The sequence below is a fragment of the Pituophis catenifer genome, unplaced genomic scaffold (assembly GCF_029215685.1).
Source record: "Pituophis catenifer annectens isolate HBS135680 unplaced genomic scaffold, rPitCat1.0.hap2 SCAF_2, whole genome shotgun sequence".
Classification (NCBI taxonomy): domain Eukaryota; kingdom Metazoa; phylum Chordata; class Lepidosauria; order Squamata; family Colubridae; genus Pituophis; species Pituophis catenifer.
In genome coordinates this window covers 23,939,724-24,004,885 of record NW_027256882.1, presented here as the reverse complement: position 1 = coordinate 24,004,885, position 65,162 = coordinate 23,939,724, and the positions used below count along the sequence as shown (strand labels likewise).

At 44.8% G+C, this 65,162-nt stretch overlaps 2 protein-coding genes across 2 annotated transcripts in view; both read right to left on the bottom strand.

Moving 5' to 3' along the window:
• Nucleotides 1-4,435: 4,435 nt before the first annotated feature.
• LOC139310005 (major histocompatibility complex class I-related gene protein-like) lies at nucleotides 4,436-43,348 on the bottom strand. The gene is made up of 7 exons (XM_070934183.1): nucleotides 43,243-43,348; nucleotides 37,255-37,515; nucleotides 10,152-10,418; nucleotides 9,324-9,599; nucleotides 7,026-7,307; nucleotides 6,095-6,181; nucleotides 4,436-4,530 (listed from the first exon to the last, which is right to left on the bottom strand). The coding sequence occupies exons 1-7, from the start codon at nucleotides 43,313-43,315 to the stop codon at nucleotides 4,436-4,438; spliced, it is 1,341 nt and encodes a 446-aa protein (XP_070790284.1). The 5' UTR covers nucleotides 43,316-43,348.
• Nucleotides 43,349-48,551: 5,203 nt separating this feature from the next.
• The window catches only part of LOC139310004 (uncharacterized), a 21,590-nt gene continuing 4,979 nt past the window's right edge, over nucleotides 48,552-65,162 (bottom strand). The window contains exons 3-6 of the mRNA XM_070934182.1: nucleotides 61,191-62,144; nucleotides 55,894-56,029; nucleotides 51,353-52,111; nucleotides 48,552-48,940 (exon numbers count right to left, since the gene is read on the bottom strand). Of these exons, the coding sequence (XP_070790283.1) occupies nucleotides 48,552-48,940; nucleotides 51,353-52,111; nucleotides 55,894-56,029; nucleotides 61,191-61,946 (2,040 nt within the window). The 5' untranslated portion in view covers nucleotides 61,947-62,144. The remainder of the gene's footprint in view (nucleotides 48,941-51,352; nucleotides 52,112-55,893; nucleotides 56,030-61,190; nucleotides 62,145-65,162) is intronic.

Here is a 65,162-nt window from a genome sequence, read left to right as displayed (position 1 = left end):
CCGATGCCTGCAAAAATAAATGGGTAGACCAGTGCCTGCAAAAATACGTGAGTAGACCCGTACCTGCAAAAATAAATGGGTAGACCAGTGCCTGCAAAAATACACGAGTAGACCCGTACCTGCAAAAATAAAAGGGTAGACCAGTGCCTTCAAAAATATATGAGTAGACCAGTACCTGCAAAAATAAATGGGTAGACCAGTGCCTGCAAAAATACATAAGTAGACCAGTACCTGCAAAAATAAATGGGTAGACCAGTGCCTGCAAAAATAAATGGGTAGACCAGTGCCTGCAAAAATACGAGTAGACCAGTGCCTGCAAAAATAAATGGGTAGACCAGTGCCTGCAAAAATAAATGAGTAGACCGGTACAGCTCTTCAAGCCGTTAAAAGCCTGGTAGGCCAGTACCTCTGCTAAATCCTAAAGAATTGTCACATGACCATCAAGCCATGCCCACAAAATAAGCCACGCCCACGGAACCGGTAGTAAAAAAATTTAGAACCCACCCTTGATATAGGCCATTGTTTCTCAACCTTGGTAACTTTAAGAGGGGTGGACTTCAACTCCCAGAATTCCCCAGTCAGCCAAGCTAGCTGGGGAATTCTAGGAGCGGAAGTCCATGTCTTAAAAAGTTGCCAAATTTGAGAAAATATGCCTTTGCTACTTTTATCCTGAATCAGATAGTGGTAAAATACATCGCTCTCATACCCTGTTTTCGCCGGAGCAGTGCTTCCCAGGCACGGCTAGGGAATTCTGAAAGTGGAAGTCCACACGTCTTAAAGTCCACAGGTTGTCAAGGTTAAGAAACGCTGCTCTAGAGGAATACCGTTTCTTCTAGAGTTACCAAAGTGCAAGAGTTGCCGAGTTAGAGAGCCTTCTCTTTCAAGGAGTTTTTAAAAATGGACCAAATGAAAAAATAGGAACTTGGTAGCTGAATCTGGCAGAGCCTGATGTTCATTTCTCATTTTAAATTCTGGGTCGATTTTTCAAAAGCCAGTAGTAGAGCAACCTGCTGGAAGGCAAGTTATGCGTTCCATAAAGTAAATTTTGGCTTCCATGTATGGTGCCAAGTTTCGGCTTTTGACCTGCTATCATCTTACCTAAAATGAGTATATTTTAACTAAAACCGAGCTTTCTATAGTCAGGTTTATTTTTGTTTCCTCTGAAGGAGGGAGTTCCGACAAAATGTTTAGTAGGATAATAATATGTGTGGGATGGGGGTTTGTGAAAAGGTTGTTTATTACAACAGTATGATCTTATAGCAAATAATTCAAGTGCAATTTTAGAGGTGGCCTCAACAGAATAGTTTTTAAATCCGTTTCTCAACCTTAGCACCTTTAAGGTATATGAACTTTAACTTCCAAATTCCCGAGGCAGGATGATTAAACCTACTAAGGTTGAAAAACACAGCTCTAAATCATAGGAAGTAAAGGTTGATCTCATTCAGGATAGGACAGACACAATTCACATTGAATAAAAAAAAACATTTTTTGCTTCGTCTCATCCACAAAAGGTGAAATTTTGCAAGGTTTGGGACAAGAAAGGCGAGATATTAGGAATGAGAAAAATTGAAGACTATTTTTTGAATTATTCACTCCAGCCAGGCTACATTTCATCATCCTAACTCAGAAGTGTTTCATCATGTGGCACTATCTAGCTGACCATTTAAGATATTAGCACTGTAGTTCAGTGTTCAAATGATTAATTAAAACATACAAAACCATATTGATTTGGTAGTAAAATAAAGACATTAACTGCATTTTTAACTACATTTAATTTCATTTTTTTTTCAATCACAAGCACTAAATCCAGAAGTGATTTCCAAATGGAAACAAGACGTTTTAATGTTTTAATGTCTTCTTTTAACTTTTGTATAGGATATTGTTGCATTGTTTTATTCTCTGTTGTAAGCCGTCCAGAGTCCCTTGGGAGTGGGGCGGCATAGAAATGTGACAAAATAAATAAATAAATAAATAATAAGATTAGACACCAGACCCGGTATGTTTTTTCCCCTTAGAATAAATAACAGCAATCAGTTTAACCATCTCTACTTTTCTTTTCTTGCTGTGGGAAATAATATATATTTCTGTTTATTAATCTTTATAGACTATCATCATTTATATTAACAAAATTTACTACACTCTCTGAGATACTTTAACCCTAAAGCGGAAAAGCCTTTTTTTAACATCCATTTTACGACACTAGAATTTTCATTAAAAATGTTTCTAAAATCAATAAATTCTACCACATCTTTTTTTACTTCCTCCTAACCTTCATACTTTCAAGTTCACTTTCAATAATATTTTATAAACTTTAAGAATTACTCAAGTATTGTATATGAAAAAAAAACCCTGAAACCCACTGCATAAACACAAAAGTACCGTATTTTTCGGACTATGAGACGCTACAGACTGTAAGACGCATTCGTTTTAGAGGAGGAAAACAAGAAAAAAAAAAATCCGCCTCTACCTATCAGCGTCCATCCGGTATTCATCTGGCTAGCATCCTTGCAGCAAACAGCCTTGTCAGCTTCAGCACATTATCGCAGCCCCAGCATGTGGCTCGTCAGGGCTCCGTTCCGTTGTGCCCACCACCAGTGAACTGAGCTGAGCTGTTGTTGCCATGGAACACTGGAGCCTTTGCTGCCAATTGATTGGCAATTGGATTTGACTCCCGGAATACCGCCAATCAGCTGTTCAAGGCAGCGGGGATTGCCACCTGTTAGCCGCGGCCCGTTTACCACCGCCACAGCTCATTTACCATGCCAATCGCCGCAGCCCCTTCACTGCGGCTGTGATCAGCGGCGAACGGACTGTGGTGAACAAGCCGCGGCAGCGATAGGTGGTGATAGGCAGCAGTGGCGGCAATCTCCGCTGCCTAGAACAGCTGATTGGCCCCGCACCAACCCCCTCCCCCCCACTGCAATATTCACTCTATAAGACGCACAGACATTTACATCCACTTTTTTTGGGGGGGGGGAAGTGCGTCTTATAGACCCAAAAATACGGTACATTAGAACTTTCTTTCAATTACATATAGCACACTTGTAAAAATCCATCAAACTCTAACTGACTCAATAAATTTTAAGTCACTCCCTCCAGCTTATTTTCATAAATAAAATCTTCTTTGGAATGTCTATCAAGTCTCTTTTTCTCAAGAATTCTCAAAGAATTCTCAACCTTGTTAATAGTCAAGCTATTCTCCAAAGCACCTGAGGGCAGGACAAAAAGCAATGGGTGGAAACTAATCAAGGAGAGAAGCAACTTAGAACTAAGGAGAAATTTCCTGATAGTTGCGCTCCATGGCATAGGGCCAGGATACCTGCGAGACTGCCTGCTGCTACCGATAACCTCCCACCGGCCAATAAGCTTGCACAGAGAGGGCCTCCTCAGGGTGCCGTCGGCCAAGCAATGTTGGCTGGCGGCCCCCAGGGGGAGAGCCTTCTTTGTGGGGGCACCCGCCCTGTGGAATGAGCTACCTCCTGAAATACGACTGATCCCGGACCTCCGCACTTTCCGCAAGGCCCTGAAGACTTATTTATTCCAACAAGCTGGCCTAGCTTAAATGCTTTTAATGGGGATTTTTAATAAAAGATTAAAAATCCCCATTAAAACCATTTAAGCTAGACTGGTTTGTTGGAATAAATAAGTCTTCAGGGCCTTGCGAAAATTGGCCTAAAACCAATTTTATTGGTTTTTTGGGTTTTAAATTGGGAATTCTTTGATTTTGTAGATTTGGGATTTTAAATTGGTAATGCCGCCGATTTAATCTATTTTAGTTTTTTCTTAACTTTTGTACTATATGTGTTTTAATTTCTGGCTGTCCACCGCCCTGAGTCCCCCTGGGGAGAAGGCGGTATATAAGTTTAATTAAATAAATAAATAAATAAATAAATAAATAAATAAATAAATAGTTAGAACAATTAATCAGTGGAACAACTTGCTTCCAGAAGTTGTAAATGCTCCAACACTGGAAGTTTTTAAGAAGATGTTGGAAAACCATTTTTCCGAAGTGGTGTAGGGTTTCCTGCCTAAGCAGAGGGTTGGACTAGAAGACCTCCAAGGTCCCTTCCAATTCTGTTATTATATGAAAGCCTTTTTTTTAGCTAATGCAGATAATAATCCCATAAATTGATTTAAAAAAAAAAATGAAAGGCAGTTTGAAAAATAAATTCCAAAATGGCTGCTTTTTCAACAATAAGGTGATTGCAGCCCCACCAAGCTTCCAGCTCTCCGACTATTCCAAACCACAGCTCCGGAAGCTTCTTGCAAACTGCTGCTTTATGGAGGATCTTGTAGGATGATTCTAGGACTCCCCCTAATCCAGGAAAAGTACATAAACGAAAGGAATTCTTGTTTCTTCCTGTTGGTAAGTTGAAAAAAACAAAACAAAACCATAGAGACAAGCCTTCCTGGGCTTCTCATCCATTGGCCATGTTCACAGGACGTCCGATGCCGACTCTGAATTGGCGCTCATATGTAAAGAGGAAAAATCACTCACTTGATGCTGCTCTGTAGCCTTTTGATATCTCTCTGCAAGGACAAAAAAAAAACCCAGTGAAAGCTCGAAGGGACCCATCAGAGATCATCCAATCTCTCCTCCTGTATGCAGAAGAGCCCCAGGAGAGGTTTTCACACTTGTTTAAGCCACAACCTTTCCTGGCCGTTCCTATGAACAGTCCCAGGAAGGTCTTCCAACTTCACCACCAGATCTGTCCAAAGACAGAGCTGCTGCCTTTAAGATGGATGGAGGGGAAAGGGGAGGAAACAGCAGCTGGGAGAGGAGGAAGATTTGCACTCAAATCCTTTGTAGGAAGTTAGCACCCACCTTTCTCCTAGAAAAATGAAATATTCTAGGAAATATTAAAAAGCCAGAATATTTCCCCTAAAAGAGAAACAGAAATCTTAAGGCAGAAACTCAGCCCCAGCTCCCTGCCCCCCAGCAGATACTTTGCTTATTTACAAGACAAAAGACCCTCACCCTCAGGACATAATAGGATTAGCCCAGGGGTGGGTTGTAAAAATTTTTACTACCAGTTCTGTGGGTGTGGCTTATTTTGTGGGTGTGGCTTGTGGGGGATAATGTGACTGGGTGGGCGTGGCTAACTTTTTTTTTTTTTTTTACTTTTAAAAGCATTTTTTTCTACAACTTTAAGAGGTTGCAGAAAAAAATGCTTTTAGAAGCCTCTGACGATCAGGCAAGTCAGCTGGGATCGCCAAAGGCTTTTAAAGGCATTTTTTTTTACCCCGGCCGAAGCGGTTGTAGAAAAAATGCTTTTAAAAGCCTCTGAGATCTCAGCTGAGCCGTGCGATCATCAGAGGCTTTTAAAAGCATTTTTTTCAGCCGAAGAGGTTGTAGAAAAAATGCTTTTAAAAGTAAAAAAAAAAAAAGCCTCTGATGAGGTGGGCGGGGTGAGCAGCGACTGGGCAGGGGACCAGTTCGGGAGCGTGGCCAGCCAATGTTATTACCAGTTCTCCGAACTACTAAAAAATTTTTGCGAACCGGTGTGAACCAGGAGCAACCCACCACTGGATTAGCCCTCTACCCATCTCACCACATGGCACCTGGGAAGATTACATCACCCGGTGGGATTCAACCAAGCCTGGGAGTCTGACAACCAATCAGGATACATTTCTTGCCACAGGAACAGGAAGCAAGTTCAAAGCCCAACAGAGGGTATAAATCTCTCTCCTTCTCTCACCTATGTGCTCCTTTTTGCCCAAGACCTCAAAACCATGTGGTCCTGTCCACCATTAAACCATCTTTCTCAATAGCCTCCATGTTTCCAGTGTCTTTTTCCCCACTTGGAACTGAACCCAGATGGACATTTCTTCCAACACCTTCTCTGCTACTCTTTGGCCAAAGCCTCTGAAAGGGACAGAACGGTGATGCCTCTTCCCAACTCTGGAGAAGACAGGACTGTCTCAACTTCAGAGTCAGCCGAATGGAGACTGGAGTTCTAGCAAGAGGCCGAGATCTCAGATGCTCCCTAAGAGGGCTGGGAAAACAGAAGGAAGCCCAGCAGTCTCCCCTGCTCAAAGGGGGAGACTTGGAAGGAATCCCCCCGTCTTCTTTCACCCAAAAAAGGATACTTACTGAAAAACCAGATCCCAGCAATCACAATCGTACACACCAGGACAAGACTAGCCACAATGCAGCCAATAATGAGCCTCAAGTTGGATTCTGGAATAGAATTGGAAGAAAGAGCAGATAATTGAAGGAGAACTCCAAACAATCGTCCCAATTAGGGGGCAACCTAAGCCAGCCAATGGACTGGAAATCCCACAATTTAAAAAGGGCTCCTTTTCATGTTCCTCTAAAGCAGGGGTCTCCAACCTTGGCAATTTTACGCTTGGCGGACTTCAACTCCCAGAATTCTGGCTGGGGAGTTTGCTGGCTGGGGAATTCTGGGAGTTGAAGTCCGCCAAGCTTAAAATTGCCAAGGTTGGAGACCCCTGCTCTAAAGGTAGTAAGAAGACATCTTACTGACTATTGTTAAAAGGACGTGTCCTCATGACGCTGCCTTCTTCTCACACCTGCCCAGCATGAAAGATAGCCAACATTCATCTTGACCCCAGGGCAGTGATGGCGAACCTTTTTGGCACCGAGTGTCATGCGGAAATGTCGCACGCACACACGCTCGCCAGAATCACGCTCTGGAAAAGCTAAACTTCTGGGTTCTAGCGAGCATGCGCGCCTGACTATCAGCTGGCTGGCGCGCATGTGTAGGCCGGTTTTTGCCAGTGCCACACGTGTGAAGGGACCGCACTCTGGAAAAGCTGAACTTCCGGGTTCTGGCACGCATGCGCGCCCGACAATCAGCTGGCTGGCGCGCATGTGCACACCGGTTTTCAGCACTGCCATGTGTGTGAAGGACAGTTGTTGTCGCGCATGCATTCGCGCCAGAAACCCGTAAAACAGGCAAGGCCGCACGTGCCGGGTGAAATGACTTCATGTGCCAGTTTGGGCATGCGCGCCATAGGTTCGCCATCACAGCCCCAAGGTTTCCCTCCCAGCAGCCTCTCACCCTTCAGGGCCACGTCCAGAGGCTCCTTCAGGCCGTCGTGCTCCACGTGGCACCGATAATGGCCCCTCTCTTTGGGGTCGATCTGGATGCTGAGCCAGTAGTGGAAGGTCCCATCCGCGTTGGGGGCCACAGATCCTTGGAGGGTGTCCTGCAGCCAGACCTCCCCATCTCTCCTCCAGGTGGCATCGATCTCCCTGGGGTAGAAACCATCCACTCGGCAGACGTGCGTCTCCATCCCATCCTCGGCCTCCGTCCTGCTGCTCACCGTCACCACTGGGGTCTCTGCAGAAACGGCACCACCGGAATAAAGGCTGAGGCCCTCCAAAGCCTGGAAGGTGGATGAGAAATTTGAAGGAGCAAGAAAGTCTCCCACTACTTAGTTTAAGGCAGGGATTTTCCATTCAAAAGCAGCCTCTGCAGAAGGTTTAGGAAATGCTCCCAATCTGGAAGATGCTCAACCGGAAAGTACTCTGGATTCTGAGTCCCTCACAGTGATTCAGTCGGAAAAAACTCTGGCAACAAATTGAGGGTTCAAGTAAATTCCACTCAGGCAACTTTGAACTCTTGACTCATCTTGGCCTGTTACCTTCACGGGAGGGATATTGGAGATGCTCTTTTAAGTTCCCTTTTCAAAGAAAAACAACACAGAAGTTTCTCCTTACTTTTTGGGTCCTCCTCCACTTCCCCAAATCTTAGGCTGCTCTAGGCCTTTTTTCAAGGGACACAACCACACTTTCAAATTTAATCAGTTTTGCTATCTAATCCACAGACACCCACCAGACAGATGCTATGTCTCATGGTTCATTTAATGGCTGCCTGGCCATTGGGACCTAACAGGGCTTCCTGCGTCCTGAAGATGTAAGGCCACATCTGGAATACTGCATCCAGCTTTGGTCACCAGATTAATAATATATATATATATATATATGAAGGCTCTGGAGTGCAGAGAAGAGCAACTAAGGATGATTAAAAGCCTGAAGACTAAAACATATGAAGAACGGTTGCAGGAATCGGGTATGGCCAGTCTAGAGAAAAGAACGACTAGGGGGGACATGATAGCAGTCTTCCGATATTTGAGGGGCTGCCACAAAGAAAAGCAGCTTTATTTTCCAAAGCACCAGAAGGCAAAACAAGAAACAATTAACCAGTGGAACAGCTTTGCCTTCAGAGGTTGTGGGTGCTTCATCACTGGAGGTTTTTAAGAAGAGACTGGACAGCCACCAATCTGAAATGGTATAGGATCTCCTGCTTGAGCAGGGAGTTGGACCAGGGGTGAAATGCTCCTGGTTCAGACTGGATCGCCCGATCTGGTAACTATAGTGGTGGGTGGTTCGGAGAACCGGTAGCAGAAATCCCTGCCCCCACCCCAGGCCCAGCTGAGCCACACGATCATCAGAGGCTTTTTTTTTTATATACTTTTAAAAACATCTAACACTTAATAAGAGGTTAGAATATTGTAAAAATCATTTTGATATGACTTGTATAAGATATAAGGTAAAGAAGAATAAAGATATGTTTAGAATTGTTATGCAGATGTAAAAATGAGTGAAAGTGAATTTGAAACTAAATTTGGATAGATATAATGGATTTATATAGATGAAAATGTGAAATTTGAGGTAAAATTGTTTTTTTCTTAAGTTTTGAATTTCTTTTTTATCTTCTTTTTTTTTTCTTTTTTTGTTTATTTATAAAAGATGTAATGGAAATTGTGAATTGAGCTTGTGAAAGGAATGTAAGCGTGGTAACCATCTATGACCGGATTGAGATTTTTGCTTTTGAAAGTTATGTTTTTATGTTTAAATTTGAAAAAATAAATAAAAAATATTTACCAAAAAAAAAAAAAGCATTTTTTTCTACAAATGCTTTTTTAAAAAAAAAGCCTCTGATGATTGTGCGGCTCAGCTGGGTTCGTCAGAGCCTTTTAAAAGCACTTTTTCTACAACCTCTTCAGCCGAAGAGGTTGTAAATAAAATGCTTTTAAAAGGCTCTGACAATCCCAGCTGAGTTGCCTGATCATCAGAGACTTTTGTTTTCTTTTTGTTTGCTTTTAAAAGAAAACAAAAGTCTCTGACGAGACCCCCAAGTCATGCCCACAGAACTGGTAGTAACAAATTTTACATTTCACCACTGGGTTGGACTAGAAGACCTCCAAGGTCCCTTCTAGCTTTATTCTGAATGAAAAGTGCTGGAAAAGGAGGAGGATTCCCTCCAGGTCTACCAGGGAGCCAAAAACGCTAAATGTGCACAGGAAATCCATTCACAAAGGAGGGAAAGTCCAGCCTGGATCCAGAAGCTCACCTGTCCTCAGCAATATCTCCTTCCCATAGGATAGATACTTCTCCAGCCACCCAATGCATTCCTCCTCTAGATAGGACTTCACTCTCTGACTGAATCCAGGAAGAGCGTCCCATTTCCTCTGGGTGATTTGGGCTTGGGGATTGGGAGCCACCCAGGTGACGGTCTCCTTGTCGAAGGTGATGAAAGTCCTCCCGTCGTATCCAAAGTGATAAAACCCTCCTTTGCTCCCATCACCCCGGCGCTCACAGCCATACATCTGCTGAATCATGTGAAGGCCTGAAAGACGGACAGGATGATGGTTTTGTGGAGTTCTCAGGAGAGGCAGCAATCTGCCCCCTCCCCGCTCTGCAGGACTTTGACACCGGATAGAGGTACTGACACTTTTCCTCCCCTTGTATCTTCCTGGGTCTCTGTGTCTTCCCCAGGAAGGACTGCCTGAACCTCGCCAGGAAAAGGGCAGCTGGCAAGTCCTCCTTTTGGCTTCCCCGGATAAGAAAAAGCAGCAGGGATCTCAGGAGAGAAAAGATGGCGGCACAGCAGAAGTGAAATGCTACCGATTTGGACCGGTTCGGGCAAACCGGTAGTAAACAATGCTACCATTTTTAGCATGTGCTGGCTGAGGAATTATGGGAGTTGAAGTCCACAAGTATTAAAGTTGTCAAGGTTGGAGAACCCTAAACCCTTAGTTTAAATAGTAAAATCACCTTTTCAGAAAAGTTAGAAAAAAGCATTTCTCCTAGGAGGGGCTCCTTTTCTCCCCCCCTCCCACCTGCTCCTAGCGGAAGTGGGGGAGATGGGGGAAGGGGAGCCACCCAACCCATCACTCACCTTTGCTCTGATTGTGGCGATTCCTCAGGGTCTCCAGGGCTGCTCTGTAGACCTCCTCGGTCACCTGCCCTATCTGGCTCTGAGTGTCCCAATAGTCCTTCTCCACTTTCTCCATCCAGGAGGCTCGAGGCTGGAACTTCCTGCTGTTGCTGTCGTAGACGACAAACACCTGACTGTCCATGTAGCCCAGAACGCCAAAGTGGGGCAGCCCTTGACTGAGGTCTGAGACGGAGATGTAGAAATACTTGAGGGAGTGCAAGGAGGAGCCTGAAAGAGACCCAAAGAGGCAGAATTAGGGGGCTTCAGCTGAGGGACCCAGAACTTGTGAGGCAGGCGTCACCAACCCTTCGGACCTCAGGGACCATTAAATTCATACTTTTAAATCCCGCGGACCACTAATATGATCTGCCAAATGACCAGCTGGGTGGGCGTGGCTAGGTGGCCATGTGGCTGGGTGGGTGTGGCCAACTCAATGTCACTCACATCGAGGAGCGCCTTCGATGGCCTCTACTCGTCCCCCCCACCCCAGCCACTCCTCGCCTGCCCATCCGGGCTCCTTAGTGTTATGGAATGATGAGACCAAACAACATTCCTGGTCAGCCAGAGACAGTTTATTGCGCAGTTTCAGAACCAGATTTGTATCTGCAATTCTGAACCAAGAAGAGCTCTGATACAACTGCTTTTATACATTTCCAAGACAAAGGATTTTGTGAGCACAGCAGTTTTCCATATATGGTTAACATACAATTGTTACATGATAATTGATACTTTCTAAATTACTAAATTCCTACATTATTTTCTAGTTCATAAGATTATTTTAGCTAAACAACCTTCCTCAGTTCTGTGATTGTGGATGCGTAGATTCATGGCTGCTTTGGATAATAAGTAACTTTTGTTTCATATGGATGTCCTTGCATTCTTGACAACTAGGCCCCTCAAAAGATATATATTACCAAGAATGGAATTTAGCTGACTTAATGTAATCTCTAAACAAGCACATTTCTTTCTTATAATAATGTGAATAAAGAGGGTCCTTCAGTGTTCATATAGCTGACCCTGTACTATTCCTACATCATTCAAATTATTAGGGCCCCAACAGGAAGCAGTTGTTGGAGCTAAGCAGCAAACCATGAGAAAGAGTTGGCAAAACAGCTCAATTCAAATTGAATCTGCACAAGAAGTTTGCGATATTTCATGATATTTTCCAGTTCTTTTTCTTCGACTCTGGCATCTCCTGGTGTCAATAAATTGTACGTTTCGGTTTTTGACAACTGTGATATCTGGCGTGTTGTGTTTATTACTACTACTACTACTATTATTATTACTATTATTATTTTTTTCATATTTTTTATTATTAACATATAAAAAAAGAAATTAACATACATAACATACATGAATCATAATATATAATATATAACAATATACACAATACAAACAATCAACGAGTGCTCCCCCACCCCTCGGGATCATTCCTGCTTCCAAAATCTTAAAGCTTCTTCTGGTGGTGATATCTCTCTTCCTCCAGAAAACACATATATTAGGAACTGCTTCCAGATTCCATTTAATTCATTTACTTTCATTATGCCCCTCCTTACTTTAATATTACAAGTCAATTTATCATTTATGGCAATATCCCATACTTCCTTATACCATTCTTCCAAACAATAATCACCTTGTGTCTTCCAGTTCCTAGAAATCATTAACCTTGCTGCGGTCAACAAATTTATTATCAATTCTTTAGTCTCTTTTTTACATTTTATATCATCCAATAGTGAGAGTAATGCTACCTTTGGTGCCTCTTCCACCTTTATTCCTACAATTTCTTCTATTTCCTTAAACACCATCTTCCACAATTTTTGCACAAATTTACAATCCCACCACATATGTAAATACGTTCCTTTTTCCCCACAACCTCTCCAACAGTTATCTGAATAGTGCTGATTCATATTGCTTAATCTAACCGGAGTTAAGTACTACCTCCATACCATTTTGTAGTAATTCTCTTTTATTCTTACTGACATATTTCTCAACACTCTTTGTTGCCAAATTCTGTCCCAACTCTGTTGCCCTATTTGTATCTTCAAATCAGTTTCCCATACCATCTTTCCTAAATTTCCCCTCTCCTCTTCCTCCAACAATATTTTATAGATTTCGCTCATTAAGCCTTTTATCCCTTTATTTTCTTCCTTTACAGTTTGATTTTTTTCAATTAATTCCTCAAACCTCATTAACTCTCTACACTCTCCATTTTCTCTTATCCAATTTTTAGTCCATTGTTCCACTTGGCTATAATTTAACCAAGACAACCGTTTTTCCTCCTAGAATAAGGTGACCAGATTTTAACATTGGTAAAGAGGGACATTGTGGGCGTGGCTTATTTTGTGGGCGTGGCTAGCTGGTCATGTGACTGGGTGGGCGTGGCTAGCTGGTCATGTGACCGGGTGGCCATGGCTATGTGTATAGGGTAAGGTGAACAGATTTTAACATTGGTAAGAGGAACACCATTGTGGGCGTAGCTTATTGTGTGGGCGTGGCTTGGAGGCCATGTGACTGGGTGGGCGTGGCTAGCTGGTCATGTGACCGGGTGGCCATGGCTATGTGTATAGGGACTACTCAGAGGGCTGAAAAGTCATTTCTGACAGGTCCTCACACTTTTGACTGGTCCTCATACTTATGACCATCCTCACATTTATGCCCGTGCAGCATTCTTAACAACCATGTCACTCATTTCACAACTGCTTCTCTTCAACAAGGTGACAAGATAGGGCAAAAACGTAAAATGTGAGGACAGTCGTAAGTTCGAGGACTGGTCAAAAGTGCGAGGACCAGTCAAAAATAACTTTTTCAGCCCTCTGAGTAGTCCATATGCACAAAAGGACTAACCAGAGGGCTGAAAAAAGTCATTTCTGACAGGTCCTCGCACTTTTGACTGGTCCTCACACTTATGACCATCCTCACATTTATGCCCGTGCAGTATTCTTAACAACCACGTCACTCATTTCACAACTGCTTCTCTTCACCATGATGACAAGATAGGGCAAAAATGTAAAATGTGAGGACAGTCGTAAGTTCGAGGACTGGTCAAAAGTGCGAGGACCAGTCAAAAATAACTTTTTCAGCCCTCTGAGTAGTCCATATGCACAAAAGGACTAACCAGAGGGCTGAAAAAAGTCATTTCTGACAGGTCCTCGCACTTTTGACTGGTCCTCACACTTATGACCATACTCACATTTATGCCCATGCAGCATTCTTAACAACCATGTCACTCATTTCACAACTGCTTCTCTTCACCATGGTGATAAGATAGGGAAAAAAACGTAAAATGTGAGGACAGTCGTAAGTTCGAGGACTGGTCAAAAGTGCGAGGACCAGTCAAAAATAACTTTTTCAGCCCTCTGAGTAGTCCATATGCACAAAAGGACTAACCAGAGGGCTGAAAAAAGTCATTTCTGACAGGTCCTCGCACTTTTGACTGGTCCTCACACTTATGACCATCCTCACATTTATGCCCGTGCAGTATTCTTAACAACCACGTCACTCATTTCACAACTGCTTCTCTTCACCATGATGACAAGATAGGGCAAAAATGTAAAATGTGAGGGCAGTCGTAAGTTCGAGGACTGGTCAAAAGTGCGAGGACCAGTCAAAAATAACTTTTTCAGCCCTCTGAGTAGTCCATATGCACAAAAGGACTAACCAGAGGGCTGAAAAAAGTCATTTCTGACAGGTCCTCGCACTTTTGACTGGTCCTCACACTTATGACCATCCTCACATTTATGCCCGTGCAGCATTCTTAACAACCATGTCACTCATTTCACAACTGCTTCTCTTCACCATGGTGATAAGATAGGGAAAAAAACGTAAAATGTGAAGACAGTCGTAAGTTCGAGGACTGGTCAAAAGTGCGAGGACCAGTCAAAAATAACTTTTTCAGCCCTCTGAGTAGTCCGTATGCACAAAAGGACTAACCAGAGGGCTGAAAAAAGTCATTTCTGACAGGTCCTCGCACTTTTGACTGGTCCTCACACTTATGACCATCCTCACATTTATGCCCGTGCAGTATTCTTAACAACCACGTCACTCATTTCACAACTGCTTCTCTTCACCATGGTGATAAGATAGGGAAAAAAACGTAAAATGTGAGGACAGTCGTAAGTTCGAGGACTGGTCAAAAGTGCGAGGACCAGTCAAAAATAACTTTTTCAGCCCTCTGAGTAGTCCGTATGCACAAAAGGACTAACCAGAGGGCTGAAAAAAGTCATTTCTGACAGGTCCTCGCACTTTTGACTGGTCCTCACACTTATGACCATCCTCACATTTATGCCCGTGCAGCATTCTTAACAACCACGTCACTCATTTCACAACTGCTTCTCTTCACCATGATGACAAGATAGGGCAAAAATGTAAAATGTGAGGGCAGTCGTAAGTTCGAGGACTGGTCAAAAGTGCGAGGACCAGTCAAAAATAACTTTTTCAGCCCTCTGAGTAGTCCATATGCACAAAAGGACTAACCAGAGGGCTGAAAAAAGTCATTTCTGACAGGTCCTCGCACTTTTGACTGGTCCTCACACTTATGACCATCCTCACATTTATGCCCGTGCAGCATTCTTAACAACCATGTCACTCATTTCACAACTGCTTCTCTTCACCATGATGACAAGATAGGGCAAAAATGTAAAATGTGAGGACAGTCATAAGTTCGAGGACTGGTCAAAAGTGTGAGGACCAGTCAAAAATAACTTTTTCAGCCCTCTGAGTAGTCCATATGCATTAAAGGATTACAGCAATAGAGAGGGATGAAGGAATGGAAATTAGAGTAGGAGTGAGGGTAAGAGAGGGAGGAAGAGAGGAGGAGAAGGAGAAAGAAAGAGGAAGTAGGGAGGAGAAAAAGAGGGTGGGGGGAAGAGAAAGTAAGAAGGAAAGAAAAGAGAGAGGTGGTAGGTTTGAGGAGAAAGATTGCTGTACAATAAAAAAGATGAAAGGGAAGAAAGCCAACCCCAAGCAAATATAAAGATATTAAGATAAAGAATGAATTGTTAAACTTTAAAGAATAAAAGAGAACAAATATGAATAAATAGCAATAATTAGAAACACACATACAAACATACAATGTATTTTCTTTGAACAGAATATTTGGCTGGTTCACAAATTTAAACAGCGTTTAGTCATTTCAATTAAATTTACAATTTCTATATTTCCTTTTTGCCATATTTATTCCTCATCTATTTTTTTAAAAAACCAATATTACCCTTCATCCTCATCTCTAATCTTAATCAAATTCAATTTTTCCCTTCTATTCTATATTATACCCCTTCCCATTATCATCTATTTTTATATCCATCCTCACATTGTTTAATTATGTAATTATGTAATACAGTTGTTTAATACAAATTCAACATTTTAATATAAATCAATTAGTTATAAAACTATCTTTTTTGTATATTAATCAATATGAACATGAATATTCCAATTATTTCCATGTGTAAGGTCCCAAAATACACTTGAGTCACCAGAATGCCAAAGAGAGAGAGACTCAAGACGAGGCTTGCAAAAAAAACAGATTTTATTTATGGCCAAAAACAAAATACTGGGTGGAACTATATCCAGAACATACAGATACAATGCATGCGAGGAGATAGCCACACCTTGGGGAAGGTATGGCGTCCTTTTATACCCTCAGAGACGTCAGCTTAGTACCCAACTCTGGCCTCCCAATCCAGGCCCGTGCATTCCTTGTTGCCCTGCAAGGGGGAATAGAAACTTCCCAATTAGTCATCTTGAGCATTTCTTTGTTTACTCAATTGGCCACTTAGGCCCCCTGGCCCTGGAAAGCAGGAGTCTATCCAGATCAACATAAATTAAGACTGAGATAGTACCATGCTCTTAGATGGCACAAGAAAGAAACAGGGAGAAGATTAATATGGGTTCAGGTCAAATGGCAGGGACATATGTCTGACAAATACCAGATACATTACAGGCCTAATAACAGAATATGTTTGTTACAGGAGATACAAATATAAAGGCATAATATATGTGATACAAATACAAAGGCATATGTGTATTACAAGAACCTAATGGTTACAGAATCTAGTATACCAGTATATCATATCCTTATTATTGTTTCCCTTCATTCCACACTTTTTATTTAAATGATGGAATGCTTTCCATCGCGGGAATCATGTGACTATTCTTTGGATTAAAGGAATGAGACAAGGGAGAAGAAGGAAACCTCCAAGGGTTAACAATCATCAATTTTGCAAACAAAATTTGTGGAAATAATTTTCCTTACACACCTACTTTTGCTAAGAAATAGTGAACAGCAAGTCTATTCTGGGATATTGCTGTTTTCAACAGTGTTGTTTTAAACAGAGAGTGCTGTTTAACTAAGAAATTTAGAGCATTAGCAGTTGTATTAGGTATCATTGCAATCATTGGCTGTAACCTTACAATTCTATTCAGCATATAAAGGAGTTCTATACCATCTTTTGCCCAGGTGGCTGGTCCGTATACCTGAACTATTATTTCTGGAGGCCACTCATCTTTCTATGGCCTACATCCACATAAATAGGTATACCCAGTTTTTCACCTTGTTGTATTGTCAGTAGAAAAAGGAAGAAAAATAGATTTCACAGTTCCTAATACACATGCTTCATACCATCGGCTAGGCAATTGCACATAGGCAAATTTTCCATTTATCCAATATAAGCCATCTGGAGCATGCCAATTAAGAGTTACTACATCCGTCCATAACCCACTCAGTCTAGGTATATTTTCAAATGGGTTACTAGGTTGTGTCAGGTTAATTCCAGACTGAAAAGTAACAATAAGCAAAGAAAACACCCTTACATGTAAAATGATTTTTCACACTGATCATTGCATTATATTCTCCTCATATTAGTCCTATGCATAAGAAAATTAGTCCCAAATATTGAACCATTGCATTAAATCAAATATAGAATTGATATCTATATCTTCAGGGATCATGATATCACTATCTCCTAGGACTACTGTGTTCAAGTCAGATTGACCTGATTCAATGTCTCAATTCTCCAGTGTAGGATAGATATATACATAGGAATAGAGTTTCTATGGGGAGCAATCCCTTGCACATTTACACAAGCACAGTGTCCCATTATTCCCCACAGGTGTGTATAAGTTCACAATTATAACAAGAGTAACAATAACATTCAGTGATACAGTTACAATCACGGGACCAACACAATCTGGAGAGTGAAGTTGCACAGCTGCTGTTGGGATCTTCAGACGGAATAAGAGAGGCCACCACTCAGGCTGGAAAGTCCAAAAAGTTGCTACTCCTGCAACAAGAAAAATCACAAACAAAACCCATTCATACCACAATGACCACACCAGTTTTTGGAAAAGTTTATTCTCAGCAGGTCTTCTTCAGGAATCACTTGCCACTCTTTAAGTTCTTCCACTGGTCCTTTTACACGGTCCACCCTTTGTCTTTAGGTTGGACTGCTGTTTCAGTAGTCAGCAGGAATTGGTAGGACCTGTCCCAGGCTTGGCTAAGTTTGTCCTCACATCAGGTTTTATCAGGACCCAATCACCAGGCTGGAACTTATGAACAGCAAAATCGAGAGGTAGGGTTTGAGCTAGGAGTCCTTTGATTCTGAGGTAAGATAAAGAAGAATAGAGGCCAAGTATACAGTTCTTTACAAACATGTCTTTAGTTTCATATTGTGGAATTTCCCCCATTCTGTCCAAACGTGGTAATCCAAACATCATTTGGCAAGGCAAGGCAAGGGTAAAGATTTGGTTCACAGCAGAGATGATTTTGCATTCCATGGAACATGACATTCTCACTGCCTCCATTATTAATTGAAGCACTTTTGCAATAAAATGAGTCTCTTGGTTGCTGTCTATAGCTTCTACTTCTACTATATAGGTATATATAGGTATAGGTATAATATAGGTATTATCTGTTAATTTTGGTGACTACTGCTGAGTGGCTCTCATGGCTGGATAAGTCTCAACCCATCCAGTCAAGTGACCCACTATCACCAATAAATATCTAAGTCTCCCCACTTAAGTTAGTCTAATGAAATCAACTCAAATGCATTGAAATGGTCTCACACTAAAGTAGCCCTACCTTCTCTTTCTACTGCTCACATTTTCTTTAACTAGTACTTCTCACCTAACACTAAACATTCAGTTCTTTCTGCCGCTGCCCTCCTGGCTTCCAAGCTTCAAAGAAATTCAAAGCTTGATTTCACAAGCCTGTGCAAACCAACTTACTTAAATGTCTTCTCTTACCTGCTACCACTTTCTCTTCCCATCTATAAACAAATTAACTAGGAGCACTAGGGCTCCTCCAAAAGTCAACTTTCTGCTTTCCTTCATTAACACTGCCATAGCTGCCACTGCTTGAACACAAACTGGAAATCCTTAACAGGCAGGATCTAACATTTTAGACAAAAATGCCACTGACTCTCTCTTACTACATATTGTAATTTCTAACTCATCTCTGTAACAATTCCTAAAAAGGCAGCAACAAACAAGCAAGCAAGCAAACAAACAAACAAACGGATAGGATAGAGCACCTTGTCAAAATTGCATTCCGAGCCAAAAACAGTGAAACTGCAAAGGCAGGTATCAGATATCACCCTTTATCCTGCCTTTTTCAGGCTGGTTCAGCAGAGAACCAGCCCGCAGCCCCCCTTTTTCCTGCTTCTCTCCTCCTTTCATCTCTCAGCATCCTTTCAACAAAACAATCCTCTGCATTTCTCTGTAACCTCAACACACAGGCATTCACAGGTCTCAGGATCACTTTACTTTATGAGCTTCGGGACATCTCACACACACACGTTCACATTTGTACTGCAATCAGACTTTTTGTATACATCAATTTCACATACAAAAATTTCATTTAATGCTTCCTCCATGCAAACCAAATTATTTCAGGGAGCTTTTCACAAGCCAATGCGCTCCATTTTCTAAATAGCTTTTTGTGTACTGTTGTTAGAGGGTCTCCTGCAGGTTTGGAAATGATTACATACATACACATACACACACATACCATCAAACATTTCCAGACCTGTGGAGGTTGTTTTTTGTTTTTTGTTTTAATTTTATTTCCTTGGGCAACCTATAGCTTATTCTTAAAGCAGTGGGAAAACTCAGAGAGCAGTTTAAATCATAAATATGATTGTGGGCCCTAACTACTTTCCGTTTCCCACAGCTCCAAGCCGAGATGTTTACTTAATTTGCAGGCTGACCAGACATATCACAATCAATTCTACATCTTAGTTCTTTCAGACTTCTCTGGCTCTTTTGAGAATGGTAAATTATCAAGATCTTTATAACATTGCAATATTTCTTTGCCACCCATAGATCTCTCTTTAGACACTAGATTGTTACTACGTGCCTCTGCCCTGGGGGTGTTCTGTGTGTTCTCATTCTAACTTGGACCTCTCAGCAATCGCTGGCCCATTTTAAAGATCAAGATGTATAAGAGGTATACACATCGTTTGCATTTAGCCAGGGCTCTCATGAGCAAGTTTGAACTCCACTTTTCTTTTTACAGACAACTTTTACTGCCACAACATTTTTCATTCATTTTTTTTTTACTCTTTTTTTTTGTTTTGTTTTTTCACAACTTGTTTGTAACGTGTTCCAGTGGGCTAACATAGCCAAATGGAGAACACGGCCCAATTCTTGTTACTAGTTATTTGTTCCAAACAGGCTACCAGCATGGTTGCCCATTTTTCTCAGGGGATTCCTTTCTGTCAGCTCGAAGCCTGACTAGACTCTCTTTCTTCCTGAGGAGATTTCTCACACCTTTCCGTCGGTGCGAAGCCTAACTAAACCCTCTCTTTTTCCCTAAGAGATTTCCCAGACCTCCCCTGCGGGTCCGAAGTTTAGTCAGAGCCCTCTCCTGCACTACAGATTCTTATTCCAACAGTCACACTCCTTTCAAAGCGATCGTCTCTGGCTGATCTCCTCTCGGATAATCAGAAACGCAGATTGGATCTCCGCACATCGCTTCGAGGGCAAACCTCTGAGGAATTTCCCTCATCTCATTCACACACTCACAAAGCAACACTCCCCTTCCCAAGAAAAAAAAAAATATATACTCACCCAGAAGAGCTCAGTTCCATACCCCCCCCACAGTGCAAGCCTCTTTGTTAGGCGTTCAGGACAGGCAGGATCGGAGCCTGCCAGCAAATGACCAGATCAAAGTCACTGGATAAATTTTTCCAGGAGCGCTCTTGACTTCAGTACTGGTCCAAGCTGGTTTCTTCCGTCTGCCTTTAATGAAGGCCACCAAGCCTCAAAGCAGCTCAGTTTGTGGGAAGCTGAATGCAGCCACCTTGAAGAAACTTTGCCTTCAAGTCCCACTTCGGGCGCCAGAAATGTAAGGTCCCAAAATACACTTGAGTCACCAGAATGCCAAAGAGAGAGAGACTCAAGACGAGGCTTGCAAAAAAAACAGATTTTATTTATGGCCAAAAACAAAATACTGGGTGGAACTATATCCAGAACATACAGATACAATGCATGCGAGGAGATAGCCACACCTTGGGGAAGGTATGGCGTCCTTTTATACCCTCAGAGACGTCAGCTTAGTACCCAACTCTGGCCTCCCAATCCAGGCCCGTGCATTCCTTGTTGCCCTGCAAGGGGGAATAGAAACTTCCCAATTAGTCATCTTGAGCATTTCTTTGTTTACTCAATTGGCCACTTAGGCCCCCTGGCCCTGGAAAGCAGGAGTCTATCCAGATCAACATAAATTAAGACTGAGATAGTACCATGCTCTTAGATGGCACAAGAAAGAAACAGGGAGAAGATTAATATGGGTTCAGGTCAAATGGCAGGGACATATGTCTGACAAATACCAGATACATTACAGGCCTAATAACAGAATATGTTTGTTACAGGAGATACAAATATAAAGGCATAATATATGTGATACAAATACAAAGGCATATGTGTATTACAAGAACCTAATGGTTACAGAATCTAGTATACCAGTATATCATATCCTTATTATTGTTTCCCTTCACATGCAATCCAATTTCTTACAAATCAATTAATTATATTTACCAATAATAATAAACCAAATAATTTCTCCCATATATTCCTCCGAACCACAACTTAACCATTTCTGCTTTCAACACAATATACAATTAATAGTATCTCAATTATTACAATTCCCTAGTTAAATACAGCTTTTTTTCCTTTGTGTTTTAAAATCTTGAAGTCTCCTCCTAAATTTCCCATTGTTTGCAGTTTTTCACCTACCTTTTTTGGGGAGGAAAAATAAAAATAAAAATAAATCTCTCTCTGCCTCATTTTGTCACGCTGCACCAAAGACCCTGGTTTCGGTTTCGGTTCTGAAGCTTAGCTAGGGGAAAAAAAAACTGCTTTACACTGATTGCCTGTAGGGCGGCCCTTTGAAGCCCCGGGCAAGAGTTTAAACAGTTTTTTTTTCTTCTAGCCATCAGCTGGGGCTCAAGAAAAATCGGGACTTTTTTGAAACGCCGCGGGACGCGGGACAAATTGCTCAAAAGCGGGACTGTCCCGCCAAAAGCGGGACGTCTGGTCACCTTATCCTAGAACCTCTTCCAATTCCCCACCTGTCTTCATTCCTCCTAACCATTCCCTTAGTTTCATTTTATTTTTCTCTTTTAAAATTTCATTCACTTTATTCTTCAAATTCCCTGGGAACTTTTCCAAAATTACTACCGGTGATAATGGAGAGTTCTTCGGAAGCAACCTCCCTTTATATTTACTCCAAATTATTACTATTATTATTATTATTATTGGTTAATCTTTAGTGAGATTCACAGCCTTTGAGGCTGGTTAATAGTTCAGCAGCTCGAGTCCTAACCAAAGACCTAGGAACTGTTAAGGTATCGTCAGAGGATGTAAGCTGTTCCGAGTAAGGTGGTTTTTTGTAGAGTCCAAATGTTCAAGTCTGGCAAATTTAGAATTTCTAAATAGCGGGATAGCCCTTTGGGTATTGCTCCAAGGGCTCCAATTACAATCGGGACAACACACGATTTCTTTTTCCACAGTCGCTCAACTTCAATTTGCAAATCTCGGTACTTTGTGAATTATTATTATTATTATTATTATTATTATTATTATTATTATTATTATTATTATTATTATTACTTCCAGTGTCTTCCTCCCAGCTTCGAACTGAACCAGATGGATTTTCTTTCCAACAGTAGAAACTTTTTATAAGGATGAATCCATCAATCCTATCCATGGAGTGGCCTAGATCGTAGTTTCTTAAACTACGGCCCTTCCCAGGCTGAGGACTGGGAGTCCTTCTCCCTGCTCCTCCCCACCCTTGCAGCAGCAGCTTCTCAGCGAGCCCCAGATCCACTTCCAGCTCTGTGCAGATTTCAGAATCCAAAAGGATCAGCGTTAGTTTGAAACCTGCCCGAGGTTGATTGCAACGCAGGTTGGAAAATCCCAAGATCCCTGCCTGACTACTGTATTGTGGGATGCTAATAATAATAATAATAATAATAATAATAATAATAATAATAATAATAATAATAATAATAATAATAATTATTATTATTTTGAATTCTGCAAAAGTGCACCACGTTTTTCTCTCTTTTTTTGGAGGGGGGGGAGGGATTCTGCAACAGCAGGAGGAGGATCTGGGGAGGCAAATTTATAAAGGGGGGGGAAAGATCCCGGAAGGGGACTCACTGAAGCAGCAGCTCTCCCATAGGGCGACCTCCACCAACACCAGAAGCAAGAGGGGCGCAGGGCGCAGAGCCATCCCGTCTGCAAAAGGCAACTTGCGCCCACCCACCCCCATTCCTGAAATCCAACGGAGGAGGGGCTGCGACTGAGCGAGCGGTGATTGGCTGAGCTCTTTAAATCGTCATTGTTGCTAGGCAGACGTTCCAGGCCCAACCAGGGAGGAGTGGGAGGGATAAAATTTTGGGGGAGGGGCAAAGTGGGAGGGTTATCTGGGACTAGGGGAGGGGCGTAGGTGAGGGGGTGGGGACTCTAACACCACCGCCCCGCAAATCATCTGGCAACTGGTGGAGGTCAGAAATCCCAAATGATCTTTGGCTTTAGATCAGAGGTCTTCAAAACTTGGCAGCTTTAAGGCTTGTGGACTTCAACTCCCAGAAGTCTCCAGCCAGCTATGCTAAAAATGGTAGCATTTTTTACTACCGATTTGTCCAAACTGGTCTGCTGTGCCGCCATCTTTTCTCTCCTGAGATCCCTGGCTAGAGAATTCTGGGAGTTGAAGTCCACAAGTCTTAAAGCTGCCAAGTTTTGGGGACCCCTGCTTTAGATGAAAACCCTCAAAGTCTCTTGGGGCGTCTTTCCAGTGGTGAAATCCAATTTTTTTTTTTACTACCGGTTGTGTGGGCGTGGTGTGGCTTGGTGGGCGTGGCAGGGGAATGCAAAATCTCCATTCCCACCCCACTCTAGGGGAAGGATACTGCAAAATCTCCATTCCCACCCCACTCCAGGGGAAGGATACTGCAAAATCCCCATTCCCTCCCCACTGCAGGGGAAGGATATTGTAAAATCTCCATTCCCACACCACTCCAGGGGAAGGATACTGCAAAATCCCCATTCCCTCCCCACTCCAGGGGAAGGATATTGCAAAATCTCCATTCCCTCCCCACTCCAGGGGAAGGATATTGCAAAATCTCCATTCCCATCCCACTCTAGGGGAAGGATACTGCAAAATCCCCATTCCCTCCCTACTCCAGGGGAAGGATATTGCAAAATCTCCATTCCCTCCCCACTCCAGGGGAAGGATATTGCAAAATCTCCATTCCCTCCCCACTCCAGGGGAAGGATACTGCAAAATCCCCATTCCCTCCCCACTCCAGGGGAAGGATACTGCAAAATCTCCATTCCTTCCCCACTCCAGGGGAAGGATGCTGCAAAATCCCCATTCCCACCCCACACCAGGGGAAGTGGGTTGACGACAAACTGTCCTATTCCAGGCCAAGCAGACGCAAGCAGGCAGAGAGGCAGTTCGCTCACGTTACTCAATGAGCTGCTCAAGTAAGTAAATGACACACGCAGTTGGAGCAGGAGGTCAAGTTCTCCACACCTCCCAAAGTTCAGCAAGATTGTCTTGCAAGAGTCCCAAATCAAAACTGGAGCTTTAGAATAGAATAGAATTTTTTTTTAAATTGGCCAAGTGTGATTGGACACACAAGGAATTTGTCTTGGTGCAGATGCCCTCAGTGTACATAAAAGAAAAGATACGTTCATCAAGAATCATAAGGTACAACCCTTAATGATAGTCATAGGGTACAAATAAGCAATCAGGAAACAATATCAATATAAATCGTAAGGATCCAAGCAACAAAGTTACAGTCATACAGTCATAAGTGGAAGGAGATGGCTGGTGGGAACGATGAGAATATTAATAGTAGTAGTAGTGCAGACTTAGTAAATAATTTGGCAGTGTTTTTTTTTCTTTTTTTAAAAAAAAATTTTATTAGCTTTAAAAGTAAAACAATGGACATTGCTCAACGTCTCTGGTTTCTAACATTTGCATCAAATTCAAAAGTAATATATTTCTTAATCTATATACAAATTTACATATCTCCTATTTCATTATATATCAAGTATACAGTATTTTACTTCCTAAACAGCTATACATATATTTAGTAAACCTATATTACATTCACAAATTCAATATACCTTGATATATTGATATACATTGATAATATACATTTCCAGACATTCATTATCCCTTGTTTTTGGCATTCTTCCTCTTATCTAACCAATTATAAAATTTATTCCAGACTTCATAGTATGTTGATTCACTTTTGTCTTTGAGTTCTAAAGTAAATCTGTCCATCTCTGCACAGCTGTAAATTTTGTGTATTATTTCTTCTGAGGGTATTTCTTTACACTTCCATTTTTGAGCAAATGCTACTCTTGCTGCGGTAAGTATATGCAATATTAAATAGGTTTACATTTTTGTCATATTTGCCATCTGTCATGCCCAGTAAGAAAAATTCCGGCTTGATTTCTATTTTGAACATGAACATCTCTTCTAACCAGCTTATTTGCTGCCAAAAACCTTTTTCTTTTGAGGTGTCAGGTCAAAATTTTCCTTCGGGATCAGGGTAATTGTCGCTTCTTTTCATGAGGTTGGAATTTTTGCCTCGTTTAAAACATCATTATAGACTTCTAACAAAATAGGGCTTAATAGAGTTTGACAGTGTTGAGGGAATTATTTTACAGCTCTGTTTTATTATGTACAGGTGATCCTTGACTTATAACGGTTCATTTCGTGACTGTTCAAAGTTACGATGGCACTGGAAAAAATGACTGATGAGAATTTTTCACACTTACGACCGTTGCAGCATCCCCATGACGACATGATTTACATTCGGATGGTTCATATTTATGACGGTTGCAGCGTCCCAGGGTCATGTGATCCCCTTTTGCAACCTTCTGAAAAGCCAAGTCAATGGAGAAGCCAGATTCACTTAACAACCGGGTTCCTAACTTAGTTAAGCTCCTCTTCCTAGGAGTCCAGCCTAATTCAGAAGACGGGTGATTCCCTCTTCTTTCCTCTCTGCTTATCCTGGGAATGTGCAGCGCCAAAGTCCGGCTGCAAAGAGGGTGGAGAAAACAGGCAGGGTTAGTCGGAGAGGGAACCAAGAGGGACAGTGGTGAAATCCATTTTTTTTTACTACCGGTTCTGTGGGCGTGGCTTGGTGGGCGTGGTGTGGCTTGGTGGGTGTGGCTTGGTGGGCGTGGCAGGGGAAGGATACTGCAAAATCCCCATTCCCTCCCCACTCTGGGGCCAGCCAGAGGTGGTATTTGCTGGATCTCCGAACCAGTGGTGGGTTGCCCCCGGTTAGCACCGGTTCTATAGAACCGGTAGTAAAACTGGCGGGATGCTCCGCCCACAGACCCTGACGTCATCAAAACGCTTCTGTGCATGCGCGGCCCTGCTGAGAACTGGTAGTGAAGGTAAGTAGAACCCACCCCTGCTCCGAACTACTCAAAATTTCCTCTACCGGTTCTCCAAACTGCTCAAAATTTCTGCTTCTGGTTCTCCAGAACCTGTCAGAACCTGCTGGATTTCACCCCTGAAGAGGGGGAATCACACAGAGGGGTCAATAAGAATACAGCTGGGAGGGACCTTGGAGGTCTTCTAGTCCAACCCCTTGTTCAAGCAGGAGACCCTATCCCAGGGATGGCGAACCTTTTAGACACCAAGTGCCCAAACTGCACGTGTGTGCATTCCCAAATTGAAAGGGCATGCACCAACGCGTGCGCGGACATGCAGGAATGCATGAGCAGACATATGCAAATGTGTGCATGCAGACATGCACGGATAGGCACAGTTTCCACCTGCGAGGGGGCTGCTTTAGAGCCTGGTTGTTCCCTACTTTGGAGAGAAAAACACAGAGTGAATCTCTGCCTTGCCTGGATGCTCTGAGGAGAAGGCCATCATTCTCCATCATTCAACCTTCATCATCATCATCACACTCTTCATCATTCAACCTCTCAGCTTCAGGAACCTCTCGGAGGAGACCAGGCTATGGCACCAGAACGGTCTCTAACCACTGGGGATCATGGCATTTCTGGTCATTTCTCACATTTCCATATTTCCCACCCCTGAGGGGACCCTTTGCTCCAAAGGAGGCCGGGGTCCACCATGCAGGCTCTGGGCCGCCTTCCCTGACCGAATGAAGGACGCTGAAAATCCAAGAGTTTCCAGGAACAAACACAGGTACAAGGAAAGTGATTACAATCAAACTGCAATTCCCCCCCCCCTCAACAAGTTCTGTCTCTGATCCCCACCTCTGAATTGGGGCTCACCTGTAAAGAGGACAAATCACTCACTTTATGCCAGTCTGTAGCCTTTTTGATGTCTCCCTGCAAGGACAAAAAAACAAAACAGTGAAAGCTCAAAAGAAGCTATCAGAGATCATCCAATCTCTCCTCCTGTATGCAGAAGAGCCCCAGGAGAGGTTTTCACACTTGTTTAAGCCACAACCTCTCCTGGGAACAGTTGCAGGAAGGTCTTCGGACTTCACCACTGGATCTGCCCCAAGAGAAGTTGTTGCCCCTGAGATGGATGGAGGGGAAAGGGGAGGAAACAGCAGCTGGGAGAGGAGGAAGATTTGCACTCAAATCCTTCTCGGCTGCTCTTTGGCCAAAGCCTCTGAAAGGGACAGAAATGGTGATGCCTCTTCCCAACTCTGGAGAAGGCAGGACTGTCTCAACTTCAGAGTCAGCCGAATGGAGACTGGAGTTCTAGCAAGAGGCCAAGATCTCAGATGCTCCCCAAGAGGGCTGGGAAAACAGAAGGAAGCCCAGAAGCCCAGCAGTCTCCCCTGCTCAAAGGGGGAGACTTGGAAGGAATCCCCCCCGTCTTCTTTCACCCAGAAAAGGATACTTACTGAAAAACCAGATCCCAGCAATCACAATCGTACACACCAGGACAAGACTAGCCACAATGCAGCCAATAATGAGCCTCAAGTTGGATTCTGGAATAGAATTGGAAGAAAGAGCAGATAATTGAAGAAGAACCCCAAACAATCGTCCCAACTTGGGGGAGGGGGGAGATTTTTTTAAAAAATAGTTTTTATTGAACATTTTCCAACTTAAAAAATCACAAGTGAAAAAAAAAAAACCCAAGGGAAAATAATAATAAGACAAATACAAATAGAAAAAACAAACAACACAACAGTGTAACACAGGTTTACAGCTTTCCGTATCAGCATCTATAGTCTACTTTTGTAATTCACTATTCAATATTTGCCTTCTCATAGATTTTAACAATTCTGGTAATAGTATAATAATTATATTATAATAATATAATACTGATTATAACCGTTCTGGTTATACATATATACATTTATCTTTATCTTATAGTCAATAGTTTTAGAACTTTTATTTCTTGTTTTGGCTTCTATTCTCTAGCCCAGTAATGGCTAACCTTTATTGCATCCAGGGTGGTGGGGAAGAGAGTTTTCGCCCTCCCCAGGGTCCTAGAGAGACTCTGGAGCGTGGGGAAGAGCAAAAAACAGGCCTAACGTGCCCACCGTGCCATCGCGTGCCAAAAGCAGGGGGAGCACGGGGGGGTCACATACACGCGTGCCCACACGCATAATTCTATGCGCCCTGCCCTGTCCTCCCGCGCATGCGCGTTTGACCCTCCTGCACTCCCCCCGCTTTTGGTACGCGATGGCACGGTGGGCACAGTAGGCTTGTTTTTTGCTCTCCCCATGCTCCAGAGCCTCTCTAGGAGCCTGGGGAGGGCGAAAACTCTCTTCCCCACCACCCTGGATGCCCTCCAGAGGCTGGAAATGGCCCGTTTGCCGACTTCTGGTGGAACTGGAAGGCCCATTTTTTGCTCTCCCCAGGCTCCAGAGCCTCTCTAGGAGCCTGGGGAGGGTGAAAACAGCTTTCCCCACCCCCCAGAGGCCAAAAACGGCTCATTTGCCAACTTCCAGAAGTCCCACTGATATGGCTTGTGTGCCCACCGATATGGCTCCGCGTACCATCACGGCTCTAGCCACTTGTACAGTCTACTCCAAGTTTTATAATAGTCCGATTCCTCTCTTTCTTTTAACTCCATGGTCATCCTATCCATTTCAGCACACTCAAGTATCTTTCTAATTACCATTTCATCTGAGGGGGTATTTATTTGTTTCCAGTTTTGTGCAAAAGCGATTCTAGCAGCTGTTAGTTATGTGTCATATTATGTATTGATAATTCTTACCCAATTTTGGATCTAGTATGCCTAATAGACATAATTCTGGTTTCAATTCTATCTTATGTTCCGTGATTCCTTCTAGCCATTCCTTAACTTTGAGCCAATATTTCCTGGCGTTGAGACATGTCCACCGCATGTGATAAAACGTTCCAGATTTATGTCTACATCTCCAACACTCAGGGGATAGGTTTGAGAACATTTTGGCCAATCTCGCTGGGGGTAGATGCCGTCAGTAGAAGATTTTATACAGATTCTCCTTATAGGCTACCGCCATCGTAGGGAGAGATCTAATTCAACCAACGGACTGGAAATCCATCAACTTATAAAGATAAGGGTTCATTTTCATGTTCCTCTAAAGCAGAGCTGTCAAACTCCCGGCTGGATGTGTCATGTGCTGGCCACACCCACACCCGGTTTAGCGAAGGGGGGAATATGTCACGTGACGCCTTCATGACATGTGTTTGACACCCCTGCTCTATAGGTAGCATGAAGATGCCCTGCTGACCATTGTTAGAAGATGTGTCCTCATGACGTTACCTTCGTCTCACACCTGCCCAGCATGAAGGCAGCTGACAGTTATCTATTGCTGTTCAGCTCAGAAGCAGCATTTTGAAATCTTGTGACTCTCAGCAGTTTACAGAAACAAAAACTGCAGCAGCAGAACAATATAAACAACTTTCGGAAATCAATAAAAACATTTGTGTTCTTTTTAGAGGCTGCCCCAGTATGTCACGATCATCCTAGTGGATCAGGGGTGGGTTCTAAATTTTTTTTACTACCGGTTCTGTGGGCATAGCTTATTTTGTGGGCGTGGTTTGATGGTCATGTGACAGTTCTTTAGGATTTAGCAGAGGTACTGGTCTACCAGTCTTTCAACTGCTTGCAGAGCTGTACCGGTCTACCCATTTGTTCTTGGAGCGTTCCGGTCGACCCATTTGTTTTTGGAGACACCGGTCTACCCATTTGTTTTTTGAGCGCACTGGTCTACCACCACACTGCCTTTTAACACTGATCAGCTGTAGGGCGGACCTTTGAAGCCCTGCGGCAAGAGTTTAAACAGTTTTCTTCCTTTTAGCCAATCAGCTGGGACTCGGGAGGCAGCGAATAGATTGGGGCGGGGCTAAATAAAAGGTAAGAATAACGCGGGGGTGCGTGGGAGGGCCCAGCTCCCAAACAAAGAGAACCGGTAGCGGTGACATCATATCGTCACCGCTACCGGCTCGGCCGAACCGGGCCGAACCAGGCGGAACCCACCACTGTAGTGGATGATCACTTGAATATGAGCCAGCAGTGTGGAGCAGCAGCCAAAAAAAGCTAGTACAATCCTGGGTTGTATAAGCAGCGGCATAGAATCAAGATCACGTGAAGTATGAGTGCCACTTTATAAAATCCTAGTGGATTTGGACATTCCTTGGACAAGGAATACTTTGAAGATGAGAAGGGCCCACATTGGGTAACAAACTTTGTCTCTGATTGGCTTCATGAGTGTGTAAGATATCAGCCACACTCTCCCCAAGTGTGGCTTTTTCCTTGCATGCTTTCTGCCTGTATGCTGTGAAAACTGTCCACCCAGCTGTTTTGTTTTGGCCAAAATAAAAGCTGTTACTTTTTTCAAGACTCTGCTTGAGTCTCTCTCATCGGCACTATTGGGGGACTTTTTGGACATTTTGGACCTTACAACGGGGAAAAACCAATGGATTAAAGCTCAAGCGTGCTCACATCTGGACACATCTGGCATCAGATTCCTTTCCCTCAATCATCCATCTGGAAAAAGACGCCAGCTTTTCCCTCCCAGCAGCCTCTCACCCTTCAGGGCCACATCCAGAGGCTCCTTCAGGCCGTCGTGCTCCACGTGGCACCGATAATGGCCCCTGTCTTTGGGCTCGATCTGGATGCTGAGCCAGTAGTGGAAGGTCCCATCCGCGTTGGGGGCCACAGACCCATGGAGGGTGTCCTGCAGCCAGACCTCCCCATCTCTCCTCCAAGTGGCATCGATCTCCCTGGGGTAGAAGCCATCCACTCGGCAGATGTGTGTCTCCATCCCATCCTCGGCCTCCGCCCTGCTGCTCACCATCACCACTGGGGTCTCTGCAGAAATGGCACCACTGAAATTAATTCAGAGACTCTCCAGAGCCTGGAAGGTGGATGAGAAACTTGAAGGAGCAAGAAAGTCTCCCACTGCTTAGTTTTAAGGCAGGGATTTTCCACTCAAAACCAGCATCTCCAGAAGTTTTAGGAAATCCTCCCAATCTGGAAGATGCTCAACCAGAAAGTACTCTGGATTTTGAGTCCCTCCCAGTGATTCAATCTGAAAAGTGTCTGGCAACAAATTGAGGGTCGAAATAAATCCCACTCAAACTGTATTGAATTCTGACTGATCTTGGCCTGTTCCCTTCATGGGAACTGCTCTTTTAAGATCCCTTTCAACAGAAAAGCAATACAGAAGATTCCCCCTACCTTCTCCACTCGCCCAAATCTTAGGTTGCTCCAGGACTCTTTCCGAGGGAGACAACCACGATTTCAAGAGGAGGAGAACCAGAATCAAAGCAAGGGGCTCAGGGCTCTGGGGATTTCACACTGGTTAATTTGGAAAAATGGTTCTGCAAGGGAGGCACAGATATGTTAGGTCAGGGGTCAGCAACCTACAGCTCCGGAGCTGTATGTGACTCTTTGGGCCCTCTGCTGTGGCTCCCTGTCAGGTGATCCCAACACTGGCTGGGCCCCGCCCCTCACCCTCCCCTGCCAGTCACTCCCCATCTGGCCTGAGAAGAAAAGGGTAACGGAGGGGGATGGAGAAGCGGCCAGGGCACAGACAGAGAGATACAGAGAGAGGGGGAGAGAGAGAGAGAGACATAGAAAGATACAGAGAGAGAAGGAGAGAGGGGGAGAGAGAGGGAGGAGAGAGAGAGAGAGAGAGATATGTCAAAAGGATTTTGTGGTTCCTGGTGTTTTTTAACAACTGGTTCTCTGCCCTAATGACCGGCTGGGTAGGTGTGGCTGGGGGGGGGGGTCATGTGACCAGTGGAAGTGAGGTAAAGAGCAAATAAAGAATAATGTAGATAAAAGAAATAATGTGAATAAAATAGGAATCATACAGAGTCAGATATATGGGCTCTGGGGGACCCCCTCTATTCACATTATTATAAGGGGAAGACGTGCTTGGATACATGAACTCTGAGAGACCCTATCTATTCACATTATTATAAGAGAGGAAAGTGCTTGTTGGAAATTACATTAACAAACAGTTAAACCCCTTTAAGTGGTAATATATCTTCTGAGACCTAGATGTCACGGAAAGGACTGCTATATGGAAAAACATCTGAGTGACCTGACTGTGGATGACACAAAGACCTATATGTTACAAAGAGTTACTTAATCCAATGAATTTACCCAAGGATAGTAGTAACTCTCCCATTAGCGACTCTGAGCACTTAAGAAAAGTTGGCTAAGATAATTTTGTAAACTAAGATTAATGCTTTAAGTAATTAGATGAATTTATTATGCAGTGTATGTAACCATAGAAGGAAAATCGGATGTATGATCTCATGATTAACCATATATGGAAAATGTATGATCTCACTGAATCCTTTGTCTTAGAAATGTATAAAAACCATTGTATCAGAGTTCTTTCTTTGTTCAAAGCTTCAGGTACAAATCTGGCTCTGAACCTTGCGCAATAAAGCTGTCTCTGACTGGCCTTGGAATGTTTTTTAGTCCTTCCATTCCACTACAGAAGTGTCATCGAGTTGGCCACGCCCACCCAGGTTTTTTGGCTCCTGGTGTTTTCTTTTCTGTGGGAAACGGGTCCAAATGGCTCTTTGAGTATTTAAGATTGCAGACCCCTGTGTTACATCAATGGAATAGAGAGACAGTCCTCCCCAGATAGGGAGTGGCTACTGCAGTGGTGGGTTGCCCCTGGTTCGGACTGGTTTGCAAGAACCGGTAATAAAAGTAAGTAGAACCCACTCCTGGGCTACTGGTATGGGGGGAAGATTCCCCCATAAAGCCTGATCTTACCCAGCCAATCCTGGAGGGATCAACAATCCCAGAGAGGGACATGATACAGCCAGAGGGGGAAGATGGTCTTGATAGGAAAATATTAACAAACTTGCAGCAAAAGATTATAATGTGAGCAGGAAGCCTTGTAGGTTGGGTGGGGAGAGGGTTCTTTTGATGGGGGAGTCACTGTAGGTCAGAGTTGGAAAAGCTGTTTGTAACCGCTGCAAACGCGATTGCAGAAAATACGACTTCAGCAACAGAGTGGTCAATGCCTGGAACGCACTACCTGACTCTGTGGTTTCTTCCCCAAACCCCCATAACTTTAACCTTAGACTGTCTCCTGTTGACCTCACCCCATTCTGAAGAGGTCACCAACGTGCCTACCGTCCCTGTCCTACGGTCCCCATTTATTCGTATCCTTATCCTGTATTCATAATCATGTTTATACTTATATCTGCTATCTTAGACACGTTCGACAAATAAAATAAATAAATAAATAAAATGCAATAATTTCAGAAAAATATCCAGAATCCTCGGGAGTGTTTTTTTTTCCCCTGGGAAGAAAAAAAATCTATCAATCTTGACTTTTTTGCCCAACTGGAACCACTGATAATGTCCTTTCAATTGTAAAGGTGGTGTTCCCTAGAGCAGAGATGTCAAACTCAAGGCTCGCAGGCCGGCCCTGGAAACCGCAAAGGATCGGCCTGCAGTGCCTCTGCCAGGAAAACGGAACTCGGGAGGGCCACACACGGCCCACCCGGGCTCCATTTTCGGCCCCGACGGCCTCTTGCAACCTTCTGCCAGTGAAAATGGAGCCCGGGCGGGCCATGCACGGCCTCCTCAAGCTCCATTTTCGCTGGCAGAGGGCTGCAGGAGGCCATTGCAGCAAAAAACGGAGCCTTGATGGGTGGCCCATCCCTAGCCACACACACCCTGCCCTCCCCCGAAGTCAAACACAACCTGATGCAGCCCTCAATGAAAGGGAGGGAGAAGGGATGAGAGGTGCACCACAGGTGAAAGGGAGGGAAGCCCCCCCCCCCCCGTATGATGGGGAGGGAAATTAAGGGTGCCCCTCACACTTGATTCCATTTTGACTAATGCTGGCTCTACTGAAAAACCCCACGTGGCCCTGTTGCCTCTTCCTGGGCTGTGAACAGGACACTCCTAAGTGCTTTTGCTGTCTGATCCACACAGACAAACACCAGGCCGAGGCTAGCATATCCTGGTCCATTTAATGGTTGCCTGGCAACAGGAACAAAACAGGGCTTCCCGTATCCTGGGAAGATGCTGAAGAGGGAGAATGGATTCCCTGCTGGCCAGCCAGGTTGCAGAGCAGGGAGCCGAAAGAAGGAAAGCCCAGCCTAGATCCAGATGTTCACCTGTTCTGTTCACCTGTTCTCAGCAGGGTCTTGTTCCCGTACGAAAGGTACTTCTCCAGCCAATCAATGCAGTACTCATCCAGGTATGACTTCAGTTTCTGATTGAATCCTGGAATAGCATCCCATTTCCTCTGGGTGATCTGAGCCTGGGAGTCAAGAGCCACCCAGCTGGCTGTCTCCTTGTCGAAGGTGAGGAAGGTCTTCCCATCATATCCATGATGCTCAAACCCTAGTTTGCTCCCGTCTTCTCGTACCTCACAGCCGAATGTCTGCTGTATCATGTGAAAGCCTGAAAGAGGAACAGGAGGGTGGTTTGGGGAGTTCTTAGGAGAGGTCTCTCTCATTGCAGGACTTGGACATTGGAAAGAGGCACTGACTCCATCGCCATTTCCTCCCTAGCATTCAAGTGGTGCGGTGGCCTAGAGGTGGAGCTCTCACCTCACAATCAAGAGGCTGTGAGTTTGATCCTAGGTAGAGGCAGATATTTCTCTCTCTGGGCACACTGAGAATATATATAATACAAGTCCCTTTCTGGATTGGGACTCCTTGTGCATGGTCACTCATGCCCTGGTCACGTCACGCCTGGACTACTGCAACGCTCTCTACATGGGGCTCCCCTTGAGGAGCACCCGGAGGCTCCAGCTGGTGCAGAATGCAGCCGCGCAGGTGATTATGGGAGCAACGTGGCGCTCCCACGTAACACCTCTCCTGCGCGAGCTGCATTGGCTCCCGGTGGTCTTCCGGGTGCGCTTTAAGGTGTTGGTTCTCATCTTTAAAGCGCTCCATGGCTTAGGGCCAGGATATTTGCAAGACTGCCTGCTGCTACCGATAACCTCCCACCAGCCAATACGTTCTCACAGAGAGGGCCTCCTCAGGGTGCCGTCGGTCAGGCAATGTTGGCTGGCGGCCCCCAGGGGGACAGCCTTCTCTATGGGGGCACCCACCCTGTGGAACGAGCTGCCTCCTGGAATACGATTGATCCCAGACCTCCGGACCTTCCGTAAAGCCCTGAAGATGTTTTTATTCCACCAAGCCGGCCTAGCCTAAATGGTTTTTAATTGGGATTTTAAATTTTATGGATTTGGGGGTTTTAAATTGGGAAGCTAATGATTTAATTCTTTTTTTAATTATCTTAACTTTTGTATTCGTATGTTTTTTAATTGTTGCTGTTCACTGCCCCGAGTCCCCTCTGGGAGAAGGGCGGTATACAAATTAAATAAATAAATAAATAAATAAATAAATAAATAAATAAATAAAGAAAGAAAGAAAGAAAGAAATAAATAAAGAAAGAAAGAAAGAAAGAAAGAAAGAAAGAAAGAAAGAAAGAAAGAAAGACTCCGCATTGGCGACAGGAAGGGCATCTGGCCATGAAATGCTAGCTCCATTCAGTTGCCCAGGCTCCATCCCACAAGAGACTATGGGCTCATTAAAATATGATGATTCAAGGGAAAAAAGTCTCCTCATCAATCCCCCTTTTGACCTCTCTTATTTATTTATTTATTTATTTGTTCAATTTGTATGCCGCCTTTCTCCGAAGACTCAAAGCGGCTTACAATGCATTTAAAAACCATATATAAAACATTAAAAGTTAAACCATTAAAAACAATTAAAACCCATTCACACCATTCATGGCCGGATCTCATCAAATCGCAGCAGCGAGATCAACGGCCCCAGGCCTGCTGGAAGAGCCAGGTCTTCACCGCTTTTCGGAAGGCCAATAGGGTGGGGACGGTCCGAACCTCAGGCGGTAACTGGTTCCAGAGAGCTGGGGCAGCCACAGAGAAGGCCTCCCCCGCGGGCCTGCCAGCCAGCATTGTTTAGCTGACGGGACCCTGAGGAGACCAACTCTGTGGAATCTTACTGGTCGTTGGGAGCTATGCGGTAGAAGGTGGTCTCGAAGATACCCTGGCCCTGAGCCATGTAGGGCTTTAAAGGTAATAACCAACACCTTGAATGTCTTGATGTCAACCTGCGGCTCCCCTGAACCTTGCCGGGAAGAGGACAGGTGGCAAGTCCCCCTTTCGCTTCTCTGAATCAAAAATGGCAGTGGCGGATCTCAAGAAAGGATGGAGGCACAGAAGAAATGGGGGGAGGGAGCCTCCTCCGTCAAACTTTTGCCTTAGGCAGCAGGTTGGACTAGAAGACCTCTAAGGTCCCTTCCAGCCCTAGGATTCCAGGTCTAGGATTCTTGCTGCCCCCCAAAGATGGCAAAAGGGGAGGCCTTAAGGGACCTCCGCCAAGAGGGCAGTGCAGGAATTCAGCGCATGTTGGCTGAGGAATTCTGGGAATTGAAGTCCACAAATCGTAAAGTTGCCAAGGTTGGAGACCCCTGCTTTACAGCCCTCTCTAAGCGGTTTAAAGAGTCAGCCTATTGCCCCCAACAATCTGGGTCCTCATTTTACCCACCCAAAGATGGAAGTCAACTTCAAGCAGGTCAGGATCGAACTCCTGGCAATGTGAGCAGAGTTATCCTGCAATAATGCATTCTAACCACTGCCCTACTATGGCTCCTTGTGCTATATAATGTTTGTTTACTTTAAAACGTTTCAGTAACTGTAATCTGCACAAAGGAATTCAGTTATGGGCAGGGAAAAAATTATTTTGTAAAGCCATAAAATATTTTTAAATCACTTTAAATATTTTTAAAAGCCGAGGTGGCGCAGTGGTTAGAGTGCAGTACTGCAGGCTACTTCAGCTGACTGCTAGCTGCAGTTCGGCAGTTCGAATCTCACCAGGCTCAAGGTTGACTCGGCCTTCCATCCTTCTGAGGTGGGTAAAATGAGGACCCAGATTGTTGGGGGCAATAGGCTGACTCTCTAAACCACTTAGAGAGGGCTGTAAAGCACTGTGAACAGGTATATAAGTCTAAGTGCGATTGCTATTTAATTTTTTTTTTTTTTAAATCAGCTTTTCCCCTGGGAGGGACCTCCTTTCTCTCCTTCCTCCTCCTCCTGGGGAGGGGAGGGGAGGGGAATATGGGGCAGGAGGAGCCACACAACCCATCACTCACCTTCGCTCTGACTGTAGCGATTCCTCAGAATCTCCAGGTTTCTTCTGAACCTCTCCTCATTGAGACGTCCGATATGGCTCTGACTGTCCCAATATTCCTTCTCCAACTTCTCCATCCAGGAGACTCGAGGCTGCTCCTTCCTGCTGTTGCTATCGGAGGAAGAGAAGAGTTGGCCGTCCACGTAACCCACAGTAACATAGTATGACCGTCCCTGACTGGGGTCCGAGATGTAGTTTTGGAAATACTTCAGGGAGTGGGAGCCTGGAAAGGACCCAGAGACGCAGAGTTAGGAGGCTTCAGCTGAGAGACCCCCATTCAAGGGACGTAGTGGCCCCTAATTTGAAGATTTGGGGAGGAAGGAGGAAAAGGAGACATGAGGGGCAAGAAAAGATCAGATAACTTTATTGTTATTATTATTTTTTTTTACTGTGAGCATACTGGCCCACATTAAAAATGAAATGCTGTTGCCTGCTCTCAAGGGAAAGTGTACATCTACTCAAATACATACATAATACACGTGTACACATACTAGGTACATATCAGTGGTGGGATTCAAAAATTTTTACTACTGGTTCTGTGGGCGTGGGTGGGTGTGGCGTGGTTTGGTGGGCGTGGCAGGGGAAGGATACTGCAAAATCTCCATTCCCACCCCATCCCACTCCAGGGGAAAGGAAGGATACTGTAAAATCTCCATTCCCTCCCCACCTCACTAACCTGCTTTCCAGCTATGTGTGCAGGACAACCAAAGAAGACCCAGCTGATCAGCTGGGACTCAATCAGCTGGGACTCAGGAGGCAGAGAATAGATGGGGGCAGGGCCTGTCAGAGGTGGTATTTGCCGGTTCTCCGAACTACTCAAAATTTCCGCTACAGAACCAGTCAGAACTGGCTGAAACCCACCTCTGCTACATACATACATAAATAAATATATACTGTACCTGCCCCATACATTAATATATTATAGTATAATATAATATAATATAATATAATATAATATAATATAATATAATATAATGTAATGTAATGTAATGTAATGTAATATAATAATAATATAATATAATATAATATAATATAATATAATATAATATAATATAATATAATATAATATAATATAATATAATATAATATAATATAATATAATATGTGGGGAAAACCGCGGAACCTTCAGTCGTGTTTTCACCAGATGTGCCAATATGACGCCTAATAAATCTGTACTTTGAGGAACACCTAGGCCTCAGAGGTTTGATTGTGTTGGATCTGTTTCTTGGAACTCTGACAGTTGGAGCATTCACAACTTCTGGAGGCAAATTGTTCCACTAATTAATTGTTCTAACTGTCGGGAAATTTCTCCTTATTTCTAGCTTGCTTCTCTCCTTGATTAGTTTTCATCTGTTTCTTCTCATCCTGCCCTCAGGTGGTTTTGGAGAACTGGAAAAGGAATTTCCCATCGGAAGGCAGAGCAGGAAGATCCAGAGGGGCTGTGTGGCTTCATTGTTGCTCCCTTCACTTCCCCCTTTGCCTTCCCATATCTCCCCAGGAAGCGATTTGGATTCTCCCAGAGGCTCCCACGGCCTCTGGTCTCACCTAGATATACTGCCTCCCCCACTTTTCAAGTTAAAGTGTCAAGTTTATTAGATTTCTATACCGCCCTTCTCCCGAAGGACTCAGGGCGGTGTACAGCCATATTAAAACACATAGATTTATAAAATTTAAAACCAAATTTAAATCAATATATAAAATTGGCCCGCAAATTTAAAACACACATACACCCATAATAAAATTCATATTAAAATTCATATTAGGCCAGGCCGGCTTGCTGGAACAGGAGGGTCTTAAGGGCGCAGCGAAAAGTACGCAGGTCGGGGCTAAGACGGAGCTCTACGGGCAGCTCATTCCAGAGGGCTGGTGCCCCCACAGAGAAGGATCTCCCCCTGGGTGTCACCAGTCGGCATTGTTTGGCCGACGGCACCCTGAGGAGCCCCTCTCTGTGGGAGCGTATTGGCCGGTGGGAGGTTGTTGATGGCAGAAGGTGGTCTTGTATATACCCTGGTCCTAAGCTATGGAGCGCTTTAAAGGTGGTAACCAACACTTGAATCGCACCCGGAAGACCACCGGGAGTCAGTGCAGCTCGCGCAGGAGGGGTGTTATGTGGGTGCGCCAATTTGCACACATAACCACCCGTGCGGCCGCATTCTGGACCAGTTGGAGCCTCCGAGTGCTCTTCAAGGGGAGCCCCATGTAGAGAGCGTTGCAGTAGTCCAGATGGGACGTGACGAGGGCATGAGTGACCGTGCGCAGGGCATCCCGGTTCAGAAAGGGATGCAACTGGTGCATCAGGCGAACCTGATAGAAAGGAAGGGTTGAGCTTGAACTTGTTTCTCCCCATCCAGATCCTCACAGCCTCCAGGCACTGGGACATCTCGTCAAGGGCATCATTGGGGTGGTTCAGGGTGGAGATGTACAGCTGAGTATCATCAGCGTACTGATGGAACCTCACCCTGAAACCACGGATGATCTCGCCCAGCGGCTTCACATAAATGTTGAACAAAAGGAGCGAGAGGACTGACCCTTGCGGCACCCCACATACAAGGTGCCTTGAGGTCGACCTCTGCCCCCTACCAACACAAACTGCATACGGTCGGAGAGGAAGGAGGAGAACCACCACTCCCCCCACTCCCAACCCCCATACCATGGTCAATGGTATCAAAAGCCGCTGAGAGATCTAATAGGACCAGGACAGAGGAGCAACCCCTGTCCTGAGCCCTCCAGAGATCATCAACCAATGCGACTAATGCCGTTTCCGTGCTGTGCCCTGGCCTGAAGCCCGACTGGAATGGATCTAGATAATTGGCTTCATTCAGGTACTGGGGAAGTTGTCGTGCCACCACACTCTCAACAACCTTCGCCACAAAGCGAAACTTGGAGACAGGGCGATAATTGGCTAATACAGCCGGGTCCAGGGAAGGCTTCTTGAGGAGAGGCCTCACCACCGCCTCTTTCAAAGGGGGGGGAAGTAGCCCTCACTCAAAGAAGCGTTAATAATTCCCTGGAGCCAGCCTCGTGTAACCTCCCGGGAGGCCAGCACCAACCAGGAGGGACATGATCCAATAAACATGTGGCAGCGCTAAGCCTCCCCAGAATCCTGTCCACATCCTCGGGAGTCACAAGGTCAAACCCCTCTCAGATAACATTCTCAAGACCCCCCTCCGTTACCCCATCCGGATCTACCCAATCAGAGTCCAGACCTTCCCGAATCTGAGTGACTTTGTCATGCAGGAGTTGCACAAAATCCTCAGCCCTGCCCTGCAAGGGGTCTTCCCTCGCTCCCAGATGAAGGAGGGAGTGGGTCACCCTGAACAGGGCGGCTGGGCGGTTCTCTGCAGACCCGATAAGAGCGGAAAAATAATTAAATTTTTCTGCTTTTATCGCCACTAGGTAGATCTTATTATGAGACCTCACCAGTGTTTGGTCGGATTCGGAGCGACTGGCCCTCCAATCACTCTCCAGGCGTCTTTTCCGGCGCTTCATCTCTCTCAACTCCTCGGAGATCCAGGGAGCCAGTTGAGATCGGCACCAGGTCAGAGGCCACAAAGGCACAACACGATCCAGAGCTCCGGCGGCCATCCTATCCCAGGCGGCCATCAGTTCTTCAGTCGCGCCGTGAGCCAGAGCCTCAGGGAATGGCCCAAGCTCCGTCAGGAATCTATCCGGGTCCATCAGGCGCCTGGGATGGAACCACCTGATCGGTTCCGTCTCCCTGCGGTGAGGTGTAGCGGTTCAAAAGTCCATGTGAAGGAGAGAGTGATCAGACCATGACAAGGGCTCGATGACTAAATCCCCTATTTCCAGATCACTCTGCCAATGACCAGAGACAAAAATCAGGTCCAGACTGTGTCCCCCCATGTGAGTAGGGCCTTGAACTCATTGGGTCAGGTCCAAGGCCATCATGGAAGCCAAGAATTCCCGAGCCGCCATAGACAATTCGCCGACAGATGGCAAGTTGAAAGTTCGATTCTCACCAGGCTCAAGGTTGACTCAGCCTTCCATCCATTGAGGTTGGTAAAATGAGGACCCAGATTGCTGGGGATAATATGCTGACTCTGTAAAACTGCTTAGAGAGGGCTGTAAAGCACTGTGAAGCAGTATATAAGTCTAAATGCTATTGCTATTGCTGTTGATTGCTCTCACTATTAGGAAATTTCTCTTTAGTTCTAGGTTGCTTCTCTCCTTGGTTAGTTTCCATCCACTGTTTCTCGTCTTGGCTTAGTTTGACCCCATCATCTTTGTAGGAGCCCCTCATCTATAGGAACACTGCTATCATGTCACCCCTCGTTCTTTTTTTCATTAGACTGGACACACCCAATTCCTGTAACCGTTCTTTGTACGTTTTAGCCTCCAGCACTGTACAGGATCTGCACAGCCAGAGAAATAAAGGCCAAAGTCTTGTTTGCTCTGGGTGTGTCTCCCAGTCCTTCCCAGTCCCAAGGCAAAGGCCACGGAGTCCTTCCTGGTGCTCCCTACAATTCCAGCAGCTTCTCAGAGCCATTGGGGAAGGAGAGGCCCAGCTCCACTTCCAGTTCTGGGTAGATTTTAGAATCCAGAAGGATCAGAGTTTTTCCCTAACCGCAAGAGAGAAGGGGGGTGGGGGTGGAATTTAACTCTGTTCATGACAGAGCAGTGAGAAGGCCTGAAATCTGGCCTAGAGGAGTGACTGCAACCCAAGCTGGAAAAATCCCAAGGCTGAAAAATCCTGACTACCACGGAACAATAATACTTTCTGCATATTTTTAATTCTGCAAAACGGTCTCACGTTGAGGAGGGGATGGGAGACGGAAGGAGGAGACCCTGGGGAGGAAAATCTCTACCTGCCCCAGAAAATCTCGTTTTCAAGAGGCCACTGGACTTCCTGGTTTTTCTCCGGAGACCTTTCGCTTCTCATCCAAGAAGCTTCTTCAGTTCTGACTTCCATTCCCCAGTCAGAGCTTCCAAGGAGCTTCTTGGATGAGAAGCCAAAGGTCTCCGGAGAAAAACCAGGAAGTCCAGTGGCCTCTTTAAAAAAAATAAAGCACCTTTGGGACAGCCATGATCTGGATGATGAAGAATCTCCATAGAGAAGTTTCTCTCCCAGAAAGAAACTCTTTTTTTAAAAAAAAAATTGATTTATATGTCGCCCTTCTCCGGAGACTCAGGGCGGCTTACAATGCGTTAAGCAATAGCCTTCATACTTTTGTATATTTATACAATATAGGATTGTAGGATATTAGGATATCCTTGAGGATATTAGGGTTTAGGGTGCCCAGGGTGGGGGACAGGAGGGGGGTGGAGGAGAAACTAATCAAGGAGAGAAGCAACCTAGAACTAAGGGGAAATTTCCTGGCAGTTAGAACAATTAATCAGTGGAACAACTTGCCTCCAGAAGATGTAAATGCTCCAACACTGGAAGTTTTAAAGAAGATGTTGGATAACCATTTGTCTGAAGTGGTGTAGGGTTTCTCGCCTAGGCAAAGGGTTGGACTAGAACGGGGGTCTCCAACCTTGGCAACCTGAAGACTTGTGGACTTCAACTCCGAGAATTCCTCAGCCAGCGAAGTCCACAAGTCCACAAGTCCACAAGTCTTCAAGTTGCCAAGGTTGGAGACCCCTGGACTGGAAGATCTCCAAGATCCCTTCCAAATCTGTTATTCTATTCTAAGATCATGAGGGAGGGCTCTTTAGGGAGGTTATTCAAGGAGTGCTTCTCTGGGGACTCTGACCCCCTGCTGCATTCACACCGCAACCTTTAACCCAAGAGCAGAGTCCCATCAACGCTTTGTTGTCCCCCCCTGAAAGTAGCCCGAGAGGGGTGGTGGTGGACCAGAAAGAGGACTGAATCAGGATTCTATTTCTGGGAATAATTATTTTGTTTTGGTGGGGGGAGAGATTCCCTGGATGGATTCCCACCAGAAGACAAAGGGGCCGGAATCCCCGATGACGCCCCCTAAGGACTCACCCCCGAAGCAGCCCTCCCGTAAGGTGATGACCGCCAGCACCAGAAGCGACAGGGGCGCAAGGCGCGGAGCCATCCTATCCGCAAACCTCTCCCTGCGCTCCGCTTCCTTGAATTCGCGGGCAAAAGCAAGCGGCGCCCCGGATAAACAAAGCAGCAGCGCAGCAATCGGGAGCGAGCCGGCGATTGGCCCAAAGCTCAACGAATAGTAAAAAACAACAACAACAACATTCGTCCTCGTGTCGTCATGGTTGCTAGGCAGACGTTCCAGGTGCAACCTCGGAGAGAGGCAAGGGAAAAGAAAAGCGAAAGTTCTTCCCAGGGATTCCGCCTCTTGGGGAGGGGCAGAACTGCGGGGCTGGGAAAAGAAGGGGGAGGGTTATCTGAGTTTGGAGGGGGTGGGGACGACTGGGTCCCCCTCACACCCCGCACAGACCCTGGTAGCCGGGGATCAGGTGTGGGTCAGAAGTGATCTAAGGTTTGTATGAAAACCCTCAAAGTCACGCATGCCCTCTTTCAAGGGAAAGAAGATCCCTCTTTTTATGGGAAAAGATCGGGGGATCCCAAAGTCAGGTAGTCCTCAACTTACGACCACAACGGAGCCCCAAATTTAATGTTGCTAAGTGAGAAATTTGTTAAATGGGTTTTTCGCTCCTGGTTTATGACGTTGCTTGCCACGTTTGTTAAGTGAATCGCTGCAGCAGTTTATTTATTTATTATTTATATTTATTTATTATTAAAAATTTAATACCTCCCTTCTCCCGAGGGACTCAGGGCGGTGCACAGCCACAATAAAACACGTATATCCATAACATTTAAAAACAATTTAAAACATATTAAATAATTTGGCCCTATATTAAAAAAACAAAACAAAAAACTAAAACACCCATTAAAATGCGTTATTTAAGGCAGCCCAGCCTGTTGAAACAGTAAAGACTTAAGGGCACGGCGAAAGGTACGTAGGTCAGGGATCATATGTATCTCCGGGAGCAGTTCATTCCAGAGGGCAGGTGCCCCCACAGAGAAGGCTCTCCCCCTGGGGGTCGCCAGTCGACATTGTTTGACCAACGGCACCCTGAGGAGTCCCTCTCTGTGGGAGCGTATTGGCCGGTGGGAGGCTATCGGTGGCAGAAGGCAATCTCGTAGTTAAATTAGTAGCACGGTGGTTAAGTGAATCTGGGGTGTTTTTGTTTTATTTTTTAGATTAACAGAATTGGAAGGGACCTTGTAGGTCATCTAGTCCAACCCCACCTCCCTCCCCCCCGCCCAAACAGGAAACCCTACATCATTTCTGACAGAGGGCAGCCCAGTCTCTTCTTGAAAGCTTCCAGTGATGAAGCTCCCACAACTTCTGAAGACAACTTCAGTTTCACTGGTTCAGGGGTGGGCAATTGTGACTCTTTTAGCTGTCTCAGGAATTCTGGGAGTTGAAGTCCACAGGTTGTAAAAGAGCTACAATTGCCCACCCCTGCACTGGTTGATTGCTCTCACTGTCAAGAAATTTCTCCTTATTTCCAGGTTGAATCTCTCTTTGTTCAGTTTCCATCCATTATTCCTTGTCCAGCCTTCAGGTGCTTTGGAAAATAGCTTGACCCCCCTCCTCTCTGTGGCAGCCCCTCAAATATTGGAAGACTGCTATCATGTCTCCCCTGGTCCTTCTCTTCACTAGACTAGCCATGCCCACTTCCTGAAACCGTTCAACATATGTTTTAGCCTCCAGTCCCCTAATCATCCTGGTTGCTCTTCTCTGCGCTTTTTCTAGAGTCTCAACATCTTTTTTATAGGGGGTGACCAAAACTGGATGCAGTATTCTAAGTGTGGTCTTACTAAGACTTTATAAAGTGGTGTTAGTACCTCACTTGATCTTGATTGTATCCCTGTGAAGACTTTAGTTTTCTCTACATTGAATTTCAGTGTTCAAGTCTGTCAAGATCCAGATGGATCTTGAGCCTATCATCTAGGGTGTTGGCTATTCCTGCCAGTTTTGTATCATCCGCAAATTTAGTAAGTTCCCCTTCTATTCCCTCATCTAAGTTGTTTATGAAGATATATATATATATATATTTATTGAAAAGTTTTATAGGAAATACAAACATTTTCTCCCCTCCCCCTTCCCCCCTCACCCCATCCCTCCCCCCTTGCCCTCCCACCCATCCTTTCCCCCTCCCCCTTCCCCCCCACCCCCCTCCCTAGACTTCCCAGAACAAGCACAGGGTATAGCATTCACAAACATAGAACTAAAATGTGCTAACAAATTATTGACTTCAGATTCTCTCTAGGTCTTTAACTCCTTATAGCTCAAAACCCTATAAACAGAAACTAGAGATTGAAAATGTTTCATTCATAAACTATAGAAATCTTCAATCTCATGACTAATACGTCAAGCAAAGGGTCACCCTCCCGCACACACTGCATGGGGTTTTCATTTGATTAATTTTGGGCTCCCCCACTCAGAATGCTCCCTGCATCTTAATGAGATGCAACAGAAAACACACCAGAAACGTGACAGAAAAGACCAGATAGTCCTCAACTTATGACCATTCATTTAATGACGACTTCAAGTTATGACAGCCTCGGAAAAAACTTACATTCTGTCCTTGAAATGACCACCATTGCACAACCCCGTTGGTCACAGGATTGCAAATCGGGCTCTTGGAAATGCCAACCCTTGATAAGCCTAGAGTTCTCCAACATTGAAATATAGCCAAAGTGAGCATCTGATTTCCAGAAAGTGAGTTTAAAGATCTGGTGAATAGTTTGGAAGTGTGAAGCCGAATGGAAATGCCGGATTTCCTCCTTTCATCTCTTATTGCAGAAAAAACAATGGCGACCAACCTGCCTTCCATTGAGGACCTGTATACTGCACGAGTCAAAGAGGGCTGTGAAAATATTTACAGACTCCACGCATCCTGGACATAAACTGTTTCAACTCCTACCCTCAAAACGACCCATCTCCTCCCATTTATGACTGTACGACTGTAACTTTGTTGCTTGTATTCTAATGATCTATATTGACTGTTTCCTAATATGATTTGATTGCTTATTTGTTCCTATGACTATTATTAAGTGTTGTACCTTATGATTCTTGACGAATGTATCTTTTCTTTTATGTACACCGAGAGCGTATGCACCAAGACAAATTCACAGTTGGCCAATAAAGAATTCTATTCTATTCTATTCTATTCTATTCTATTCTATTCTATTCTATTCTATTCTATTCTATTCTATTCTATTCTATTCTATTCTATTCTATTCTGATTTTGCAACCTTCCCAACCAGCTTGATGAATGACAAGAACAATGATCGTAAAATCAAGTATGGTCTCACTTAAAGACCATATTGTTTAGCGACTGAAATTCCAGGACCCAATTGTGGTCGTAAGAAGTTGAGGATTATCTATAATGGCTAGGTGGGTAAATTGACGAGACGCTTCAAATTAGTGTGATTTTTTTACGGTCCGTTGAGAGTGGTGGGAGAGGCGTGTTTCAGGCAAGAAATCCATGCACACTTACCTGAGAGTAGTTAAAACAGTTTTCACTTCCAAATAAAATCCTTGTGCATTAGACACCAGTGATCTTCTGGGGAATGAAAACAAATTTAATATCTTTGCAGGCTGCAAGCCTTTTGTTTTTTATGCCCATCTCGCAGTGCTGAGCCGCAACACCCATCATCCACATCTGGCACAACCAATAGCACTACGATAGGTGTAAAAGATATTTCCAGTTGTGGACAACGGGTCCCAGATGGAAATTATAGTAGTCCTCGACTTACGACCGTAATTGACTTCAAGATTTATGTCGCTAAGTGAAACATTTGTTAAGTGAGTTTTGCCCCATTTTACGATTTTTCTTGCCATTGTTGTTAAGGGAATCATTGTGTTTGTTAAGTTAGTAACAGGGTTGTTAAGTGAATCTGGCTTCCCCATGGACTTGGCTTGTCAGGTCGCAAAAGGGATCACATGACCTTGGGACACTGCAACCGCCATAAATATGAGTCAGTTGCCAAGTGTCTTAATTTTGATCATGTGACCATGGGGATGCTGTATTGGACATAAGTGCGAAAAACGGCCGCAACTCGCTTTTTTCAGTGCTGTTGTAACTTCGGTCACTAAATGAACTGTTGTAAGTTGAGGACTACCTATAGATGCTATAATGTCTGGCCTGGCCTAAATCTTCTCCTTTTTAAATGTAAATTTTAATTTGTTTTTAAATTATGGGGTATTTTAAATTCAGCCAAATTATTTAATTCATTTTTATTCTATTTTAAATTTTTGTATTTATGTGTTTTATCCTCTGGCTGTTCACCGCCCTGAGTCCTTCGGGAGTAGGGCGGTATAGAAATTTAAATAAATAAATAAATAAAATAAAATGTCTGACATTGAACACAATGATTGTTTCTATAGAACAGAGTTTTTCAAACCTAGGGACTTTAAAGATGTGTGGACTTCAACTCCCAGAATTCTATGCTATGCTGGCTGGGGAATTCTGGGAGTCGAAGTCCACATATCTTAAAGTCCCCAAGTTTGCAAAACTCTTAATCAGATGAACTTGAAGATCTCTTTCAACACTTACATTCCATGAATGTTTGTAAATTAGATTTGTGGAACTCTCAACGTCTCCTTTTCTTCTCATATCTTCTAAGAGTTTCACGCAATGCGATCCAGAAGAGCACCAAATCCAGTTCTCTGCATCTCTATTCTTTAACATAAAACCCACCAGCTTGTGAGATAAATTCCTGTCAGCTTGTGAGATAAATTCCCCTAACCTCCTCCTAAAAAACATTATGTTAGGCATACGCAGCACCCTTTAGAGTGGTGCGGTGGCCTAGAGGTGGAGCTGTCGCCTCACAATCAGGAGGCTGTGAGTTCGATCCTAGGTAGAGACAGATATTTCTCTCTCCGGGCACAATGAGAATATAGCTGCTGAATAGAACTCCGCACTGGCGACAGGAAAGGCATCTGGCCAGTATACGCTCAGCTCCATTCGGTCGGCCAGACTCCACCCCGCAAGGGATTATGGGGGTCATTAAAAGATGATGATGATGATACGCAGCACCCTTTAGGGCACGGGTGTCAAACTCGATCGTGTCACGTGACATCACGTGACTTTTTTTCGCCTTTGTGGAGCTGGGGTGAGCGTGGCCTGCGTGTGATGCATCCGGCCTGCGGGCCACCAGTTTGACACCCCTGCTTTAGGAGATCTTCCAGGGCGGGGAAGGCAGTTGTGCGATCACACAACCCCGTGTCTCCTCTCACAGCCCCCTAGGGAAGAAGAACAGACTAGCCAACTGCACTTCACCTATTAAAAGCTCATTTATTGTGAGAAATAAGTGCTAATGATCTGATCCCGGACTTCTACTCCCTGAGGATCTTGTTCTACCATGCTGTCGGTCTCCAGGTATGGAGGCACAGGGACCTCAGTGTCCACCCCTTGTCCTCCATTGATGATGGGCAGCTGGCGTCTCAAGGCCATGTTATGAAGCATGGCGCAGACGACAAAAACTTTTGCCACTTTCTCCGGGCGGAGCATCAAGCGCCCCCCAGTGGAGTGAAGGCAGCGGAACCTCATCTTGAGCTGCCCAAAAGCCGTCTCCACCACCATCCGCGTCGTCTTGTGGGTTGCGTTGTAGCGTGCCACGGGCTCGGGGCCGTCATCAGCGTGCGGGGTCATGAGGAAAGACCGCAAAGGATACCCCGAGTCGCCTGTGGGAGAGAGGAAGCCAGTGTCAGCACACAAGGGTACAGGTAGTCGTCGACTTATAAACCTTTTTATTAGGTTCGCCTGATTTCCCAGTTGCGCCCCCTTCTGGATCGGGACGCCTTGCGCACAGTCACTCACGCCCTCGTCACTTCCTGTCTGGACTATTGTAACACTCTCTACATGGGGCTCCCCTTGAGGAGCACCCGGAGGCTCCAACTGGTCCAGAATGCGGCCGCGCGAGTAATAATGGGGGCGACCCATCGCTCCCATGTAACACCCCTCTTGCGCGAGCTGCACTGGCTCCCAGTGGTCTTCCGGGTGCGCTTCAAGGTGTTGGTTACCATCTTTAAAGCGCTCCATGGCTTAGGACCTGGCTATCTACAAGACCGCATTCTGCCACCGATTGCCTCCCACCGACTGGTACGCTCACACAGAGAGGGCCTCCTCAGGGTGCCATCAGCCAAACAATGTAGACTGGTGACCCCCCCAGGGGGAGAGCCTTCTCTGTGGGGGCCCCTGCCCCTGCCTCTGGAATGAATTGCCCCCAGACATACGAAGGATCCCCGACCTCCGCGCCTTCCGTCATGCAGTGAAGGCCCTGTTATTCCAGCAAGCCGCTCTGATGGGATAAATGGTTTTAATTTGGTTTTAATGGGGTTTTAAAATTGGTTTTAAATGAGAGTTTTAAATTCAGCCTATGATTTAATTATTTTAATCTGCTTTTAAATTCTATTTTGTACATTGTTTTTATTATGGCTGTTCACCGCCCTGAGTCCTTCAGAAGGGCGGCATATAAATAAAATAAAATAAAATAAATAAATAAATAAATAAATAAATAAATAAATAAATAAATAAATAAATAAATAGTTCGTTTAGTGACCGTAGAGTTACAAGGGCCCTGAAAAAAAGGCACTCATGATCGTTTGCCGCACTTATGACCATTTCAGCATCCCCAGGGTGGACAGATGTTTGGCAACTGACTCATATTTATTCAATTAATCAGAATAGAGCTGGAAGGTACCTTGGAGGTCTTCTAGACGAGCCCCCTGCTGAAGCAGGAGACCCTATACCAGTGATGGCTAACCTTTTTGCCATCATGTGCCAAAAGCTGGGGGAGTGCAGGGAAGTAGCCCAAGTGTGTGGCCACACCCATAATTCAATGCACCTTGCCCCTGCACATGAGCCCCCCCCCCCATTTTTAGCACGTGATGGCCCGGTGGGCCCGTTTTTCACCCTCCCCAGGCTCCAGAGGCTTTCTGGGAGCCTGGGGAGGGCGAAAACGGCCTTCCCCATCCCTCCTGGAGGCCCTCCAGGGCTGGAAACAGCCCATTTCCCAAAAGGCCCAAAAATCAGCTGGCCGGCACACGCATGGGTGCTGGAGCTGAGCTATGGCAATGCTCACGTGCCCACTGATATGGCTCCGTGTGTCACCTGTGGCACCCGTGCCACAGGTTCGCCATCATGGCCCTATACCATTTCAGACAAGTTGTCCAGTCTCTTCTTAAAAGCCTCCAGTGATGGAGCACCTACAATTTCTGAAGGCAAAGCTGTTCCATTGATTAATTGTCCTCACTGTTAGGAAGTTTCTCCTCAATTCCAGGTTGCGTCTCTCCTTGATTAGTTTCCATCCACAGTTTCTTGTCCTGCCTTCTGGTGCTTTGGAGAATAGGTTGACCTCCCCTTCTTTGTGGCAGCCCCTCAAATATTGGAATACTATGTCCCCCCCAGGTCTTCTTTTCTCTGGACTAGCCAAACCCAAATTTTGTGATTGTTCTTCATATGTTTTAGTCTCCAGGCCTTTAATCATCTCTGTTGCTCTTTTTTTTGCGCTTTTTCCAAAGTCTCAACATCTTTTTATTTATTTAGGACGGTTACAGAGTCCTGGAATCATGTGATCCAGGGGTGAAATCTACTTACCTTCCCAACCGGTTCAGAAGTGAATGCGCCCTACGCGCGGACTCTCTGCGCATGTGCAAACTCTTCTGGTATAAAAAAACAGGTTACTTCCTGGTTAAAACCAGGAAGTAATGACGACCGGGTGGGTGGGCGGAGCCTCTCGCCGCCATCACTACCAGTTCTCCGAACCACCGGCCGCAATCACTACTGAAACGGCCGAACCGGTCTAAACCAGGAGCATTTCATCCCTGATGTGATCCTCTTTTGCTACTTTCTGACAAACGAAGTCAAATTCACATAACAATCATGTTACTAGCTTAACAACTGTGTTGACTCATTTAACTACCATGGCAAGACAGATCGTAAAATGGGGCAAAACTCACTTAGCAAGAAAAACGGGCTCAACTGTGGTCATAAGTGGAGGACTACCCGTACTCTGGGAATTCCCTCCTTCCTCCCCATCTCCCAGCCGTCCTTGCTTCAAAATGGACAGCTCACTCCCCCCAGAAAGAGCTTACCTAAAAGCCACCCCTTCCCTTCCGGCCACGACTCAAGCAACCTTTGCAATTGGGAGAGTTGGAAGATCCGTGCGTCGTGGACGCTTCCGGGGAACTTGGCCAAGACGTGAGTAAAACAACCCGAGGCGTCGCAAGTGGCCTGCACGTTGAGGCTGTGGAAGTTGTGGCAATTTCGGTACAGCGCCGGCATGTCTGCAGGGGCTATAATAGGCACGTGGGTGCAGTCCACAATCCCAATGACGTTGGGGAATCCCGCGATGTCGAAGAACGCTTCCCTGGTCCGTCGCAGCTCCGAGTCAGTGGTAGGAAACGTGATGTGCTCGTGTACGTGACGCAACATGGCCTCCAGGAACGCATCCAAGCAGCGGCTGACGGACGATTGGGATACCCGCAGGTTATCTCCCGTCATTCTCTGGAAGGAGCCGGTGCCGAGAACCTGGAGGGCTATCAGGACTTTTTGTAACGTCGGAATGTGCCGTCGACTCGCCGAGGCCCCGTCCAGGTAAGGGGCCAGGAGAGTGCACAGGTCCTGGATGGCCTGGCGGTCCAGCCGGAAGCGGGTCAGGCACTCCTCGTCGGACACTTGGAGCTCGTGGGTGCGCATCCGGATGAGGCGGGTTCGACGGGGAGGCCGCCGGCTGTGGAGCTCGAGGTTAGTGGCGTAGACCAGGTCCAGCAGGCCTTCGTCATCAGAGCTGCCCTCTTCTGGATAGAGGGGGAGAGGGGGCCCCCTCCGCACTTCCACCTGCCTGAGAGATCCTGCAGGGCCAAGCAGAGGAAGGAGAAAAAGAAGTTGTCATCTTATTTTATTTCTTGGATTTATATGCTGGTGAGTGTTAGAGCTTTATATAGCCTTATATATGTTATTTACAGTATACATTGTCTGTCTGTCTGTCTGTCTGTCTGTCCGTCCGTCCGTCCGTCCGTCCATCCATCCATCCATCCATCCATCCATCCATCCATCCATCCATCCACCGTGTTTCTCCAAAAAAGACGACCCACCTTGAAAAGAAGCCCTATCCCGGGTACCTTCGAGACCGACTTGTGCCACCAATAGCCTCCCACCGGCCAGTTCGCTCCCACAGAGAGGGTCTCCTCAGGGTGCCATCGGCCAAGTTATGTCGGCTGGCGACAGCCAGGGGGAGGGCCTTCTCTGTGGGAGCCCCAGCCCTGTGGAATGAACTGCCCCCGGAAATGCGTAAGATCTCCGACCTCCAGGTATTTCGCTGTGCGCTCAAGACCCTGTTGTTCCGCCAGGCTGGGCTATCAACATAATAATTTTAAATTGGGTGTTTTAAATTTCTGGGGTTTTAAATTTGAGCCGAATTATTTAATAATTTTAAATTATTTTAATTGATGTTTGTCTGTGTTTTTAAATTGGCTGTACACCGCCCTGAGTCCTTCGGGAGAAGGGCGGTATAGAAATAAAATTATTATTATTATTATTATTATTATTATTATTATTATTATTATTATTATTATTATTATTATTATTATTATTACGTTTTTGAGCATATGCGATCAAATTAAGCCCCACCACAAAATTAGCCCGAATTAAGAACTTGCCCACCATAGGGCGCAGGGGGTGGGCTGAGGCACACAAGTAAAAAATAAGCTAGGGTGAGGATGGGAGGGGCTGGAGCTGCCCTACTTATCAGGCCTCACACACCCCGACACCTGCCTCAGCTTCTTCTGCGGCCGCTGCTTGCCGCCACTCGCACGCATCAACCCTGGCTTCTGTTTTGTCTTCAGATGCCTGGCGGAAGGCATCTGCAACTGATATCAGAGCTCCGGATTCACAGCTCTGTTATCGGTTGCAGATGTCTTCCGGTGGGCATCTAAAGGCAAAACAGAGGCCGGGGCGATGCATGCAAGCGGCGGCAAGCAGCCACAGAAGAAGTGGGCCAGCAGTGGGCTCCTGCTGGGAGGGACTGTCGGTGCCACCGTTGCGAGGTGAGTCAATAATTAGAAACCTCCAAAAAGAAGGCCTAGCCATTTTTTCGGGGGTCAAAAGAAAATAAGACCTGGCTTTCTTTTCGGAGAAACATGGTATCTATCTATCTATCTATCTGTCTGTCTGTCTGTCTGCCTGCCTGCCTATCATCTATGTATCTATGTATCTATCATCTATGTATGTATGTATGTATGTATGTATGTATGTATGTATGTATCTATCTATCTATCTATCATCTATCAATTTATGTATCTATGTATCTATTTATGTCTGTCTGTCTGTCTATCTATCTATCTATCTATCTATCTATCTATCTATCTATCTATCTAATATTTGTATTCAAATTATACAGTAAATAAATATGAATATGTTGTTTTGAAGTCACACCAAATAGCGGTTTGATCTGGATTTCTCTTGTGTTCATTTTCTTCCCATTTTGTTAAGTGACAAAAATAAACTATTAACTACTTATATTTCTGAAAGCGTTCTAAATTTACAGCATTTTTGCACAACTGCCTAAAACCTTTGCACGCTTTTGTGCAAACCTTTGTACTATATATACCCACGTGTGGGGAAATGCTCAATCCACTTAAAGTACAGGTAGTCCCTGACTTACGACCACAGCTGCGATCAGAACCTTTGAATGAAGCCGTTGTTAAAAGAATAACGAGTTGGAAGAGACCTTGGAGGTCTTCTAATCAAGGGATTCCCCAACCTGTAGGCTGTGACCCAATACCGGGCCACAGCCTGTTCACAACCGGGCCCCACTCCCGCGAGAATGGAAGCTCACCTACCCTTCCCACAAAACCCTTCTTTTTCCCCCCCTCTACCTTGCTCTGGGCTGCCAACCCAGAAAAGTTGGGGAACTGTGTTCTAGTCCAACCCCGTTCAAGCAAGATGCCATGTAATTGCTTCACTCAACGATTGCAACCCCAGCATTCCTATTGCAGTCATCATCACCACCATCATCATCATCATCATCATCATCATCATCATCATCATCATTATTATTATTATTATTGAATTTGTATACCGCCCTACTCGCGAAGGACTCAGGGCGGTGAACAGCCAAAAGATAAAATACATATAATACAAATGTTAAAAAAACCCATTAAAATACAATTAAATAATTTGGCCCAGAAAACAAAATTTTAAACACCCCAAATTTATAAGACAAATTTAAAATTTAAAAAATTTAAAAACAGTTTAAAAAAGAGGTTAGGCAAGGCCGGCCTGCTGGAATAGGAATGTTTTGAGGGCACGGCGGAAAGCGTGCAGATCTGTGATCCTCCGTATCTCCAGGGGGAGCTCGTTCCAGATGGCAGGTGCTCCCACAGACAAGGTTCTCCCCCTGGGGGCCGCCAGTCGACACTGTTTGACCGACGGCACCCTAAGAAGCCCCTCTCTGTGGGAGCGTACTGGTCGGTGAGAGGCTACTGGTGGCAGAAGGCGGTCTTGTAGATACCCCGGTCCGATGCCATGGAGCATTCTAAAGGTGGTAACCAAAACCTTGAAGCGCACCCGGAAGACTACCGGGAGCCAGTGCAGCTCGCGCAGGAGGGGGGTCACATGGGAGCGCCACGTCGCTCCCATAACCACCCACGCGGCCGCATTCTGGACCAGCTGGAGCCTCTGGGTGCTCTTCAAGGGGAGCCCCATTAATCAGGTAGCATGAAAGAGCTGCCAGAGGGACTCGGCCTCATGTGAGGTTAAATTCCTGCGGAGGCAGAGATGCCCTCCACAACAGTCTCAGTTTCTCATGGGGCCCCTTGGGAAAATTAATTGCCCACCCTTTATTTAATGGAGTAAGTCATTATACAAAGCATACAAAGCAGATCAGCTCCCCTGGGGAACAACTTGGCAGGAACTAAGGCTTCAACATTCTTAAGAACTTTTATTTTTATTAGTCATATTTCTATGCCGCCCACTCTCCGAGGACTCTGGCTGGCTTACACCAAAGACAGTGTACTAAATAGCATATTGCCCCCTAACAATCTGGGTCCTCATTTTACCCACCTCGGAAGGATGGAAGGCTGAGTCAACCTTGAGCCGTTGAGATTTGATCCGCTGATCTGCTGAACTAGCAGTCAGCTGAAGTAGCTGCAGTACTGCACTCTAACCACTGCGCCACCTCGGCTCATTTTCATATTGTTCCTCCCTCCACAACACCCTAAGCTAGTCCTCAGCTTACGACCATAATTGGGATTGGAACATCCATTGCTAAGTGATGCAATTGTTAAATAAATTGTGCCCAATTTTACACCCCTTTTTGCTGTGGTCATTAAGTGCATCGCTGTGGTTGAGCGAATCCCGTTTTCCCCTTTTGACTTTGTTTTTCAGAAGCAACCAAGAAGATCGCAAATGGCAATCGTGGCCCTCTGGGACACTGCAACCGTCAAAAATACATTCCAGTTGCCAAGCGCTTCAATTTTGATCATCTGACCACAGGAACGTTGCAAGGATCGTAATTTCCAATCCTGTCTGAAAGTCCACAAAAAAAGAGCTACAATTGAGATTGGCTCCAAGGACCAAAACGGACCGAGAAATGAAGATGGGCCCCCATAACCAAGTGAATTGGGTATGTTACCTAAATTGCTGTGTTCTTCTTCGTCAGTTTCTTGCTTGGCTTCTCTGAAAAGAGGCTCTGGCACGGCGACGGACGGAGGCTGTTCGGCCTCGGCCTCTGGAGAATCCTCGTTATCCATTTCAAACAGCCCGAGCACCTGAAACAGGAAAAGATCCCACTTCAGAACAAAATCCAGGACATATGAAGAACGGTTGCAGGAACTGGGTATGTTTAGTTTAATGAAAAGGACTAGGGGAGACATGATAGCAGTGTTCCAATATCTCAGGGGTTGCCACAAAGAAGAGGGACTCAAGCTATTCTCCAAAGCACCTGAGGGCAGCACAAGAAGCAATGGGTGGAAACTAATCAAGGAGAGAAGCAGGGTGGATAAAAATCAATGATTTTTTTAAAAAAAATCAAAAAAATCAGATTTTTTTTTAAAATCGGATTTTTTTTATTTAAATCGGATTTTTTTGATTTTTATCGAATTTATTTTAATAAAAAACTTTTGGGGTAAAAATCTATCGTAAAATAGTTTTCTATTTAAGATACATAAATAATTTAGTTTATTCAGCATGAAATGGAGCTTAGTTATGTAGCAGGAGGCTGTATATTCTGCAACACTGGGACTATCGGTGAGTCAACAGTGGGTCAAAGGAGTAGCAGAGATGACAGTTGCTCTTTAAAAATTATGATTTAAATCGAGTTGATTTAAATCAAGTCTTTTTACTAGTGATTTAAATCAAGATTTAAATTGTGATTTAAATCAACTCGATTTTAAATCAAATCCACCCTGGAGAGAAGCAACTCTAAGGATAAATTTCCTGACAGTGAGAACAATTAACTAGAGCAGGGGTCAGCAACCTGCAGCTCCGGAGCCGCATGTGGCTCTTTGGACCCTCTGCTGTGGCTCCCTGTCAGGTGATCCCACCATTGGCTGGCCCTGCCCCTCACCCTCCCCTCCCGGTCACTCCTCGCCTGGCCTGAGAAGGGCAGACAGAGAGATACAGAGAGACGGGGAGAGAGAGAGACATGGAGAGATACAGAGAGACGGGGAGAGAGAGAGAGACACAGAGAGATACAGAGAGACTGGGAGAGAGAGAGACATAGAGAGATACAGAGAGACGGGGAGAGGGAGAGACATGGAGAGATACAGAGAGACTGGGAGAGAGAGAGACATGGAGAGATACAGAGAGACGGGGAGAGAGAGAGACATAGAGAGATACAGAGGGACGGGGAGAGAGAGAGACACAGAGAGATACAGAGAGACTGGGAGAGAGAGAGACATGGAGAGATACAGAGAGACGGGGAGAGAGAGAGACATGGAGAGATACAGAGAGACGGGGAGAGAGAGAGAGACATAGAGAGATACAGAGAGACGGGGAGAGAGAGAGAGACATAGAGAGATACAGAGAGACGGGGAGAGAGAGAGACATGGAGAGATACAGAGAGACAGGGAGAGAGAGAGACATGGAGAGATACAGAGAGATGGGGAGAGAGAGAGACATAGAGAGATACAGAGGGACGGGGAGACAGAGAGAGACACAGAGAGATACAGAGAGACTGGGAGAGAGAGAGACATGGAGAGATACAGAGAGATGGGGAGAGAGAGAGACATGGAGAGATACAGAGAGACGGGGAGAGAGAGAGACATAGAGAGATACAGAGGGACGGGGAGAGAGAGAGAGAGACACAGAGAGATACAGAAAGACTGGGAGAGAGAGAGACATAGAGAGATACAGAGAGACGGGGAGAGAGAGAGACATAGAGAGATACAGAGAGAGAGGGAGAGTGGATGGGAGAGGGAGGGAGGGGAGAGAGAGAGATGTCAAAATGATTTTGTGGTTCCTGGTGTTTTTTAACAACTGGTTCTCTGCCCTAATGACTGGCTGGGTAGGCGTGGCTTAGGGGGGTTGTCATCTGATTGGTGGAAGTGAGTGACATCGAGTTGGCCACGCCCACCTAGGTTTTGTGGCTCCCGGAGTTTTCATTTCTGTGGGAAATGAATGGGTCCAAATGGCTCTTTGAGTATTTAAGGTTGCAGACCCCTGAACTAGTGGAACAGCTTGGCTCCAGAAGTTGTGGATGTTTCCTCGCTGGAGGCTTTTAAGAAGAGACTGGACAGCCACTTGTCTGAAATGGGATAGGGTCTCCTATTTGAACGAGGGGGTTGGACTAGAAGACCTCCACGGTCCCTTCCAGCTCTATTCTGACTGACTGACTGATAAAGAGACACTTAAAGAGTCAACGTGATAAAGGGTGATTCTGGGTAACCCCAGAAAAGCAATCGTCCGAGAGGCCTCCAGATAAAGAGGAACAAATGAAAGAAAGAGGAAATCAGCAACACCAATGGAGAGGAATTGCTCCTAAAAGAAAACAATTCCTCAGTTAATGACGGCCCCGTTTAGTAACCATTCGAAGTTACAATGCCATTGAAAAAGTAACTTTCAGAACTGGTCTTTGGGCTTAACAAGCCCAAAGCGCTGTCTATTTAAGTGGTTTTAAATTGGAGTTTTAACTTGGGGTTTTAAATTTCGGCCGAAACTGTTTAATTGATTTTAATTAATTTTTAATGATGATGTCTGTATGTTTATGTTTTAAATTGGCTGTACACCGCCCCGAGTCCTTCGGGAGAAGGGCGGTATATAAATAAAATTAACATTAACATTAACATTGTGAGTTTCACAGCCAACCTCGGAGAAGCAACGTTAATTGAAAATCTGGCAATAAAATACCTCATCAGTATTGTGTGGGTTGGAGAATTCTGGGAGTTGAAGTCCACAGATCTTAAAGTCACCAAGGTTGGGAAACACTGGATTAGAAGACTCCATTTATTTAAATCAGTGTTCCTCAACCTTGGCAACTTGAAGATGAATGGACTTTAACTCCCAGAATTTCCCAGCCAGCTATGAGTTGAAGTCCACTCATCTTCAAGTTGCCAAGGTTAAAAAACACTGATTTAAAGGTTTGGCTTTGTTTATCCTCCAGGCATTTAGTGATAAAGATTACAAGTACAGGTAGCCCTCGACTTACAACAGTTCATTTTGTGACCGTTGAAAGTTATAAACACAGCACAGAAAAAAGCAACTTATGACTGTTTTTCACACTTATGACCGATGCGGCGTCCCCACAGTCACGTGATCAAGATTCAGACGCTTGCCAACTGGTTCATATTTATGACGGTTGCAATGTCCCAAGGTCATGTGATCCCCTTTTGCGACCTTCGGACAAGCAAACTCAATGGGGAAGCCAGATTCTTTTTTCTTTTTTATTTGATTTATATGCCACCCTTCTCCGGAGACTCAGGGCGGCTTACAATGTGCTCAGCAATAGCCTTCATTCTTTTGTATATTTATACAAAGTCAGCTTATTGCCCCCACAAACTGGGTCCTCATTTCAGCTACCTTAGAAAGGATGGAAGGCTGAGTCAACCTTGAGCCTTGGCGAGATTCGAACCCTGCAGTAATTGCAGGCAGCTGGTCTTAATAACCAGCTTAATAACAGGGTGCCTTAGACCACTGTACTACCAAGATTCATTTAACAACCGGGTTACTAACTTAACAGTTTCAATGATTCACTTTACAACTGTGGCAAGAAAGTTCGTAAAGTGGGGCACAATTCACTTAATAAATGTCTCACTTAGCAACACAAATCTTGGGCTCAATTGTGGTCGTATGTCGAGGACTACCTGTATAAATATTATAAGATATGCTTCTCTGTCTCCTTTCATTCCTTCTAGCAATATTCTATTTATGGGTTTCAGGTAGTCCTTGCCATACAACCACAATTGAGCCCCAAATTTCTGTTGTTAAGTGAAACATTTGTGAGTTTTGCCTCATTTTACGACCTTTCTTGCCACAGCTGTTAAGTGAATCATTGCAGTTGATAAGTTAGTAACATGGTTACTATTAGATTCTATTTATTTGGGTTCTATTCAATTGGGCCAAACTATGTTATAATAATAATTTTAATTAGCAATTTTATGATGTTTGTGTATTTATATTTTTCTTGACTGTACACCGCCTTGAGTCCTACGGGAGAAAGGCGGTATAGAAATATAATAAATAATAATAATAATAATAATGGTTGTTAAGTGAATTTGTCTTCCTCATTGATTTTGCTCATCAAAAGGTTGCAAAAAGTGATCGTATAACCTTGGGACACAGTACCGGTCATAAGTATGAACCAGTTGTCAAGCATTTGAATTTGCTGGCTGGGGAATTCTGGGACTTGAAGTCCATGCATCTCAAAGGTGTCAAGGTTGAGAAACATTGCTCTAAATCAGGGGTGGGGAACTATGGCCCTTTTATGACTGGCTCAGGAATTCTGGGAGTTGAAGTCCACAAGTCATAAAGGGGCCATCGTTTCCCATGCTGGCTCAGGAATTCTGGGAGAATAGAATAGAATAGAATTTTTTATTGGCCAAATGTGATTGGACACACAAGGAATTTGTCTTGGTGCATACGCTCTCAGTGTACATAAAAGAAAAGATACATTGGTCAAGAATCATAAGGTACAACACTTAATGATAGTCATAGGGAAACAGTCAATATAAATCTTAAGGATACCAGCAACAAGGTTACAGTCATACAGTCACAGATAAGAGCCTTGGTAGTACAGTGGTCTAAGGCACCCTGTTATTAAGCTGGTTATTAAGACCAGCTGCCTGCAATTACTGCAGGTTCGAATCTCGCCAAGGCTCAAGGTTGACTCAGCCTTCCATCCTTTCTAAGGTAGGTAAAATGAGGACCCAGTTGTGGGGGCAATAAGCTGACATTGTATAAATATACAAAAGGATGAAGGCTATTGCTGAGCACATTGAAAGGCACCCTGAGTCTCCGGAGAAGGGCGGCATATAAATCAAAATTATATAAAAAAAAAAAAGTGGGAGGAGATGGGTAATAGGAACAATGAGAAGATTCATAGTAATGCAGCCTTAGTAACTAGTTTGACAGTGTTGAGGGAATTATTTGTTTAGCAGAGTGATGGCGTTCGGGGAAAAACTCTTCTTGTGTCTAGTTGAAGTCCACAAGTCCTAAAAGGGCCATAGTTCCCCATTCTGGCTCAGGAATTCTGGGAGTTGAAGTCCACAAGTCCTAAAGGGGCCATCACTACCCACCTCTGCTAAATAAATAAATCCCAATTGCTCAGGAGCAACAACAGAACAAGGCTGGTGCCAGTTGGGCTTTTCAGGAGCCTCTTTGGAGACTGTGACCTGGGGTTTAATGGGAAGGGGGGATCCAGAAGGACGCTTATCAAGCCCCTTACTCTATATCCACACCCTCCCCCCAACCCTCCTCCCGAAACCACGTTCTTACTTGCTGTTCTTTCCTCTCCACTTCCCGCTGCATCTGCAGGAAATCCTCAGCCAAGGAAGCCGCCTGAGAGCAGGTCTCTGGCTCATGTTCCCGGACCCAGCTCTGGATCTCCGGGGGCAGAATGGCCAGGAACTGCTCCAGAATCAGCAGTTCCAGGATCTGCTCCTTGGTGTGTCTCTCCGGCTTCAGCCACCGGTGGCAGAGGTACCAGAGCTGGCTGCACACCTCGCGAGGACCTTCGGCCTCCTGGTAGCGGAACTGGCGGAAACGTTGGCGTTTCATCTCCATGCTGGCCGAGTCGTCTCCCAGAATTTCTTCCTTCACCTTGACCATCCCCGATTCTCCAATTTCTCCCGCGTCCAAGAGGTTTTGGGGCTCTGAGCTTTCCTCGCTGAGGACCAAAGGATGCCGGCTGGCCCGGCCAACCCTGGGCCACAAGCGGGTGACTGCTGTCCCCTCAGCGGAGGGAGAGAATCTCCGCCGGTCTTCTAACTCCGTGGGGCGCAGTAGATTCCTCCACCCCGAACGAGGGGAACGACTGGCGTTGTGATGCACTTTGTGCTGGGCCGTCCTCGCTTTGGGCAGCCTCTCGTTTTTTTCTCGAGATCGGCGAGAAACCACCGCTTTGCCCCTCCACCTTTCCTCTGGGTCTGGCGTTTCAGGTTCCTCGTCTTCCATTTTTGTTCTGCGGTGAGCTCCCTGCTCTGAGGGACCTTGGAACTGAAGGTTCGGCGTCGATCCCTGTTTTGTAGACATCCCCAAAATAGGCACGCAAATGAATTTCCCTCCCTCTCTCTGCAAATGCAAGAGGTTTCGGGAAATGAAGGATCTCAAGTCAGCAACGGGACTGTTTTTCCTGGAAGGCGAGGCTGAGAGGGATGGAAGCTTTGTCTCAAAAGGGCACCCCGAGTCTCCAAACGAATGAAATCAGGGGTTGATAAAAAAGTCTTTTACCTGAAGGATGGGAACAAAAACAGAAAGGGAGGGGGACTAAGAATCCCTCAACAATTTAGCCACCCCCAAATCCCTCTTGGAAAGAAGTCAGTAAAGAAGTCAACACAACAAGGCTTGCTGGGGAATTCTGGGAACTGAAATCCACACATCTTAAAGTTGCCAAGGTTGAGACTAAGGAGACAAACATCAAGCAATCATCATCCTCTTTTAACAACCCCATAATCCCTTGCGGGGTGGAGTCTGGGCATCTGAATCAAGCTGAGTATTTACTGGCTGGAGCCCTTCCTGTTGCCAATGCTGAGTTTTTTTTCAGCAGATATATTCTCAGTGTGCCCAAAGAGAGAACTATCTACCTCTACCTAGGATCAAACTCACAGCCTCCTGATTGTGAGGCGAGAGCTCCACCTCTAGGCCACCGCACCACTCATCAAGCAGAAAACAATACAGTATCCTAATCAAGGAACTATCAAACAGAAAACCACACCCTCACCAGCATAAGCAGAGAAAGCTCCTGAATATAAACAAGGAAGAAATCCCTCAACAGATTTCATCTGTTGTCCTGAAATGTTTTGAGAGGCTGGTGTTGAACTATATTAAGGCTAGTCTTCCATCTATTTTGGACCCATACCAATTTGCATATAGGGGTAATAAATCAACTACCGATGCTATGTCTCTTGTTGTCCATACTGTATTGAATCACTTGGAACAACAGGGGACATATGCGAGGCTGTTATTTGTGGATGATAGCTCTGCCTTTAAAACCATTTCACCCAACAGGTTGTTTTTTTAAAATGTCCAATTTGGGTATAAAATAAATCAGAGGATTTGTTTGTGGATAAGGGATTTTCTGACAGGTAGGCCACAGTCAGTAAGGATGGGATCTTGCCATTCCTCTACTCTGATACTAAGCACAGGAGCCCCCCAGGGTTGTGTGCTAAGCCCTTTCCTTTATTCCTTATACACACATGACTGTGTTGTGACTCCGACCCCCGAGGCCGACTTATCGGAGGGAGAAGGCTCCGAACATGAAGGAGAGGAGTTGGCCAGGCCTCCCTCTCCAGGACCCTCCTCTCTGGCAATGCCTGAGGTGTCTCCCAAAGGAAAAGAGATTGGCCAGGAGCCAGGTATCTCCTCGCAGTCGGACAGTGACGGAGATAAGTCTTGGCTGGATCCACGCCAGCGTCGGAGAGACAAGCGTACGCAGCAGAAAAGGAGGCGTGCCAGAGATTAAGCTGAGTCACTGGACCACACCCCACAGGGGATAAAAGGGGGTGAGGTGGCCATTTAGACTCTGTGACAGACAAAACTAACTACTAGCGAGTCACATTGTATCTTTGAAACAACGTTATCTGCCTTGGATTTAATACGGACTGGACTTGACAATTCTTGAACTGTGTGTATCTTGTTTGGGTTTATCTGTCGAAGGAACAACCCCTCCCTCTATGAGTAAAGTTCTTGGCAAGCAGCTACTGGGTTGCTGCCAATCCTCTTATCGAAAGAATTTGTTGTCTGCCAGTTTTATTTAACCCCAGGCTATCTATTTGTGTGCGTGTGTGAGACAGGGACAGAACAGACTGCACCCCATTGTATAACACCAACGCAATTATTAAATTTGCTGATGACACAACAGTGGTGGGGCTTATTAATAAGAACAATGAGTCTGCTTACAGGAAGGAAGTACAAGGGCTAACACTGTGGTGTAATGAAAATAATCTCACACTTAACACCACAAAAACTAAAGAACTTATAATTTACTTCAGGAGGAAGATAGATGTACATCTACCATTGTACATAAATGGTGAGGAGGTGGAGAGGGTAGGTAGTTTTAAAATTCTGGGCATCCTGAGAATGCTCAGGAAGATAAATCTATCTCAGCATCTACTTCTGTCCTACTGTCGCAGCACCATTGGCTGCATGGTATGGGAGCAGCTCTGTAGCAGACAAAAAAAGCTCTACAGAGAATCATTAAAACTGCCCAGAATATCATTGGACTCCAATTACCAGCCCTGAACAACATCTTTGAATCTCGCTGTTTGAGAAAGTTGCATAACATTCTCAGAGACTCTTCCCATCCTGCTTACAATCTTTTTGGACTGTTGCCTTCTGACAGAAGATACAGAACAATTAAAACTCGGACCACACGTTTTCTGAATAGTTTTTATCCCAGAGCTATAATTGCACTCAACAATGAACTAAATCAGTGAGCTGTCGGACAGCATTACTTGGTCTGTTGTGTGGATGTTTGGGTGGTTTAGGGGTGGGGAATTGTGGTGGGTGGGAGTGTGTTTGGAGATTATGTGTGTTGGACCTGGTCTTTGGGTGTTAAGTGAATTTCGTTGTATGGGTATACTGTGTATACACATACAATGACAATAAAGTTATTTATTTATATAAATAAATAGATAAATAATAGATAGAGATAAATAGATAAAGATAAATAGATAGAGATAGATAGGTATAGATGGATAGATAGATAGATAGATAGATAGATAGATAGAGGTAAATAGATAGATATATATAAATAGATATAGAGATGTATATATAGATATATCTTTTATATATATATATCTATTTAGATAGATAGATAGATAGATAGATAGATAGATAGATAGATAGATAGATAGATATAGATGGATGGATGGATAGATATAGATAGATAGATAGATAGATAGATAGATAGATAGATAGATAGATAGATAGATAGAGGTAAATAGATATATATATATAAATAGATATAGAGATGTATATATAGATATATCTTTTTTATATATATATCTATTTAGATAGATAGATAGATAGATAGATAGATAGATAGATAGATAGATAGATAATGGATGGACAGATACCTAGCATCTTCATTTGCAGGACAGGCTAATTTCTATTTTAATCTCAGTTACTGGGTAACCAGGGGAAGTATGTTATAGAAACCCATCCACTGGATGACACACAGCCCCAAATCTGACTAGCCGGTGACCTTGCTCAGCACAGCTTTTCTTAGGTTCTTGTCACTAAAATGCA

Excerpts from the sequence above, each read along its gene's own strand:
- LOC139310005 (XM_070934183.1), bottom strand. The coding sequence starts at position 43,315 with ATGGCTCCGCGCCTTGCGCCCCTGTCGCTTCTGGTGCTGGCGGTCATC. Across the intron at positions 10,419-37,254 it reads TCGCTACAGTCAGAGCGAAG|GCTCCTCCTTGCACTCCCTC; the intron begins GTGAGTGATGGG and ends GGTCTCTTTCAG. Across the intron at positions 7,308-9,323 it reads GGAGATATTGCTGAGGACAG|AGACCCCAGTGGTGACGGTG; the intron begins GTGAGCTTCTGG and ends CCGTTTCTGCAG.